Source organism: Podarcis gaigeae, assembly GCF_964106915.1.
Source record: "Podarcis gaigeae genome assembly, contig: HAP1_SCAFFOLD_134, whole genome shotgun sequence".
Lineage (NCBI taxonomy): Eukaryota > Metazoa > Chordata > Lepidosauria > Squamata > Lacertidae > Podarcis > Podarcis gaigeae.
This window is the reverse complement of record NW_028153439.1, coordinates 1-67,428: the sequence shown is the minus strand read 5'-3', so window position 1 is coordinate 67,428 and position 67,428 is coordinate 1. Positions and strand designations below refer to the sequence as shown.

At 50.1% G+C, this 67,428-nt stretch overlaps 1 protein-coding gene across 1 annotated transcript; it reads right to left on the bottom strand.

Moving 5' to 3' along the window:
• Positions 1-40,443: 40,443 nt before the first annotated feature.
• On the bottom strand, positions 40,444-58,911 carry LOC310837143 (vomeronasal type-2 receptor 26-like). The gene is made up of 6 exons (XM_083757290.1): positions 58,721-58,911; positions 47,085-47,376; positions 44,606-45,430; positions 43,754-43,981; positions 42,744-42,870; positions 40,444-42,582 (listed from the first exon to the last, which is right to left on the bottom strand). The coding sequence occupies exons 1-6, from the start codon at positions 58,765-58,767 to the stop codon at positions 41,684-41,686; spliced, it is 2,418 nt and encodes an 805-aa protein (XP_083613416.1). The 5' UTR covers positions 58,768-58,911; the 3' UTR covers positions 40,444-41,683.
• Between the last annotated feature and the right edge of the window lie 8,517 nt (positions 58,912-67,428).

Genomic DNA, 67,428 nt, shown 5'->3' with positions numbered 1-67,428 from the left:
AATGATCCCTTATAGAGTTAAATTGACTTATTTGGACAAGTGCCCCTTTTAAGAATGGTTTTCTTTTAACAGATTGGTTTGAAGAGTTAAGAACCATGGGGCAAGATAAATTCAAATTGGACCCAGTGTGAATTGGGCATGTGTATCCAGGCTGCAATTAGCTTTTGGTCCTTTAAGTGCAAGTGAGCAACTTCCCATGACTGCAAGACCAGAGCCTCTAAAATAAAACCCCATAGAAAGGCCAAGGTAAAGACATTTCCCTCAGGACGTGTCCAAACCTGCCAGCTGTGATGGGTGCCAGGCAACATGGCTAATATGAAAGCCCTAAGTGGATTCACCAGGGATTGCCACTACTGTGACACGTGAGACCACAGAAGAGCTACCTTGACACCTGAGAACACAAAATGGCGGGGGGCAAAGCAAACTGCATTTTTTTCCAGTCAATAGTGGACCTTCCTGCTAAACGTAAAGCATAGACCACTACTGAACAAAATACAACAGGTGTTCCTTTATGCGATATCCTATATCCAGCTATCTGCACTACTATACTTGCAAATGACCTTAAGAGGCATGGCTTGCAAGTCCCCTTCAGGTTTGCACAAACCCACACATCTAGTACGATAGATACAAAGTTATTATTTAGTGCATATCTATATAACATAAACATACATTGTATTGGTCCGTGTTGCTCCCTCCTTTGTTGCCCTGCTCAACCCACCTCCTTTTCCATTAGGGCCTATTCCCACTCACACGGCACCCCTACCTTCACCGAGATTTAGGGTGCGGAGAAAAGATTTGCAAGTTCTTACAGAACTTTAATGCAAATCTATCTCCGAATGGGGGACTGATACGGAAAGGGGGGGGGGGCATGTCTTCTTTACCTTCTTCTTCGCTACAATATATCCATTTATTCCAATTGTCAATGTCAAAAGGGACTAAAATCTATAAAATTCATAGAAAATCAGCGTGCCAGTTTGCTCAATTACTCTAGGACTCCATCACACCTCCCCTGTCCAGCATAATCCCTCAAGCAAGGTGTCAAGACCCTAATCCTTTCAAATTGCTCTGATCAGCCTTTCCTCCAGACAATGTCAGGTGGCAGACTATGCATATTTGGGACTATTGTTTTCTCATCCCCAGGAAGTGTTTATCTGTACATATCTCCAGCTCTGCATATTCCCCCCTCCCTCCTCCTTATGTTAATCCGGTGTAGCTCTGCATATTCCCCCCCTCCCTCCTCCATATGTTAATCTGTGTAACCCAACCTCCCTTTAATATATTCATGATGTAATCAGTGTAACCAAACCTCTCTTCAATGTATTCATGACGTGTTTTGCACTGTATTCTGGGACATGGAGGGAGTTTCAAAAACTCATGTCACCCCTTTCTCACTGTTCAATCTCGCCTTGAACCTGTTGCGCAATAAACTTGGATCTTCTGCAGTTTGCTCCTGTCTCCGGCTGAGCTCATTTTCCTCCGCAGGGACCCACGGACTTAGTCCGATGAGCTGGGTGGCAGAGCAGCCTCGCACCCAGATTTTAGCCGTAACAGCCCAGTCCTAACTTGCATAAAAGAAGCCAAGAGAGTTTCAACCATATCACTGCCTCACTTTGTTGTTGTTGTTGTTGTTTAGTCGTGTCCGCCTCTTGGTGACCCCCTGGACCAGAGCACGCCAGGCCCTCCTGTCTTCCACTGCCTCCCGCAGTTTGGTCAGACTCATGTTTGTAGCTTTGAGAACACTGTCCAACCATCTCGTCCTCTGTCGTCCCCTTCTCCTTGTGCCCTCCATCCTTCCCTATATCGGGGTCTTTTCCAGGGAGTCTTCTCAGAAGAACCTCATGAGAACATGAGGTGGCCAAAGTTTTGGAGCCTCAGCTTCACGATCTGTCCTTCCAGTGAGCACTCAGGGCTGATTTCCTTCAGAATGGATCTGTTTGATCTTCTTGCAGTCCATGGGACTCTCCAGAGTCTCCTCCAGCACCAGAATTCAAAAGCATCCATTCTTCAGTGATCAGCCTTCTTTATGGTCCAGCTCTCACATCCATACATCACTACTGGGAAAACCATGGCTTTAACTATACGGACCTTTGTTGGCAAGGTGATGTCTCTGCTTTTTAAGATGCTGTCTAAGTTTGCCATCGCCTTTCTCCCAAGGAGCAGGCGTCTTTTAATTTCCTGACTGCTGTCACCATCTGCAGTGATCATGGAGCCCAAGAAAGTAAAATCTCTCCCTGCCTCCATTTCTTCCCCTTCTATTTGCCAGGAGGTGATGGGACCAGTGGCCATGATCTTTCATTTTTTTATGTTTTATGCCTCACTACCAGGCCTTTACTAAGGTTGCCAACATGGTGCCCTCCGTAGGGGGTTGAACTAAAACTCCAATTGCTGACCAATATCCTCATTGTGACGAAGTTTCCTCTTTGGAAGTCAAATGGGATTGTGCACGATTTTCTGGGCAATTGGTCAGTTAAATGCATATTTAATTTAATAGCACAGTGGCTGCTGTTCCCAAGTGGTTGGGCAACTGTGCCATCTCATGCCAGGTTTTGGGTGCCACTCAAGGTTCAGTCTAGGGGTGCCCCCCTGGTCAATTCCACCACCCACAACGAATCTGCCCCTTTGGGTAATTCTAGCTTGCTGGATTCAGTGCTGTGTCTGACGTCCAGAGTGAAACCACCTCCGAAACGCCGCTCTCTGTCCTGCCTAGAGTTCGCAGCCAGAGATAACCGCCAGGTTTCTGAGATATTCTCTGCACCAAAGCCGTCCTCTAAGACTTAAGCGCTCCGCTTTGCCCCTCTTGACTCAGAGGCTTCTAGCACTGGCACAGAAACACTTGCAGACAATCTCTCCCAAGTGCCTTTGGGGCAAGATGGAAGAACTGCTGGGCTGCGCACAGGTGGCTGGCGGCAAAATGTTTTGCACCTGGCAAGGGTGGTTTGCAGAACGTTCAGCTCAGGATTCCGCAGAGAGGGAAGGAGCACTTTCCGTGGGGCGGAAGTGTGCACAGAGTCCTTCCTTCCAGATTTCGGAGGGATGTCTCCCTCGATGGTCTTGCCAGACTTTCGATCCGAGGACAGGACGTCCTGCACCAGGCGGGGGGTTGGACCAGATAATTATTCTTTGCAAGATTAATTATATATTGTATTTTTAATTAACGTCGTTATGCTTGCAAACCGCTCCGGGAATATTTATTGATGGGTAGTTAGATAAATTTGATTAGCGGCAATAAATAACCCTGTTCCTGATCTGGAGGCTGGATGCGGCCCATTGAGCGCCGGCATTCCTCCCCTCCCACCAGTGCCAGAATTAGACCTGAAAACCCCCTGGGAGCCACTAGGAGGTTTTTTTTGGGGGGGCTGTTGTTTGGGGAGGGGGGTCGCAGCTGCGGAAGGAAAGGCTAAACCTCCCCAAGCGATGCGTTACTCCCAGTGCCCAAAATGTCCCTGTGCCACCCTTAGGTTCATAGAATCACAGAACGGAAGTGTTGGAAGGGATCCAAAAGGTCACATGGTCCAAGCCCAGGCAGAGCAAAGGCACAGAGGTGTCAAGAACGAACGGGTGAGGCAGAGACACAAAATGTGTCTGAATGCCTGCCTCTTTGCAAGTATTTGTATGCCTGCGTGTGGATGCATGTGGTTTTTTTTGGGAGGGGTCTCTGCCTACTAGTGGCTCTGGCCACACCCCTTACATTTGGCCCCATAACCTTGGCCAGGGGTCAGCAACCTTTTTCAGCAGGGGGCCGGTCCACCGTCCCTCAGACCTTGTGGGGGGCCAGACTGTATTTGGGGGGAAGAAATGAACAAATTCCTATGCCCCACAAATAACCCAGAGATGCATTTTTAAGAAAAGGACACATTCTACTCATGTAAAAACACGCTGATTCCCGGACGGTCCGTGGGCCAGATTTAGAAGGCGATTGGGCCGCATCCGGCCCCCGGGCCTTAGGTTGGCCATCAGGGAATGAGGCCTCAGGCTGACAAAACGCCCCCCCCCCTTTTCAGCTCTGAATGAAGAAGAGGCGGAAACTCTGAACCAAAGATGCGTCATGTCAGGAAATGAGTGATATGCAAAACTTGTGGGCTGGAAAGAGGATGAGACAAATTCATGGAGGGGGGGGGCTCTCCATGGCGCGCCTGAACCCCCCTTTCTGGAAACCCCAGGAGGGGAGAGAGCTCTTGTGCTCAGATCCTGCTTGCTGGTTCCCCACACACATCTGGTTGGCGACTGGGAGAAGAGGCTGCTGGCCCAGATGGGCCTCCTCTGGCCTCATCCAGCACCAGCCAAGCTCTTCTGGTGTGCTTGTTACTCACTGGGGAAACCCCACAACCCTCGGCCACGAGTGGGATGCCGGAGGCAGGTCTTCAAACTTGCCTTCCAGCTCAAGTTGGAAGGGCCCCCAGAAGTGATGGAAGCAGGCCTACCTCTGCCCATGTGCAGAGTGCCATTTGCTTCACAAATGGGGATTTGCATCATCATTAGGGGAAGGATGTGCCAGACTTGGCCCAACTCTTTGCTCCAAGGACTGGCTATGGGCCCCCTGTCTCCCAATTTGCCTAACCCTCTTTGAAACTCAACCAGGTTGGTGGTCATCACTGCCTCCTGTGGCAGGGAGTTCCACAGTTCAACTCAGCACTATACGAAGCTCTTTCTTGTCCCTCTCCCGAATCTTCCAACCTTCAACCTAATGCAGTGTCAGAAACTCAGCTATATAAGCTCAGCACTAAAGGGCATCTTGAACCTCGGCTGCAGTCGCCACAATGGGATATCTATTCTTCAGGGGGCTGGACTAGATGACCCTTGGGGTCCCTTCTATGATTCCATTGTCCTATGCTCTCAGCTACGTTGCCTGCCTGCCGCTTGCTCTTCCAACAGTCTCCTTGTCCCAGGATGCAAGACGGAGAAACACACCCAGTGGGAATGGAAATGGCAATAGCTATGGACTAAGGCAGAGGTTTTTAAACGGCGGTCACCAACCTGATGCCCAGAAATCTCCAGGAATTTGCACCTGGACCAGCGCCAGCAGCAAAATGCACCAGGCAGATGTCAAACACTGCATGGGATGCCCATGAATTCTAGTGTTACGAGAGAGGAAGAAGAACTTTATAAACATCTATCCCATTGCCTCTGACACGCCTTTTCTCTCAACTAAAAAGTTGCAAGTGTTGCAGGCCTTCCTCACAGGGGCATCGCTCCTGGACCATTTTGCTCACCCTTTTCTGAACCCTCCCCAGTTCTACGGATCGGGACCAGCACCTGACAGCGCCGTCCCCCATTCAGAACCAGCCACTGACTCTCCTCTTCTGTGGAAAACCAGCTGACCGGCACATCTTTGCAGGCCTGGGCTGGCTGGCTTCCCTCTCACTAAGGCCCCCGGCCCTCCCCCTTCCTCCCACAAACCGCCCCCCCTCCGGCCCCAAAAGCCGGACTTCAAAACCAGACCGGTGTGGCAGATGCAACCCAGCCAGCCGCACAACCCATCATTAGGGGCCAGCAAGAGACTCCAGCGGTCGGACTGGGAAGAACGCAGGACAGGAGAGGGAGAAGCGGAGACGGAGGACCAGGGCCCAGCCAGCTCAGAACTGTCAACACTGATGGGCAGAAGCAGCGCTTTGGGTTTGGTCTTTCTTGGCTCTCCCTGGCAGGGGAGACGCTGGCAGGGACTGAACAGGCACCCTTCTCTACGCAGAGCTTTTTGATACAATTTATAGGCTGTTGTTTCTACACAAAACACTACTGTTTCTAAGCAAAGTTGCAAAAGAGTTATAATCTGTTTAAATTAACTAGACGTCTGAAAAGTGTTCAACGGGGGGGGGGGGGGCTGCTGGGTCTCAGCTGGGAGGCAGAGCCACAGAATTGGGCCAACAGGACCAAGGGCCCATCCTGCAGATGCTCCACCGAAGATGCTCTGCCCAGGGTTTGAAATTCGGCCACTTGCAACCAAGTGTAGATGGCTGTGAGCCAGGATGGGGCCTGACATTTCCACCTGGGGATCCTTGGATCGGGACTGTTTTCACACACTAAGATCCCATCCTGTAGAATTCTGTTATATTTTATCTGCACAATCTGAATGAACTTCTGTAACCAAAATGCTTTTTCTGGGCAGCCTGAGCAGGAGTAGCGAACGACGTTATAATGAATTGCCGGCGCTTGTCTTCACTCCCCCTTCACCCTGCTCACATATGTGAAGAATCTGCCTACATTATGAATGGTCACCATTAAGAAAAAGAAGTCTGAATAGACTAATATATATGTGGACAGTCCCTGGATCAAGGAATTTCCTTCTTTAAGTTCTCAATAATTCTTAACCCATCTCAAGGTTGTCCTCTAAACTAGCCAGATGTTTCACTGAGAATCAATCACAGTCAGCCCATCATTTGAAAAATAAGACTTCAGAGCCGTCCGGCCCCCAAATGGCAACTAGACATTGAGTTTTGGTGCCTGCAACCTTGGTTTAAGGAGCCTTTTGGCCCCTAGCTTATACACCTGAGTTTCTAACACTGGCTAGACCACTGAACTACAGCCCTGCTCCCCCCTCCCAGCTTCCTCTAACACTTGTGCCAAGCCAGGGGCGGAATCTCAGCTCCCCCCTCTCTGTGCCTGCTCCTGGTCCAGGGGGCACCCCCAGGATTCCTGCAGGGAGGGGGCAAATGGGGGGGCGGGATGCCAGCTGTACAACCTCCTGGTCAAGATGCTCTGCCCAGCAGCCGCCCCCCCAAGGCAGTGGAAGAGAGGAGCAGCCCTTGCAAGGACCCCACCCCAATCTCTCTCCTCCAGAACGCTGTTCTGCTGTTGCTGGTTTTATGCATTTTCAGGGCAACCATTTCTACCCTGCTTCAATGACCAAAGAAAGAGAAGCAGCCCAGGAGAGGCTGCAGGATCAGGCCCACCCCCCCAGCCTCCTCTTCTCACAGTGGCCAACCAGATGCCCAAAAGGAAGCCCGCAGGCAGGATTTGAACACAGCCCTCTCCCCTCCTGCGGTTCCCAGATAGCCTGGCTGCCTCCAACTGCAAACACAGAACAGAGCCATCGTGGACGGGGGCCACCCACAGCCCTCGCCTCCTCCATCATTTGGTCCATTCCTATTTTAAAGCTCTCTGGGTTTGCAGCCATCGCTGCCTGTTGTGGGAGGGAGTTCCACAGTTTAACACTGCACTGCGTGAAGAAGGACTTTCCTTCATCTTCCAACCTTCAGCTTCATCCACTGAGAGACCCCCATTTCCTCTGTTATAAAGGATGGGGGAAATGGACTCCTGTTGCCCCCGCCAAGAGGCCCTTCCACATGGCAAGGTGCAGGACAGCGGCTCCACCCCCATCGTTCTGCCCGGACACTGAGGTCCAGCTCCAAGGGCCTTCTGGCGATTCCCTTACTGTGAGAAGCAAAGCTACAGGGAACCAGGCAGACGGCCTTCTCGGTGGTGGCACCCGCCCTGTGGAACGCCTCCCACCAGATGCCAAAGAGAAGAACAACTATCTGACTTTTAGAAGACATCTGAAGGCAGCCCTCTTTAGGGAAGCTTTTAATGTTTAACAGACCACTGTATTTTAAGATTCTGTTGGAAGCCGCCCAGAGTGGCTGGGAAAACCCAGTCAGATGGGCGGGGTATAAACAATAAGTTTTATTATTATTATTAGGCTGTGGAGTGGACTCTCTCTCCTTCCTTGGAGGTTTTTAAGCAGGGATTCTTTGGCTGCGTCTCCAGAATTGCAGGGGGTTGAACTAGATGGCCCTTGGGGGTCCCCTCCAACGCTTACAAATGGGACGGTTCCATAAGCGGCCGCCCGGCCCCCTCCTGCGATGGCAGGCCCACAGCAGGCCCTTCCCCCTGAGCGTGAGAAAGCAGAGATGAGGATCTCGAGAAGGAAGCCCCAAAAACACCTCCTCGGCTGCTTCCCAGGTGGGTGGGGCAGCACCTGCAATTACGCAGCCCTGGACCTGTTCACCCAGGCCCCCTCCCCACCCCGGGGAGCGCAAGGAGCCGAGAACAAAACCCACTAATTACTCCGACACAATGAGCCTCAGGAACTCTGCTGACAGCAGCTGCCGGCCTGTTTCACCGCAGAGAGAAATCTAGCTGCCAAGCCGGGACTCTTCCAGCCAGAACAAGCCCCTCTGGCCTCCTGGCTGCTGGCCACCCGGCTCTGCTCTGCCTCCATGAATACACCAGTACCTCTACTTACGAACTTAATTCTGTTCTTAACCTGAAACTGTTCTCAATTAGAGGCGTGCTTTTGCTAATGGGGCCTCTTGCTGCCGCTGTGCCGCCGGCACACGATTTCCATTCTTATCCTGGGGCAAAGTTCTCAACTCGAGTTAACTCTTCCAGGTTAGCAGAGTTTGTAACCTGAAGTGTTTGTAACTCGAGGTACCACTCTTCCCCTGAATACGGGCTGCCCAGGAGGGGGGAGAGTTGCTCTTGTGCTTGCTTGCCGATTTCCCACAGAGGCCCTGCAGGAACAGGATTGCTGGAGGCAGGGACAGAAACCCAGACACATCAGCTAGGCACCTAATGGCTCCTTAAACCAAAGTTGCAGTCACCAAAACAGAAGGTCTGGTTCTGGTTGCCATTTGGGGGCCCTAAAGTCCTCTTTGGGGTGCCACGTCCTTCATGCTGCCAGCCTGCATCTGTCTCTTCTTTCTCCTGGTAGGATGCCAACCGCTCTGGGGCCTTTTTGGCCAAAGAGCCCAAACACAGCAAATAGGCAAAGGAACGAAGGTGCCTTGGTGTTAAAAGAGGACACGGGGGAAAGTTGATAGAGGAGGAGAAGGCTGTTGATGGTTGCTAGCAGTGTGGGAAACTCAGATGTATAAGGTAGGGTGACCTTGGGGGCCGGTCACCCAGTCTCAGCCCAACACGAGGTGGTTGTGGGAATTAAACAAGGAGGGAGAGGAGAATCGCGTAGGCCACCTTGGGCTCCGTGGAGAAAGGGGGGAGACATAAATGCAGGAGGCAAACAAACAGGCCTGAAGGGGCTGCCTCCTCAAGAAACAAACAACAGAGCCTGCAAACCAGACGGCCTGATGTGGCAGACTCCAAGGCTCTCCCACCCGAGGAGGGGCAAAGATCTGCCTTGCTGCTGGGCTTGGAGAAGGCTTGGGCACCAACTTGATCTCCCAACCAGCCTCTGTTTGGTTCTGTCCTGTGTCTGGTTCTGGTTTGGTGCCCTTTCTGCTCTTCCTCGCCTCTCTCTCTCTCTTTTGGCTTCGGCTGGGGTTTTGGCTGCTGCCCCTTCTGAGTGTGGGAAAAGCAGGTAATAAACTCAGGAGGTGAATAAGGCGCCTCGCCTGCTGCCGGAAAGGCCAGAATTGACTGGAAACGGAAGGGCAGCTTCGTTTCTGAAACAATGGACGGGGCTCTGCCAACGGCATCTGCCAAGAGGCCGGCACTCTGCACATGCTTAGAGGCACCCACAAAACTGAAGAACTGTAGCCTAACCACCTGCAACGCAGGAATCACAGCTGAAGAATCCCCAACAGACCAGAGCTGTCAACGTTTTCCTTTTTTTTAAAGGGAAATTCCCTCATTCTGAATAGGATTCCTCACAAGAAAAGGGAAATGTTGACAGCTATGCAACAGACGCCCATCCAAACTCTGCTCAAAACCTCCTGTGAATCACAGAATTGTAAGGGACCCTCAGGCTCCATCTAGTCCAACCCCCTGCAATGCAGTTCCCAGTGGAGTGAGGAGAAGAGAATGCCAGGCCCAAAGGCGGCGGCAGCAGCAGCAGGGTGAGGTGGGGTGTCCACACAAGCCAGGATGCAGCCATGGAAGGAGCTCTGGGTCAGAAGAGGAAGGGCCAAGGGGCTGCCTGCAGGCGGAAGCTAGGAGGGATGATGATGATGAGAACTGCAGGGCAGGAACACTCAAAAGTGCCAGGTTGCCAACCCAGAGTCTGGCCTGACCAGAGGCCCAGCGCCTTCCTTGCTCCTGGTTTCATGTCCAGAAATGAAAGGAAAAGCAGAGAGCAGCTGGGTCTTCCGGACTGGTGTCATGGGATGTGGCGGCCACCTCAAATGCAAGAGCAGCTGGATCAGGCCAGTCGCCTACCTGGTCCAGCCTCTTGTTCTCACAGGGGCCAATGAGATGCCCTTATTCAGAAACCATGAGCAGGATCCGAGCGCCAGAGCAACTCTCCCGCAACTGGGATTCAGAGGCACTCAGCCACCCCCACCGTCAATTGTCCTAACCCTCTTTGAAAGCCATCCAAGCTGGTGGTCATCACTGTGGGAGGGAGTTCCACAGGCCAGTTATCTGCTGTGTGAAGACAGACTTTCTTTCGTCCTTCCCGAACCTTCCACTATTAGGAGCAAAAGGTGAGCTGAGGTTCTGGCGCTGCACAGCGCCCAGACGGACCCAGGGCAGGGATCCAGGAACTCCTCCCTCTCGCCCCCAAGAGGGGTGCCGCCTGAAGAGGCTGGCACGGCCTGCAAGGCAATGCCGGCCCTCCAGGGAGGTGGGAGGGAGTGCCAGGAATGAGCCCCCCCCCCCGGAGAATTCCTCCCTGGTGAGAGGAGGCGGGCTGCAGGCTGGATCTTTCCTTCCTGGGAATGCAGTGCCCCCCCACCTCCAAGGTTATGCAACGGGAGCAGCACCTTCCTAGCGGGCGCCCAGCCCTGCCCAGAAAGCGAGGGAAGGTGTTGGCACCATCCGCGCCCACAGCAAGGTGTGTCCCTGGCGGCTCCATCCCATCCAGAAACATCGGCATCCCTCCTGCTCATGGAAATGGCTCCTGGCAAATCCCCCCTGCGCGCACCCGGCCTCCAGGTGCCCCTGCAGCGCCTGCCCCTGCCCCAGATGCCCTCTGCCTGCGGGGCCCCGGGGCCTGGATTCAGATCCTGCCCCACGCTGGGTGGCTCGCCTGGCCTTTGGGGTGGACCCCGGGCAGACCTCTGCATCGCGGGCTGAGCAAGAGAAAGGGAGACATCCCCCCCCGCCCAGGTTGCCACGGCAGAGCGCAATGCGCGAAGCTGGAGCCGGCGCTCTCCAAAATCGCAGGCCGGCCGCGCGCTGCAGGCGCCGCGGGAGCGCGGCCAGGGGGATGTTCGGGAGTTTCGAGTCCCGCCTGCGGGGAATCTCCCAGCCCCACCGGCAAAGGCACCTGGCGGAGCGCAAGTCCTGGATGGGGGGCTCCTCAGCCGATTCTCCCCAGGGAGGGCGCTCCCTCGCTTCTCCGCCCAGCGCGTGCCTCTGAGCACACGCAGAGCGCGCCTGCCTCGGAGCAGGAGGGAGCCCAGCGCGCGGCCCCGGGAGGCCCGTCCGCCCCCTCCTCCTCCTCCTGGGCCAGAGGATGGGACGCAGGCACCCCACCCCAGTCCGCCCTCGGCTCGTCTCCCGGCCCCGGGAGGCTCCAGCTCCGGCCCGCCGGTGCCTCGCGCGCGCTTCTTCTCCTCCCGCGCCGCCGCCGCCTCGCGCGCGCGCCCGTCACTCACCCGCTCCAAGAGCCCCAGCAGCAGCCTCAGGCGCGCACCCGCCAGCCCGGCCCCTCCAGGTCCGAGGAAGCAACCTCGGCTCGCCAAGCAGGGGGGAGCGCATGCGCAGCTGGACCCTGCGCGCTCCCGACTCCGCCACGTGCACGGCAGGAAAGCCCCCGCCCCCTGAGAGGAGAAGCGGGGGCCCCGCCCAGGCGGAGAAAGAGGCGGACAGAGGGACGGGCAGAGACCCCCAGGGTCGGAGGGAGGCAAAAGGCGTGCAGGGGGATGCCTGCTTTGCGCGCAAGAACCGCCAGAGCGCGCGGATCCAGGGGGGACTGGCGCTGGGACTGGAGGCAGCCTGGCTGCTAGCCAGAGACAGCCTCCGCCTCCGCCCGGAATTTGTGCAATCCTCTTTCCGCAGGATCCTAGAATTGTAGAGTTGGGAGGGATCTAGTCCAGCCCCCCGCAATGCAGGAGTCTCCGCTCAAGCCGTCCAGGCCTTTGGCCATCCTGCCTCCCTAGTCTAACTAGGGGAAGAAGAACTTCCTTTCACCTGCCCTCCATCTTCCAAGGTCCAGCGCGATGAGGAAGGGAGGAAAACTCTCCTCTTTCCCCTTTCTTCCATGCCAGGTGGAACTGGATATCAACGTCCTTCCCGCCCCAGCTCAGAGGCAGCAGGCGAGGCTTTCACCGCCTTCCCTTGACCCGCGGGGGAGATCTCGGCAAGATCCCAGACGCGGCACCCAGAGTTTGTAAGGTGCCTCGTTGTGAAATGTGTTTCCCCTTGACCTTAAACCCACAAGAGGCTGAGTCACCAGTGGAATAAAGGTTGGCATATTCTCCAAAGCTTTATGGCAATAAAGGTTGGCATAGTCTCCCACGGGACAGGCGCACCTCGAAGAAAGGAGCGAGAGAAGGAGCCGAAAGAGAGAAGAAGGGAGTGTGGCACTAAAAAGAAAGAGGGAAAGGGAAAAGGAAGGTTTCCTCTGTCCTGAAGCAGAGCAGTTACAAACGAATAACATATGAAGGAGAGAAAAAAATAATAATATCAACAATCACAACAGGTACAGAGCCGTCTCTCCAAGGAGGAAAATATCACAGAAGCAACCCCAGTTGTGGTTCACTGAATGCACAATAGCCAGATGAAAGTATCATTCATAGACTCGCAGAATAAGGTTACCAGACATCCCTGTTTCCCGGGGACAGTCCCACGATTTACAGATCAGTCCCCATACAAAACCCATTGAAGTTGAAAAGTGTCCCTGGATTCATTGAAAAAAATCTGGTAACTTTTTACTCGGCTTGATGGGAAAGGAGATTAAGACAAAAGATCAAAGACTGTTTATGTACGCCACAGGTGCTGCAAGGACTTTGTTGGCCCCAAACTGGAAATTAAAGGAAGTTCTTACGATTGCAGAATATGCCAGACGAAAGTGATTGACTATGTGGAATTAGCCAAACTGACGGGAAGAATTTGGGATCAGGACAATCAGACATGCCCAGAAAATTGGAGTAAATTTATTGTATATTTAAAAGATAGCCTTACAAATATAAGGACACTAGCAGGACTGAAGTAACTCCTACAATGTAGATGAAAAAAGTGAAAAGATAAAATATGTAAATGGATGTGATATGGGAGGGAAGTCACAAGCTCAGCTGAGCTAAAATGGTTTTGTGTTGATTAAAGTATTGTAAGAAAGAATATGTAAAGAAAACAATAAAAATTCATTGGGGGGGTGGAAAGAAAAAAAATCTGGTAACCTTATCGTAGAATCCTAGAATTGCAGAGCTTTAAGGGACCCAAGGGTCATCTAGTCCAACCCCCTGGGATGCAGGAATCATAGCTCCAGGTACTCTGACTGGGGCTGCCTGACCTTCATTTATAAACCTCCAGGGACGGAGAGTGCACAACCTCCCAAGGGAGACCGTTCCACAATATTGCCATGTGGACGGAAGCCATGCTCAAGAGACTGTGCATATTCCACAAAAGGAATATGGCTCCCTAAAAGTTTGTGCTTCCCTTTCCAGCAGGGGGCTCTCAGTGCCAGGCTCTTAGCTAGCACATAAGCCTAGAGTCCTACATTTGCGACAGCCGAGCCTCAAAGAGATTTACATTAAGAGTCTTCCTGCGCCTGACATTTATTAATCCGGCGGCTTTTAACAAATGGGTAATAAGATCTTCATTAGGCATTCCTTGGGCTTCTAAAGAAAAATAAGGTAATCATGCTATTTTGGGATCTGATTGGACTGGGGATTTCATCATCTGGTTTATGGTCTGGAAACCTTTTTCCTAATAGGGAACAGTCTTTAGAAAGCACCAGCAAATGAGGTACAGGGAGCCAGGAAGATTGCAATCCTGATAAGCTGAGCACACCAGGCTCCCTCCTGCCCAGCAACCCAGAGAGGCTTTATTTTTTGTGTGTGTGGGGTGTGTGTGTGTGTTCCTGGCTGGTGGCATTGTGTTCCCTCCCTTGGCCAGAAACAGGAGCAGCAGCTTGCAGGGAGAAAGCTCTGCAAAGCAGGAAACTCCATCCAAGAGTCACAGAATCATAGAGTTGGAAGGGACCCCCAAAGGTCATCTAGGCCAACCCCCTGCAAGGCAGGCATCTCAGCTCAAGCATCCATGACAGGTGGCCCTCCAACCTCTGCCTAAAAACCTCCAAGGAAGGAGAACTCTGAACAAAGAGCTGATTCCAGTAAGAACATGCCTTATAGCAAGTCCCACCACTGGTCCGTTGAGCTCAGTATTTATACTGTTATGGATTAACATAATTGTGGAAAACGGAAAGGCACTTTAATTTTGGGGCTTGGGGTAGGGTGTGGTGCTTGTGCAACGGTGGAGTCAATGCAGGGCTGGGTGCCCTCGAGGTCATTGCCTCGGACCCTCTGGTGACCGGCGGAAGGGTGAAGGAAGGCACCCCCCCTTTCCGCAACAGTCCCCTATTCGGAGATAGATTTGCATTAAAGTTCTGTAAGAACTTGCAAATCCTTTCTCCGCACCCTATATTTCAGTGATCTCATATTCTCCTTCCCCCAAGTGTCTCATCTGCACATACTCTGGGAAGGTTGGGGTGCATGTCCCTCCCTGACTGGACAGCAAAAAGTCCGTCGCAATCCTGGTCTGCAAACTCAGCTGTCTTACCTCAGACAGTTCCGACATCAGGGAGTCCGTAATCTGGGTTGCTTCCTGCATGAATTTGAGGAGGATGTCAGTAAGTCGAAGAATGTCTACATGATTAGATCCTGCCCCATAGGCGGGGAAGAGGGCTCGGCCTACAGTTTCTCCATTTGCAGCAAAGTCTGAGAGGTCTGACAGCTCCTTCTGCTCTCTTTTATTCCTCTGTCTCCCGGGGGGTAGATGTGGGACTACCCTGATTCCAGGGACGATGTATCCTACGAAACAGGATCCAGACATGTGTGGACTTACCCAGGTGTACGTGCGGTGTCCACACACCCAGAATAAGCCGCTGAGGTAGGATTCCATCCTGCCCGAAGCAAAAGCCTGCAGTAGCATAGAGTCCGTGGGCTGAGGCTTCCAGTTGGGGGGTGGCCGACAACAGTGGCCCAGGCAATAGTGAGGTTTGGGAAAGTCTGGGAACCCCCTATGTCGGTGACGGTGACTTGGCCGGTGGCTAGGATCTTCAAGTCAGAACTACATGTGCTGGATCTGATGAAGGTCCCTTCTCCGGTGAAGCTGCGGCAGAGGGGTCCTTTCGTGGGGCCGGTGAGGTACAGATACTGGTGTGTCAGGTTTAACGCGGTTAGGTTCCAGGAGGTAACATCGCCGGAACGAAATTGCTCCAAAGTCACTGGCACTGGGACAAGGGGAAGGCTCTGTTGAAGGTGGCTGGGTGTGTGGGCGCAGATCCAACAATCTGGGTAGGTTGCTTCCTTTGCCACCTGGCTGAGGAGTTTGATGTAGGAGTTTTGTTCCCAGGAGGAAAGAAGATCTTCTCCTGGGAGGGCGGGGTCGGTGCCAAGTTGTTGGGGTGCAGTACCGAATGGGTGGAGTGGGTCGGTGGTGTTGAGGAGCCGCCGATCCTTGGCAATGCCTCCGCACCTCAGAGGCCCGACATTGTCCCATGAGGGGGAGCATGAGGGGTGCACGGCGTGGTGCCAACCTTCTAGGTACTCGGCCCCCTTCCACTCATGAGTGACCCCAAGGCTCCACAGGCAGCAAAACTGCCTCAGACAGAGTCCCTGGAGTTGAGGGTTCCGGGGTCATAAGGAGGCACTGGAACCCGAAGATCAAGTTCTCAGAGGGGTGGTTCGAGTCCGTGTACACATGCGAGGCCCCTCCTACCTTGATCTCGGTCCAATTTGGGCTCCGTGAGACTTCCCCGTTGCTGTAGAGAAGGTAGGTCCCATTATAACAATGTGGTGTAGGTCTTTATCTCGGATGAAAAGTTCCCAGTATTCGTTATCAGTGAGTCGGGGAACAAGCGAATGGCGCAGTAGGGTCCAGGATTCTGGAAGGCAGAAATCAAAACCCCCCATTCGGTTGGGGTTGGACTTTCTCCCGGTCTCAACCTTGTGGTAATCCAGGAAATGATAGTCCGTTTGTAGTCCTGCACAATGGTCCGACGAGAAAGTCGAGATCCCAGTCAGGGCGATGAGGATAAGGAAGGTGAGGATCAAGTTCATGATTGGTTAGTTCACAGTCCACAGTTGCGAGAGACTGGAAAGGGAAGGAGGTAGTCTATAGAGCTGTCAAGGCCAGCTGTCAAAGCGAGCTGTCAAACGAGCTGTCAAGTGAACTGTGAAGCAAGCGGTAGTCTGTGGAGCTGTCAAAACGAGCTGTCAAACAAACTGTTAAACAAACGGCAGTCTATGGAGCTGTCAAAACGAGCTGTCAAACGAACTGTCAAACAAACGGCAGTCAATGGAGCTGTCAAAATGAGCTGTCAAACTCGTTTAAAGTGTAATTTGATGGCGATGGTGTCTGGGATGATCTCGAAAGTCCAGTTGGGCGTTGTGGCGTCTGGTCCTGTCTGTTGAGCCCGACTTTGGCCCCGATCTGGTCCGGTCTGTTGAGCCCGACTTTGGCCCCGATCTGGTCCGGTCTGTTGAGCCCGACTTTGGCCCCGATCTGGTCCGGTCTGTTCCTCGTCATCGTCGATGTAGGTGGCCGGCGAGGGAGGTGGGGTTTCAAAGGTGTAATCCTCTCTGAGGCTTTCCAGCGTCTCCTGGGGTGGTGGCGACGTCTTGCACCTCGTGTGGTGTAGCCACGTGTTCTTCTCTCCTACTTTCACAGCGGTTGGTGAGGTCAGAAGCACTTGGTAGGGGCCTTCCCAAGCAGGTTGGAGGGGTAGTTTCTGATAAACCTTAACCAGGATCCAGTCACCTGGATGGAAGGAGTGGGCTTGGACGTCGATGGGCAGGTTCTGTCCTTTGATGGCTGCGTATTGGTGGAGGCGCTGGAGCTGTGTCTGGAGCTGAATAATATAGTTAGTGAGTTCTGCTTCCCCCACCTCAAGTTCTGAGAGGGGAAACAAGGTGTTGTAAACGGGAGGGGGTCTCCCGAATAGGAGTTCAAATGGGGAAAGCTTCAAAGGTCCAGTTGGGGCACTGCATATGTTATGGAGGACCAATGGGAGCGCATTTACCCATTTCAGCCCTGTGAGCCTGCAAAGCTTTCCTAGTTGTATTTTTATCTCCTGGTTCATACGTTCTACTTGGCCGGAAGATTGTGGATGGTATGGAGTATGTAGATCCCACTTTATTTGGAGAGCCTTGGCCACGATTTGCACTACGTCGGCGGTGAAGTGAGTTCCCCTGTCGCTGTCCAAGCAGCGGGGCACCCCAAATCGGGGAATAATGTCCTGTAGGAGGGCCCTAGCAACTACTGTGGCAGTGGCTTTTCGACAGGGAAATCCTTCCACCCAGGAAGAGAATTGGTCTACTATGATTAGAGCATGCGTGAAGCCCTGACATTGGGGCAAATCAATGAAGTCCAATTGTAAACTTTCAAAGGGGACAAAGGCCCATGGTCTAGCCCCTGGTGGTTTCTGGGCTCACGCTTGGGGTTGAAGTTATTACAGGTGATGCAGTTCTTCGAGGCTGCTGTCTCCGCGGCTGCTATCCCCGGAGCGTACCAAGACCTCTTAACATGCTCTATTAACCTCTCCTTTCCCCAGTGTGTTTATTGGTGAAGGATCCTCACCAGTTTTGGAGTCCAGGCTTTTGGAAGGACGATTCTGCCATCAGGGAGGATCCACATACCATTTTGCTCGGTAGCGCCTATAGATTCCCACATGGCTTTCTCCTCCTCTAAGGCCGATTTGTATATTTGTGTAGGGTCTATGTCGGCAGGAAACTGTAAGGCTTGGAATTCAGATTCATTGTTTGGGGGGCGAAGCGCAGCCATCTGGGCTGCTTTATCAGCTCATCTGTTACCCCTTGAGACTGGGTCCCTTCCTTTGGTGTGCGCCTTACAATGGATGATGGCTATTGCGGTGGTCAAATGGATGGCTGTTAGCAGTCTCTCCACCAGGGCGGCATGTGAGATTTGGGAGCCGGCGGCAGTCAAGAAGCCTCTTTGGAGCCATATTTGGCCGGTCGTGTGCACTAGCCCGAAGCAGTATTTGCTGTCTGTACAAATGGTGGTTCTTTTTCCTTCGCTAATTTCACAAGCGCGTATGAGTGCAATTAATTCCGCGGCTTGGGCGCTATACTGTGGGTTAATTGGGTTGGATTCTAAGACCTCAAAGTCAGAGACAACGGCATATCTGGTCTTTATTTCCCCATCGATGACCTTTGAGTTGCCGTCAGTGTAAAGTATTAAGTCCGGGTTTTCTAAGGGGAGGTGATCTAAATCCTCTCGGGGGACTATTGTGGCGCAGTCATGGTGTGGAGTGCCATCATCAGGAAGGGGTAGCAAAGTGGCTGGGTTGAGGGAATTGACCCGCTTGATGGTGACGTTAGATGGAGTTAGTAGAAGGGCTTCGTAGTGGTTTAGGCGGGAGTTTGAAAAGTGGTGACAGCCTCTCAGGGTTAGGAGGGTGGAGACAGAGTGGGGAACATGAATGGTAATTTCATGTCCCAATACTGTTTCTTGGGCTTTTTCGAGGAGGATCGCAGCGGCGGCAATAGCCCTGAGGCAACTTACTGCTCCCTTTGCGGTATTGTCTAGCTGCAAGCTGTAATAGGCTACTGGCCTTTCTTGATCTCGGAAGGGTTGAGTTAAAACGCCTGAGGCTACCCCCATTTGCTCATGGATGAACAAGTTAAAGGGAATCCGGTAGTCTGGCAGGCCTAAGGCGGGGGCAGATCTCAATTCTCGTTTTAGGCGTTCAAAAGATTTATAGGCTTCCTGCTTGGCAGGGGGTTGGACTCGATGGCCCTTGTGGCCTCTTCCAACTCTATGATTCTATGATTCCTCCCAAACCAATGTATCTGGGTGGTCTTGGCGAGTCATAGCGGATAGGGGTTTCGTGATTTCACTATAACCCGCAATCCAAGCCCGGCAGAACCCGGCCATTCCGAGGAAGCCGCATAGTTGCCGCTTTGTCTTGGGGAGGGGAATTTTGGTGACAGCTTCAATTCTATCAGTTGCAAGGCTTCGGGTACCCACTCCTAGGATGTGCCCAAGGTACTTTACTTCTTGTTTACAGTATTGCAACTTTTTTGGGGACACCTTATGTCCCTTTCGTGCTAGCTCTGAAAGGAGGTGTTTGGTGTCCAATTTGCATGCCTCTTCACTAGTAGAGCATAAAAGCAGGTCATCTACATAGAGAAGGAGGGCGGAGCCAGCAGGTAGGTGTATGTCTTGTAAATCTTGATGTAATATCGCAGAAAAGATTGCGGGTGATTCCACATAACCCTGGGGCAGCCTGGTCCAGGTTAATTGGCTAGGTCCCCAGGTGAACACAAAAAGGAACTGGCTGGCGGGGTCTAAGGGTATACTAAAGAAGGCGGAGCATAGGTCCGCAGCGGTGTACCACGTTGTTCCCGCCAGGATGGTGTTTAGAAGAGAGTTTGGGTTGCCCACCACTGGGTGGCGGGGTATTACGAATTGGTTCACCAGTCTCAGGTCTTGGACAAAGCGATACCGGACTGGGGCTCCTTCTGCTGAAGGTTTTTTTACGGGGAGCACTGGGGTGTTACAAGGTGACGCACAGGGGACCAGGATCCCCTTTTCTAGGAAGTCTTCTATCATAGGCGTTAATCCTTCAATGGCTTCCTTGGGTAGAGGGTACTGCTTGGTGCAAGGGAAGGGCAGGTCAGTTCTATAAGTGATCTTTATTGGAGTGGCTGATATTAAGAGTCCTACGGAGGTTGATTCTGTGCCCCATAATGAAGGGGGTAGTTCATTCTCTAGTTCTGGAGGGAGTTTGGGAAATTGGCGGTCTGATTTCGCTTCTTGTATCATGTCCTGGAACGCGGGGACAGAGTCTTCAGGCATATACAAGTAGATGCCATCCTCGGAACATTTTATTGTGGCGTTGAGTTTACAGAGCAGATCTCTGCCAAGGAGGTTTACAGGACTGCTAGTTAGGAGGAAAGTATGCTCCGCCAGTAGGGGTCCGAGAGTGATTTTAGCCGGTTGTGAGAGTGGGCAAGTGCGGGGTATCCCATCCAGTCCCATGACCTTCCTGGTCTCCGACCCTGGTTCCAGGTGACTGTCGGTTACGGTAGAGTATGTGGCTCCTGTGTCTAATAAACATTGATAGGGGTGGCCGTCGATCTCGCTAGTACAAACAGGGTCTTCTGGTGATAATGTTAGGACGGGACAAATGGCTTGGGTTGGATTGGGATCCCCTTTTAGTTGTCAATATGTAGGGAGGAGCGGTAGCGTTAGTCCAAGGATGAGTAGGTGAATTTATGGTGGGCATTTGAGTCCGTGGACCTGGTTGGGGTCGTTGGCTTTGGGGTAGTGAATTCGGGGGTACTTGCGGAGTATAGGCTGTAGGTTGTTGGTTCCCATATCCCTGGGTTATATTGGGATGTGCTGGGAAAGGAGGATAGCTGGTTCTATCAGGAAAAGGTTTAAAGTCTTGTCCCCCATAGGTTGTTGTACTAAGGTAGGGACAAAACCTTTTTATGTGTCCCTCTTCCTGACAGTGGTAACATCCTCCGGTGGTGGGTCCCCACTGCCTATAGGGATTGGGGGGTCCTCCTCCCCGGACCCCTCTTCCTCAGCCGAAGCCTCTGCCCCGGCTGGGGCTAGGTTCCATGCTTAGCGTTAAGATCTGTTCGATTTCAGGCTTGGTCTCCTTTCGCTTCCTCTCATCCCGGGAATTGTAAACTGATTTGGCTATAGATAAGATTTCACTAATATTTTCCCCGTCATATCCTATTTGGAGATTTAGGGCTTTTCTGATATCTGGGCTGGCTTGGTCTTTAAAAAAGCCTTTGATGATTACTTCATGCTGGGGGTTCTCCGGGTCTATCCCTCCCCATGCTTTGATAGCTGATACCAGCCTGGTATAATAATCTGATGGGTGCTCGTTTGGTCCTTGCAGTACTGTTTGGACCTTCGTCCAATTGACGGTACGCTGTCCAGCAGCTTTTATGCCGTCTAAAATTGCTTTCTTAAATAAATTTAAGCACCAGATCCCGTTGGTGGTGTTGTAGTCCCAGGTTGGTTCTATACGTAAGCATTGAGCTGAGAGAGCCTCTAATCCTTCGGGGCGTCCTCTCTGAGAGTCCGGGAGTTCTATGGCCTCCCCAGCCTTGGCTAGAATGTCCGCCTTTTCGGCTTCATTAAAGAGGGCATTCAAAAGGACGTGGACATCTGGCCAGGTGGGCTTGTGGGTGGAAAAGATAGCGCTGACTTGGTGGTGGCATTTATCTGGATTGTCCCTCATTTGATTTGACCAGGTTACTAGGTCAGCCGTATAGAAGGGTTTGTGCGTATAAACCATCCGGGGGGGGGGTGTCCATTAGGTTGGAGAGGCGGAATTGGCAAAGCCCTTAGGGGCATCTGGACCGCAGTAGGACTCGCTTGACTAGAAGTCCCCGGGGTTTCTTCAGGTTTTTGTATAGGGTTTTCTGCAGGACTACGATGTTCTGGGATGTGGTTTTTCTTTCTTCTGGCTTGTAATCGTGTAAGTCTCTGATTCTTGCCCCCCCGTGCCCCTTCCTCCCCTGTTTCTTCGTCGCTATCTGAGTTGTCACTAGGGGCGGGTGGTGTTGGTTCTCTATAGTGAAAGGGGATCAGGGCTTATTCCATAGAATCATCCGCGAGGTGTCCCTCGTAAGGGGGGGGGGCAGAGGCTGCCTTCCAGGATTTAATATGGGCAGCTGATAAGATGGTGCTCCCTTCGAGGCTTGGAGTCAATCAATCAATCAAGTTTTATTGTGGCAAAAGCCAGTGACATTAAACACCACAAGATCAAACAAAAAGAAATCAACAACAACATCAGAAGAAGAAAAAGATTACACAAGGGAACTTCGCAGTGTGCCATTCAACAGAAGAGATTTACGCTTCCTGATTACTAAAGTGCAAAATTTGGCCACCTCATATGATATTGAGCTTGAGGAGTCTTCCAGAAGGTATTTTCGTAGAATTTCGGGGGAGGATTCCAAATAATGTTGTAGGGGTATAAATTTTGATAAAAGCGGCAAAATAAGTTGAACTCGTTCTTCACTATAAAATTCGCAAAATAGAAGGATGTGTGTGACAGATTCTACCTCATTAGACATACAGGGGCAGAGACGCGCATGCATTGGTACCCGCGTGAATTTGCCGTACAGCACTGCCTTCCGGGATTTAATATGGGCAGCTGATAAGATAGTGCTCCCTTCGAGGCTTGGAGTAGTCCTTTGACCGTCTCAAAGGTGGCCAAATACTCTAACTGACGGGGTTTTTCTTCCATCAGATATTTTCTTAGGTGTTTCAGACGATCTTCACTAAACGAGCCTCCTCTTGGCCAACGTAGCTCTGGCTTGGCGGAGGCGGTACTGGCGGGCCAGGTCTCTGTGCAGGGGTCCTCTAGTTTTTGTTTTGACAACAATTTATGGCCAGGAATTGACTTCCAGTAGGTGATAACAAATTCAAGAGGGGAGTCAGGGTCCCTCTGGGACTGGGATGGCTTTCTAGAAGCCTTCCTCCCAGAGTGAGCCCGCTCGTGCTTGGAAGCCTGGGTACCCATTTTATGATTCACGCGTGTCTGGATAGAGAGAAGGGAAAAGAGAGGGGTTGGTAAGGATTTATGTAACTCATACAGGGGTTTATTTTAAGGGGGGGGTCTCTTGTTGCTTGGCAACTTCCTAGCGGTTTAGCGAGCTCCAACTATCCGTTTTCCTTTTCTATTCCTTTCCTTATTTCCTATTCAATAACCTGGGGTTCCTTTCCACTCTGCCGATCCCGCCCAATTCCTCATGGGCTATCCCTCCTGGCAACCTCCTACCTATCGTCATGATCTCAGGAAAAGGGGCCCTACTGAATGCCTGCGCTGTGCAGTGCCAGATCGGGTGATCCCTGGATAGAGTTTGAATCGAAAATCCCCCTTGCTTTCGGAAGCGGGCTCACGCACGATACACGTGTTACGTGGCACCGACCGGTGCGGCTGGGATTGATGATAGAAAGCCAGACCCCTTCCTGCCCCCTTGCCGGGCACTAGGGAAGTTCGGAAAGAGAACTCCAACCCCTTGCTTTCAACTGAGATGCCCGTTGCGGAGAGTCGGCTGTCTTTCAAGTCAGCTCTCTCCGTCTTACTTTCGGACTCCCAATTGGTGCGGCTGGCTGGAGGGTTTTTAAGAGAAAGAGATAGAGCTCAGAACCCCCCTTTCGGGTCGAGCAGCAGTCCACGGTCTCTCTCACTAACCGGACCAAGAGAAAGGTAAGAAGGAGCGATAGAGAGGAGGGCAGAGAATTCAGTTGCCAGGAGACTTCCACCCCTTTCCCACCAGTGCACTGGATTTTCTTTGCCTATACTCATGCGTCTTCTACGATGATCCTGGGATCGATGAATACGCCGGCTGGATCCTTCTTTGCTCCCCGGCTGAACCCTTGGAGCGTTTGATTACTGCCCGGAAGATGGACGGAGGTCCAAAAGGATCTTCCCTGGCAAGATGGCCCGGAGCTGGCTGAAGATTTCGGGGCCCCTGGTCAGCAACACAGGAGAACTGCCCGCCCCATGTTGGGCGCCAACTGTTACGGTAAAATCTGGGTACGAGGCTGCTCTGCCACCCAGCTCGTCGGACTAAGTCCGCGGGTCCCTGCGGAGGAAAATGAGCTCAGCCGGAGATAGGAGCAAGCTGCAGAAGATCCAAGTTTATTGCGCAACAGGTTCAAGGTGAGATTGAACCCCGAGAAAGGGGTGACATGAGTTTTTGAAACTTCCCTCCATGTCCCAGAATACAGTGCAAAATACATCATAGTTACATCATGAATACATTAAAGAGAGGTTGGGTTACACAGATTACATCGTGAATATTTTAAAGAGAGGTTGGGTTACACAGATTAAGATATGGAGGAGGGAGGGGGAATATGCAGAGCTGGAAATATGCGTGGATAAGCGCTTCCTGAGTACCGGTGATGAGAAGACAATAGTCCAAGTATGTAAAGTCTGCCACCTGGCACTGCCCGGAGGAAAGGTTGGGCAGAGTGATTGAACCGTATTAGGGTCTTCCTGAGTACGTGACTCCTCGCTCAAGGGATTATGGAGGCAGAGGAGGTGTCATGGAGTCCTGAAGAAACTGAGTCGATCGACACCAAAACCAAGGGAATCGGAGCTGCGGTTGATTTTAAACGAATTTTAGATGTTTTTAGTCCGTTTCAGTCCATTCTTATATTGATAATTGAAGTCGGAAACAAAATAGATACATTGTTGCGAGATTTGACACTTTTATGAGTTCGCGAGTTTCGGTTCCATTGTTCTCCCAGCGGGGAGCCGTCAGCAGTTTGTCAAGAGGTTAAATGAGGCGTGCAGGAGCTCGCTGAGCTAGCTCTGCAAGGCGAATGCATGACCGGCGGAAGGGTGAAGGAAGGCACCCCCCCTTTCCGTATGAGTCCCCCATTCAGAGATAGATTTGCATTAAAGTTCTGTAAGAACTTGCAAATCCTTTCTCCGCACCCTATATTTCAGTGATCTCATATTCTCCTTCCCCCAAGTGTCTCATCTGCACGTACTCTGGGAAGGTTGGGGTGCCCTGTGAGCGGGAATAGGCTCTGAGGGAAAAAGAGGCAGGTTGGGTAGGGCAGCGAAGGAGGGAGCAGCAAGGAGTAACGCAATGTATAGCACAACAGAGGATAGAAATACAAAGGACAATGACAAGGACAGTAAGGAATATAGCTTTGAGCAATTGTCGGAGCCATCCCAGCTTGGGCAACCAACCCCACAAGTCCACATCAGATAGCCCTTCATGTTGTATCTCATTTAGCCTCCCTGCTAACTCATGGATGCTATTTAAATGTCCAGTGATATTTAAGGATTGATCGGTCACATATGTACAACACTCTGTGCCTATTAAGGCGCATGTCCCTCCCTGACTGGACAGCAAAAAGTCCGTCGCAATCCTGGTCTGCAAACTCAGCTGTCTTACCTCAGACAGTTCCGACATCAGGGAGTTTGTAATCTGGGTTGCTTCATACATGAATTTGAGGAGGATGTCAGTAAGTCGAAGAATGTCTACATGATTAGATCCTGCCCCATAGGCGGGGAAGAGGGCTCGGCCTACAGTTTCTCCATTTGCAGCAAGGTCTGAGAGGTCTGACAGCTCCTTCTGCTCTCTTTTATTCCTCTGTCTCCCGGGGGGTAGATGTGGGACTACCCTAATTCCGGGGATGATGTATCCTACGAAACAGGGAAAACCAGCAAGACCCTCAGCCCACAGCGAATGCCAACAGTATAGAAGAGAGGGGTGACCAGTTACATGATCAAATAGATCAGATACGCACAGACCTCTACAATATAAAAAACTTCCTAGCAGTAACAAATGGCCTACTCCTGACGCTTGTGGAGAATTTCAAACAAGCAAAAAGAGCCACAGATCAGACCCTGGACTCAGATGCTAGAATCCACATACCACTCAAAAAGAACTCACGCAAAAGAAAACCGGAACCCAAGACGAAGAAAACTAAAAAAATCAAAAATTTTAAGCCGTCTAGAAAAACCCAACACATCAGCAAAAAACAGTGGCAGATACTCTTCAACTTATTATCATCACCTCCTATATCTACAAAAAAAAAAATCAAAGCTCAATGCACCAAAGAGATTGACAAGGGAGACTCGCCAAAAACCAAACCCCTCCCCATATGTGAAAATAATTCCCCAAGTACATTCAAAGAAATAAGCCCTCCCACAGCTGTTCTCCCCCTATGTTCTCCCCGCCTGACAAGAGCAACCAAATTACAGCTGGATGCTCCTGTCTTGAACCCACCTAGGACCCCTGTAGCAACTGCAAACAGAAGTAAGTCGGGGATCTCCAATATAGACGGGAACCCGCGGGAACTCCAAGCCCCCAGTAGAAAGAAAGAAAGGATCCTGGTCCTAAGCCCGGAAAAGATGGTGTTACCGGAAAATCCGAAGGCTCCCTTGGGCAAAATCAAGACACCAACCAGAGCAATTTGAAGCAAATCAGCAGCCTGTAGGCTTGGTCTTTATTGAAGAAAGACTGTCGCGACAGGACTCCCACCGCCCACAAGGTGAAGCAAGATGGAAGCCCCGAACAAAAGAAGACCCCAACTTTTATTAGCTCCTAATCCCCTAAGTTACACCCCTAGAAATACATCATATTTACATCATGACTATAGGAGGAGTCGAGGAGGGGCTGCACAGGTAATCTGAGTATCCTGACACCTGGCCGGAGCCCCTTCTCTTCCTCCACATGAGTCATTTTCAGGAAACAAAGGGAAAGGTGCAGTTTCCTGCCCCCTGAGGGGAATCCGGTCAGGGTCCCTTTGTTAGAGTCTGTGTTGAATACACTAATGTATGCAGTTCGTTGTGTCCTTGATAGCCTTCTGTCTGAGCCCATCAAGATGACTATCAAGGTTGCCACGTCAACTGGGAAGGGCCGCAGAGTACGTGACTGCTCGGTCAAGGGATTATGGCTGACTGGTATCAGGCCACTCCCCTTTGATAGTCCTTGTAATACGAAGCAAAATAAAAGTGGTCCGGTGAAGATCCGATATACGGCTGATTTATGGTGAATTTATGAAGAATACTGTCCTTGAAGTTCAAAGCACTTTCGCCTTCCCGGAAGCGGTTTGCAACATTTTGATTAAATCAGTCACGGTTAATTGGACTCGGAAACTTTGTATTTGAGGACTGTCAAAGACAGAGAAGCAAGCGCCTGCTGCCTGCAGTACCTGCGTGGCCGCCACAAGGAGCGCTGTTTGGTAACGCTGATTGGCTGAAACGGCAGCCGATTGACCCTGAGTTCAGGCAGTTGGTCTACCCATAATAAGGATTGGGCGAGGTGGAGTGTTACGGGAAAATACATGAAAATAAAGGGGTTCCGTGCGGAGCTGTCAAGCTAGCGCTTCCTTATTTATGGAAGGCTTTTAAGCGATGCCCCTCTAGAAGGGACATCTCCAGGCTCGGGGAGGTGGGAGGTGTGCGTGTGGTGCTTGTGCATTATGTTGTAATGAAGGGGGGGTCTCCTGCTACAGTTCCCCCCTTTGGAGATAAGATTGTGAAAGTGGACACCGCGCAATCCTTTTCTCCGCACAAGCTAGTAAAAGTCTGACATGCCGTACCTAGAATCCGGATTGTGTGGGGCTTCTAGGGGTCCCATCTCGGTGAAAGTTGAAGGAGTTCCCGGTGGGATCACCCTGTGAGAGGCAGAGGTGCAGGAGCGGAGAAACAAAATGCAGGAGTTGCACGTGTGACAGCAAAACGGGAAGCAATGGATAGCACAGCAGAAGAAAGCGATGCAAATAGCAACGGTAATCAGAATCAGGAGCCCGTTTCCCAAGAGCTGTTTTATCCATGTGGATCCTGGTAGCCAGCTCCAAAATTGAGCATCGGATAGGCCTTCATGTTGAATATCTCTAAGCTCGTCTGTCAGTTTGTGGATATTGTTGAGATGTCCCGTAATGTTCAAGGTCTGATCAGAGACGTACGTACAGCCCTCGGTTCCTACGAGGGCACTTACGCCTCCGGTCGAAGCCAGAATATAGTCTAAAGCAAGGCGATTCTGAATCGCCGTCTGTCTGACCTCCGTCAACTCTGTTAGGATGGACTGGGTTGCCACGTTAGATTCCTCCATAAAGGTTAATAGAATGTCCGTCAGTTTAAGGATGTCAACATGGTTGGAACCTGCTCCGTAGGCGGGGAAGAGGGCTCGTCCATAGGTTTCCCCATTGGCTAACACATCGGAAAGTTCTGATAAGTCCTTTGCCCTCTTGTTGCGCCTCCTTCCAGGGGGAAGGTCTGGGGTGACCCTGATCCCAGGCAGGATAAGTCCAAGGTAGCAGGTGCCTCAGGAGTGGGGGCTGGCCCATACATAGCCATGATGGTCGCATACCCAGAACAATCCCTGTAGGCAGGAGTCTATGCGGCCGGTGAGAAAGGTATGGAAAAAGCACTGGGAAACGGGGGAGGGGTCCCAAGAATCAGGCAAGCTCATTACTTGTTTCCAGGCAGACAACAGATCTGAATGGGTAGAGAGGGTGCCCTGTCGCCACACGGTGATTCTACCGGTCAGGGTGATGTCAATGATGTACTTACAGGTACTTTCTCCAATCATCCTGTCATTGCCGCTGAACTTCTGACAGAGGTCACTTTTTGTAGGTCCGGTTAGGTAAATGTACTGGTGAGTTAAGTTTACAGCCGTCAGCAGAGAGGTGTTGTTGTAAGGTGAGGGGTACTCCAAGAAAAGGAATGCTGCTGTGGAGGTGAGCCGGGGTGTTGGCACAGATCCAACAGTCGTCGGTGGTAGTTTGTTTTGCGATTTCGTAGACCAGCTTCACGTAGGTGTTGGAATGCCAGGTGGATAACAGGTCGTCATTGGTAGGGGGTTGAGATATTGACAGTTCCCCCCTTTGTCGAGGTGCCGTGCCCGCGGGGTGGAGGGGGTCTTGTCGATGTAGGTAGGTGAGGTTTGTAGCTACACCTCCACATCTTTGAGGCCCTGAGGTATCCCACTCCGCGGGTGGGGTGTTGGAGTGATACCAGCCCTCAAGGTACGCTCTGCCATCCCAGGCGGAGGCAAGGCCGATGTCCCAGACACAGCAGTACCTTCGTTGGCAAACTCCTTGGAGGGTGGTGGAGCGAGGTATGGAGTCCACTCTCTGGCAGTAAAATCCGTGGATCAGACGTTCGGTCGGGTGATTTCGGTCAGTGTAAACTGATTCCCCACCGCCATTGTCTAAAATTGTCCAGTTCAGTGATTGTTGGGGCACACCGTCGGAGAATAGTGTATAGGAACCATTTTTTGGGCCCGGGTCTCCGGTACGCAGAGGTCAAAATCCCCCAGGTGGGCTGTAGGGGTACTTTCTGGTAAGTCTTTGCCAGTACCCAGTTTCCTGGTTGGAACGGATGGATGTTCTCGTCTAGAGGTATGTTTTGACTCGCGGCTGCATATCTGTGGAGAACAATCAGTTGCTTCTGGAGCTGTATTATATATTTGGTCAATTCAGACTCACCTACTTCTAGTTCTGATGGGGGAAATTGCGTGTTGTACACGGGGTAGGGTCTCCCAAAAAGTAGTTCATAAGGAGATAAGTTCAGGTTCCCACGCGGGGGCATGATCTGAGGGCATTGTAAGACCAAGGGGAGGGCATTGACCCACTTGATTCCAGAGTCTCTGCAGTTTTCCTAGCTGAGACTTCAGCTGCTGGTTCATTCTCTCAACCTGTCCTGAGGAAGGGGGGTGATATGGGGTGTGTAATTTCCATTTGACCCCTAGAGCTTTAGCTACTTGTTGGACTACGTCGGAGGTGAAGTGTGAGCCCCTGTCGCTGTCTATGTGTCTCGGAACCCCAAAACGTGGTATAATTTCATGTAGTAGAATTTTTGCAACTATTTGGGCAGTAGTTCGGCAAGTCAGGAGGCATTCTACCCATCCGGTCAATTGATCAATAATGACAAGGGCATGCTTGTAGCCTTGACAAGGGGGCAGGTCTATAAAATCGACTTGGAGACTCTCAAATGGGACGAAAGCCCATGGTCTGGCTCCTGGTGGGCATCTGGTGGTATGCTTTGGATTAAAGGTTTGACAGGTGTGACAATTCTTTACTGCCGCTTTTGTGGCAAGAGCCAGTCCTGGGGCATACTAGCAGCGTTGCACTGAGTCTATGAGCTTGTCCCTTCCCCAGTGGGTACACTGATGTAAGATCCTTATGTGTTTGGGTACCCAGAGTCTGGGCATTAAGAGTCTCTTATCAGAAGGTACCAAATGCCATTTTTAAAGAGAGCTCCTTGTTCCTCCTATCCCTTTATCTCTTCTGGGGTTGCGGTTTTGTACATTAGTTCAAAGTCCACATCCGAGGGAACCTGAGGTCCCTGGAATTCACTGTCTGCAGATAGCGGTTGGCGGGCTGCTTCTTGTGCTACGCGATCAGCACAGCGGTTCCCTATTGAAACTGGGTCTTTTCCCTTGGTATGGGCTTTACAATGGACTACTGCTATGGCCTTGGGAAGATGGATGGAATCCATAAGACGTTGTACTAGGGGTGCGTGGGCTATTTGAGTGCCTGCAGCGGTCAGAAAACCCCTCTGCAGCCAGATCTGTCCGGTGGCATGAATCAACCCAAAGCAATATTTTGAATCCATGTAAATGGTGATTCTTTGTCCCGCTCCTAATTCACAGGCTCGGATCAGGGCAATAAGTTCGGCAGCCTGTGCGCTGTACTTAGCATGGACAGGGCGTGCTTCTAGGACGTCGGTGTCACTAACAACTGCATATCCACTTTTCCGTTCCCCTCCCACAATCTTTGAGCTCCCGTCAGTGTACAAGATGAGGTCGGGGTTGGTTAAGGGGAGATAGTCAAGGTCCTCCCATGGTTTTTCGGCGTGGCGAACCACTTGGGAACAGTCGTGATGTGGAGTGCCATTGTCAGGGAGGGGTAAGAGAGTTGCCGGATTGAGGGAGTTTACTCTTTTTATGGTGACATTGGACGGACTGAGGAGGATGGCTTCGTATCTGTTCAGCCTTTGTATTGTGAAGCGTTGGCACCCTTGTAAGCTGAGGAGGGTGGCCACGGCATGGGGGACATTTACAGTTAGTTCGTGTCCCAAAACAGTCTCTTGCGCTTTTTCTAGGAGCAGCGCTGCAGCCGCCACCACTCTAAGGCACCCCACATTCCCCATTACAGTGGTGTCCAGCTGAAGGCTGTAGTAAGCGACAGGTCTGTTCCTTCCCTGAAAAGGCTGCATAAGGACGCCAGCGGCTACTCCCTTATTTTCATGGAAGAATAAGGAGAAAGGTAGCCTATAGTCAGGGAGTCTGAGGGCGGGTGAAGATCTCAACTCTCATTTGATAGATTCAAAGGCTTCAAGCGCCTCTGCAGTGTGGAAAAATGTGGCGTAGCTAATTGGATTGGACCCCAATTAGGCGCAGCTGCTTGAATGGAAGCCCGGCACACTTCCGTCTGGCGCTTCTGCTCCCGGTCCTCCGACCTCCGTCAGCCACAGTTTCAGAGTTTACCCGCAGCGTGCTGTTGCTCCCTGGTGTTAAGCAGATCAAACACACTTAGGCGTCAGTGTGTTTATAACTCAGTCTTTATTCAAGCAGTTAAACCATTACAGAGCTTTCCTGGGCTCAGAGCGCACATTTTGCTTCTGTCTCTTTCGGAAGCAGAGACAAAGCAGGCAGTGAGAAAAGCCACTCCTTCCTTCTAGTCACGCCTCAGGAATGGAGAGACGTCACTCAGAACTCCTTAACCCTGTGAGTTCTGAAACTAGCCACACCCCCTCTTCTATCCAGTCCTGAGGTGACTTGGGTGTTTACTTTTACAGACCTCTGTGAGATCAGTCCCTTTTCCAATGCCTTGCGCACTTTCCTGGCGTCCTTGTAAGGCAACTGTGGAACCTCCTCACAACTCCCAGGTTCACACTGTGCGAAACCAACCCACACACCTGTGGCCTGATACCTCTCAGGTGGAATGCCCTTCATGGCTCGAGAGGACCGCCTAGGTACAAACTCAGGTACTTCCTCTGACTCACTGTGGTCAGCAGTTGTGTCCTCTGCATCACGGGATTCCCCCTCTGACTTAAAGCGTCTTCGAATTCTCTGCATTATGCTAACAGGAGACGCAGGCTCACTCTTGGGCTCTCTTTTAGCAACCTGTGGAGATGCCCCACCCTGTTCTTGACCCTGGTCATCGACCTGGTCTTCATCAACAGGTTCAGCCCCTGGCTCTCCCTCATCCTCAGAATCCGACAGACATTCTGAGAGAACATCAGGACTAGCATTGCGCTTTGACATACCATCTTGTTCATAGAACTCAGCACGTCTGCTGACCAGAAGCTTGGTCTGGTCACCTTCTGGATATGCAAACCTCCATCCCTTTGTTGTAGGTTCATATCCGCAGAAGATCATCTTCTGGAACTTAGGACCACCCTGCTTTTGTTGCGCCTTTGGCACCGGCCCCAAAGCCGGTGACCCAAACGCATGGAAGAAATGTACCTGCGGCTTCTGTCCGTAGAGCACGAAATGTGGGGGTTTCACCTACCACTGAGTTGTAGGACCTATTCATCGTGAATGTCAGTGTTCTCGTCGCCTCCCCCCAAAAGCTCTGAGGCAAACCAGAGTCACACAGCAAAACCTCTGTTGCTCGGACCAGAGCTTCACATCTGAGCTCTGCAACGCCCCTCTCCTGAGGAGCTGTCACCTTATGACGTATCCCTTTCTGGCGAAAGAACCCCTGCAGAGCAGACCCAGTAAACTCTGCACATCGGTCACTCTTGAACCCCTGCACCTTGGTGGAGAACCTTAGTTCCACCTCTGCAACCCAATCTTTGATCAGTTGTGGTGCATCTTCTTTCGATTTGAGAGCAAAACACCACAAAACCTGGCTAAAATCGTCCTGCATCGTTAGCAGAAACCTGGCCCCTCCCAGACTCTTTGGCATGGGCCCAAAAAGGTCTGTGTGCACGAGCTCAAAAGGTTTTGTGGTTACCCTCTCCACCCTGGGATAACTGCACCCTTTTACCTTTGCCCTTTTGCATGCCCTACAATTTAGGGATCTGCCACACTCCCGTATTTTGCAACCCTTAGTACACTCCTGCAACATTTGGATATCTTCTAGGGTACCATGTACCATCTTTTTGTGCCAAGCACAGGCACATGAAACATGAGTGGGAACTGTAGCACGCATAGCTTGAGCCCTCTCAGCATTCCCCTCACCCTTCAGAGGCATTTCCAGAACAAAGAGATAATTCTGCCCCTTTGCAACACTGACCAGTTGCTTTTCTCCCCTGGAAATTGTGCAAACATTGTTTTCAAAGCACACCTTATACCCTTCCTGTAACAGACAAGGAACAGATAAAAGACAGTGTTTCATCCCAGGCACCACGTAAACTTCCAGCTGCGCCTGTAAAACAGAAACATAAACATTTGCTATGTTAGAAACCGGCATTTGTCTCCCATCAGCTAACACAATATTTTTCCCATCTGAAATAGATCTGCAGTTCCACATCTCGACAGTAGGTGTCTCTGTTACCAGATGCCTGCTAGCTCCAGAGTCAATTATAAAGCGTAGCACTCTCTCCTCCTTGGATCTGTCCTGCAAAAGTGCCATCGAAGCTGTTAAATGATAAGAACTGTCTTTGCTTCCTGAGTCACGTCCTCCTTGCGATTTCCCACGTCTGCCTGCTCTCCTGGACTGGCTGCCATGGAAACCCGGCTGGTTCCCATGAGAAACGGCCTTGGGAACATCCTGCGCAGCCTCTCTGGCTCTCTGGGAGCAGGAGCGACGCAGATGGTCAGGAGAATTGCAAACAAAACAACGACGAGAAGCTGTGGAAAAAGCCTGAACCGTGCATTCTGCTGGCCTGGCCCCCCTGCAACTGGAAGAGCTCCCCGTGCCAGCCCTGCCCTCTCTGATCCGGCATTCCTCCTCGTCCTCTAGACGTCCTGTGACGTAAGCAAGCGTCAGCATTTGTGGATCCATCGATTCCAAAGATAGATACAAATTGTCATAACTTTTATCCAGAGAGCTGAGCAAAATATAAACCTTCAGCTCCTCAGAAAAGTTTACTTGCAACAGCCTCAGCTGGTTGAACACAGAAAGCATCTCAGTCACATGCTTTCTAATGCTATCGCCAGGACGCAGCTTCATCTCAAACAGGTGCCTGGTGGTGTGTATCTTTGCCCCAGCTGTGGTTCTGTGGTGCACTCTTTCTAAAGCTTGATAAACTTGATAAACAGTGTCCAGCCCTTCCACCAAAGGTAGCTGGGAACCATCCAAACTGAGCACTATAGCTCCCAGGGCTCTCTGATTTTCTCTCTGCGACGCGTGAGCAGCCACAACCTCTGCTGCCGAAGCACCAGCCGCTGGTGGGGGTAGCGGAGGCCCTTGGACTGCCTCCCACAAGCCCTTCACTACCAGCCAGGCCTTCAGCTTCCGACTCCATTCTTCCCAATTTTTTCCATCTAATTTTTCGAATGGGACCGCGTATGAATCATGGCCGTCTGCCATCTTCTCCCCCAGGGCCCAGCGTACTCACGTTCCCAGTAGTCGCTTTCCGGCACCCGGCTCAGCAGATCAGCTCTTTTCCCAGCGAGTTCCTTTGCCCCAGACACAGGCAGGACTCCAGCTGGCCCCAGCGTCTTCTCAGCTGACTTCAAACACACACCGGCACACCGTCGCAACAGCTTCAAAGCAGTAATTAGCGACCCATAACCTGTGGAAAAATGTGGCGTAGCTAATTGGATTGGACCCCAATTAGGCGCAGCTGCTTGAATGGAAGCCCAGCACACTTCCGTCTGGCGCTTCTGCTCCCGGTCCTCCGACCTCCGTCAGCCACAGTTTCAGAGTTTACCCGCAGCGTGCTGTTGCTCCCTGGTGTTAAGCAGATCAAACACACTTAGGCGTCAGTGTGTTTATAACTCAGTCTTTATTCAAGCAGTTAAACCATTACAGAGCTTTCCTGGGCTCAGAGCGCACATTTTGCTTCTGTCTCTATCGGAAGCAGAGACAAAGCAGGCAGGTTGGTGACTACAGCGTGTCTGGGGATAACGAAAGAATTGACGAGTCAGAGGTCTTGCACCAAGCGCCATTTGACAGGGTTTGTGTTGAGCTTATTGACAGGAAGGAGAGGGGTGTTACACGGAGAGGCACAGGGAACCTAGAACTCCAATCTTTAGAAATTCATCAATCATTGGAGTGAGTCCCTCGATTGCTTCCGGGGGTTGCAGACTTTAGGAGTCCAACGGATGTTGATTCGGTTCCCCATAGCCAAGAGGGAACACTATTGAAGTTCGGGAGGAAGATCAATGGCTTTGTTGTTAGCTTCTTGAAGAACCCCTTGGAAATTGAAAATGGAGTCGTTTGGCATGTGCAAATAAATTCCTTCCTGGCCACATTGGATAGTAGCGTTCAGTTTGCAGAGCAGATCCCTCCCCAAGAGGTTGACAGGGCTAGAGGTTAGTAGGAAGGTATGTTTGACCGCTAGAGGTCCGACTGAGACCTTTGCAGGTTTGGAAAGGGGGCAATTCCGGGGGATTCCATCAAGTCCCATCACGGTCCTGGTTTCTTCCCCCGGGGCCAAATGGCTATTTGTAAGGGTGGAGTAGGTGGCCCCAGTGTCTAGGAGACAGTCATAAGATTGGCCATCAATTTGCATAGTGCAGATGGAGTCAGAGGAGGATAGTTGTAAGACTGGGCAAAGAAAGGAAAAAGAGGCGGGATCTGCTTCTAATTGTCAATGGTCCTGATACTCTTCCATTACCATTTCATGAGTTGGATTTGTGGAGCGATTTCCCTGTTTAAAGGGATTGGTAGCGTCATGGGGGTGATTCTGGGGTTGTGGTTGCGGAGGAGGGGGTCCTGCGCGGGGTTGCATTTGGGACGGGGATTGACTAGGTCCGTATGGAGGGGTTGACTCTCTATATTTGGGGTAGGTGGTTTCCCTGTGTTCTGGTCTGTATGGTCTTGGATTTCTATATTCGGCCCTTCTGGCTCCTGTCAGGAGGGGGCAGTGTCTTTTTATATACCCTATTTCATCGCAGTTGAAACAAACACGGTCATCCAGTAGTTCGGGTCCCCTTGGCTTGAATTTTTCTTTGAAGGTAGGAACCCCGGCTGCATAGGCTAACACCCATGGGAGATCGGGCTTTTGGTCTTTTCTTTTCCGTTCATCTCTTGAGTTGAAAACAGACTTTGCGATGGAAAGGATTTCACTTATGGTTTTTCCATCGTACCCAAGGTGTGCATTTAATGCTTTCCGTATGTCAGCCGTAACTTGATCTTTGAAAAATCCCTTGGCTATTACCTCGTGTTGCGGGCTCTCTGGATCTATCCCATCCCAGGTTTTAATAGCAGAGACCAGTCGCGAATAGTAGTCAGACGGGTGTTCATCAGGTCCTTGAAGGACGGCTTGGACTTTGCCCAATTCACGGTTCACTGTCCCGCAGCTTTGATGCCATCTAGGATGGCTTTCTTAAAAATCTTTAAGCCCCATACACCATCATCAGTGTTGTAGTCCCAGTCAGGGTCGTTAAGTAACGTCTGGGCGGTCAGTGCGGCCATCAAGGAAGGTCGGTTCGGTTGATAGCCTTCCCAAGCTAAAGCTTCCCCCGCTTTTGCCAGTATCTCCCTTTTTTCTGCCTCATTAAAAAGGGCCCCAAGTAGCATATGTACATCCGCCCACGTGGGGTTGTGGGTGGAGAAGATAGTGGCCACTTGGAGGTGGCATTTGTCAGGGTCGTCCCGAAGGGAGGGCATTTTGTCAGACCAGTTCATTAAATCCGAAGTAAGGAAGGGTTGGTGTGTGAAGACCATGTGGGGTGGGTCTCCTGCCCTGACCGGGGGTATAGGTAGTGCCCTTAGAGGAAAGGCGCCCTCTATCTCTCCGTTTTGCAGGTTATCCCTATTACGAGTTCTACTGGAGACAGGTCCATCCCTTCCTCCGTTAAGAAGTTGCCCGTTGAGTAGGGGTCCTATATCCAAATCTACTTGGTCTTCTCCTGTGTTGGACGCACTCGGGGAAGGGTTGAGAGGCGATGCGATTGATGAGCTTTGCGAAGAGGTAGCGGCGGGTGGATTTGCTACGTCTCCCCCGGGTCCCGTGCCCCCCCCCCACGGCTCCTGTCCTGTCTCCTGCCCTGGATCCTGGCAGTCGGGGGGCTCATGGTTCGGGATAATAGAAAGGGACGAGGGTCCTATCCAATTGTTCCTCTTGGGCTCTAATTTCATTGTATGGGGGAGGTCTGGTTGTTTTTGAAACAGCCATTTGTCGAACAATTTGGGCTTGTTGCCGTTGGAACAATTCACGGGCTTCAATGAAGGCATTGAGATAGTACAGTTGTTGGGGCTTCTCATCGGCTAGATAAGATTTAAGTGCCTGCATTTTCACGAGATTAAAGGAACCGTGAGGTGGCCATTGAGAGGCCGGCTCCAGATGGTGGGTGAAAGCGACCCACGAGATGTTGCAGAGGTCCCTCAGTCTGGACTTTGAGAGTCCCTTCCTCCCTCTCAGCTCTTTCCAATTTGAGGGAACGAATTGTGGAGGGGTATCGGAGTCCTCTCTAGGGCGGAAAGGCTTCACGGAAGCCTTGTCGCCTGGAGGAGTCCAGTCTGAATGTTTGGAAGCGTGGGCTCCCATCTCCTCTCGTATGTATTGTAGGGTTTTCGTTAACGAAGTACACTAAAAGACAGAAAGAATGGACACACACACAAGGAAAGGGACAAAGGGAAAAAGAGGGCACAAAAGAATATTCTTTCAGTACTCGGGATATTCTTGACTAGTACAATTCCTACCTATCAGTAGACTACAAAATGACTTTTCAGAGAACCACAGGCACAAGCCTGGAAAACCACAGGTCTCTCCACCCGGAAAACCACAGGCGCAAGCCTGGAAAACCACGGGTCTCTCCACCCGGACAATAACCACGGATCCGAAATTCTACCTCAGCGCTGTTTACAAGACTAACCCTAGTGTGGGGCCCCAATTTGTGAACCTCCCTCTCTACCATCCATGACAGCCTCCTGCCTAGCCTTTGAGACTAATTTCGGGCTCCCTACTGAACGCCTGCGCAGTGCAGTGCCAGATCGGGTCCGAGAAAACAAAGTTTTGAAAGGGAGCAAATGACCTTGCGTTCTCACGTACACTGGTCATCCCCAACAAAGGTCGCCGAGCAGGAGGGGCAGCTTCATTTGCATAGACAGGGGAGGGAGGGAGGGAGGGAGGGAGGGAGAGAGAGAGAGAGAGAGAGAGAGAGAGAGAGAGAGAGAGAGTTGTAAGGACGCCTCCGGACGCCTCCGAGGGAAGACGTCAGAGAAATAACAAAGTTCCGCGCTTTCCCCGGCCAAACTCCGAGAGGGAAATCGGGGGAGAGAAAGAGAAAGTTTAGGACGTTCCTGGTCGACTCCTAGGGGCAACATCAGAAAACAACAAAAGTTCCGCGCTTTCCCCGGCCAAACTCCGAGAGGGAAATCGGGGGAGAGAAAGAGAAAGTTTAGGATGTTCCTGGTCGACTCCGAGGGGCAACGTCAGAGATAGAAGGAAGAAAAGTCCAGCTGTCGTGGGAACGTTGCTTTCCACCCCCCTCCCAATGTATTTAATTTTTTAAACCATACTCACGTTCGTAGATGTCCCTCGTGGATCCCGGGATCCTTTCTCTTTAGCCGGCTTGACCTCGCCTTTGCTTCCCCTGGTTGGGCTTTTGGTGACTATTGATTACTGCCCGCAAAGAGGAGGCAGGGACAGGAAAAAGGGATCCCCGGGCTGAGGTTGCCCAGTGGCGCCCAATCCCCTCTATCTCCCCTCTCACCTTTACAGGAGAACCAAGTGTCCCTGAGCACGGTCGCCAAAACTGTTACCGGAAAATCCGAGGGCTCCCTTGGGCAAAATCAAGACACCAACCAGAGCAATTTGAAGCAAATCAGCAGCCTGTAGGCTTGGTCTTTATTGAAGAAAGACTGTCGCAACAGGACTCCCACCGCCCACAAGGTGAAGCAAGATGGAAGCCCCGAACAAAAGAAGACCCCAACTTTTATTAGCTCCTAATCTCCTAAGTTACACCCCTAGAAATACATCATATTTACATCATGACTATATTACAAATAGGAGGAGTCGAGGAGGGGCTGCACAGGTAATCTGAGTATCCTGACACCTGGCCGGAGCCCCTTCTCTTCCTCCACATGAGTCATTTTCAGGAAACAAAGCGAAAGGTGCAGTTTCCTGCCCCCTGAGGGGAATCCGGTCAGGGTCCCTTTGTTAGAGTCTGTGTTGAATACACTAATGTATGCAGTTCGTTGTGTCCTTGATAGCCTTCTGTCTGAGCCCTTCAAGATGACTATCAAGGTTGCCACGTCAACTGGGAAGGGCCGCAGAGTACGTGACTGCTCGGTCAAGGGATTATGGCTGACTGGTATCAGGCCACTCCCCTTTGATAGTCCTTGTAATACGAAGCAAAATAAAAGTGGTCCGGTGAAGATCCGATATACAACTGTTATGGATGAATATAATTGCACCCCCTAATAAAACCCATTGAATGCATGTAGAGGGCCTTCTCGGTGGTGGCGCCTTCCCTGTGGAACGCCCTCCCGTCAGATGTCAAGGAAATAAACAACTCTCTGACTTTTAGAAGTCATCTGAAGGCAGCCCTGTTTAGGGAAGCTTTTACTATTTGATGTTTTATTGTGTTTTTAATATTTTGGACTCACAGCTGTCCATGGAGGCGGAGGTCAGTTCTGTGTCCAGGGCAGCTGTCTGCTGGCTCCATCTGGTACACAGGCTGAGACCCTACCTGCCCGCGGACTGCCTTGCCAGAGTGGTGCATGCTCTAGTTATCTCCGGCTTGGACTACTGCAATGCTCTCTACGTGGGGCTACTTTTGAAGGTGACTCGGAAACTGCAATTAATCCAGAATGCGGCAACTAGACTGGTGACTGAGGGTGGCCACCGAGACCACATAACACTGGTCTTGAAAGACCTACATTGGCTCCCAGTACATTTCTGAGCACAAGTCAAAGTGTTGGGGCTGACCTTGAAAGCCCTAAATGGCCTCAGCCCAGTAGACCTGAAGGAGCATCTCCACCCCCATTGTTCTCCCGGACACTGAGGTCCAGCTCCGAGGGCCTTCTGGCAGTTCCCTCACTGTAAGAAGCAAAGCTACAGGGAACCAGGCAGAGGGCCTTCTCAGTGGTGGCACCTGCCCTGTGGAACACCCTCTCATCCGATGTCAAAGCGATAAACAACTACCTGACACTCAGAAGACATCTTAAGGTAGCCCTGTTCAGGGAAGTTTTTAATGTGTGACATTTTAGTGTATTTTTGGTCTCTGTGGAAGCCGCCCAGAGTGGCTGGGGAAAATAAATTATTATTATTATTATTATTATTATTATTATTATTATTATTATTATTACAGCCTGGCTGGTTCCTTTTAACATATGGATTTTTTCCTCTGCCATTTCTAGTTTAGAGCGGGGGGGGGGGGGACTCTTCCCATTTCCCAGCTTCCTCTAGGGTTTGCTTTCAGAACAGGAAGCCTTTTCCCACCACTAATAGTGTTATTTTCAGCTTTATCAGTACTTTGTCAGAGACTTTCCTCCAGGTTCAGTAGAGGAAAATCAGTACTTTCAATTTTACCCCTCCCCTCCCCCACCTTATTCACGAATATAATTTGTAGCAATTATATATTCAGATCTTTACATCCATTCACATCCAAATCATTTTTATATTCAATATAATAAGTCTGTACTATTAAATTTTGATAGCTCAATATTAATAATAAATCTTCTAGTCCTCCTCTTGATTTTAGCTCCGTTTGTGAGCTGCAGGACCCCAAGACACCCCAGTGCTCTTCTTGGGGGTTTTGGGGGGAGGTGTGTCACCCTAGCGTCAACAAACCGAGAAACAGAACTCAAATTACTGAGGTTTGCAACCTGAAGGGACAGTATAGAATGACTCAGCAAGGGATTCAGAGGATAGATGCACTCATCTGACAACCTGCCTCAAAAATTAATACACAATTATTTTTCAGAGGTAGGTTTTCAGCCAGTGCCAGATGAGCACAGGCAGTACCTAAACCAATCCATCTCTCAGGAAGAAGTCCTTGAGGCAATGGAGATCTTCACAGACTTGGCAAAGGGTCAGGGCAGCTCATGTCCTGGAGTTGCATAAGTCCGTTCCTCTCCAGGGTTTTTCCCAAGCAAGCAGAGACTGCGCTTGTGTGACGTTCTTCTCTTCTCCACCCTTTTCCTCCCTCTCCTGGTTCTGAGAGACCAGGAAGGAGGGTAGTTTGTGGCTGCAGGAGGGGGAGCCTGATTCGCCTCTGCCTCTTGGCCTCCCCCTTCCCTCCCTCCTGCTTCAGCTTCGGCCTCTGATTCTGGACTGCCCCCTCCACAGACTCTCCCCGCTCACTAAGCCCTGTTACCTTCTCAGCTTCTGACCCACCCCTCTTTTCCTCAGTCTTCTCGCTCTGACCTCCCATCGTTGTCCCACCGCCTCTCCCCAGGCTCTCAGCCTTCTGCCCATGATGGTTCCCCAGCTGGTTCCTCCCATCATTTCAGACAGAAGATGAAAATGAGTCAGGCTTTGGGGGATCAGATTCATTGGCAGCAAAGAAGCAGCTAAAAAAAGGAGAGTTCTTACCCATTAGTTTATTCAATAATCACAACGAGAGACAAAGGAATGTGGTCTCTCTCTAGAAATGGCCTTGCTCAAAGTAAAGTCCCCCCAACTTTGCCTCCCCTATTCTGTGTTGGCCAATCTGAGCCTTCTGCAGCTGAGCTCTCTGTTCTACTATCCTCAATGCCTGTCTTGTCTTGTGAGAAGGGTGTGTGTGTCAGGAATGCTTTCCAAAGACACTGAGTCTGTCAGCTGTCTCTCGCTGGTGCTTCTTCTTCTTCCTCTTCCAATCTTCCCCAGCTTTTCCCTCCGCAGCCTCTGAACTATGCCCTTCTGCAAACAACTGATCCAAATCCATACTGTCCTCCAGAACCAGCCAGGATGACCCAGATGAGGATCAGGAGCAGAAACAACAACATGACGTTTAAGGTATCTTGTTGGAATCAGCCTGTGAAAAAGATCTTCAGTCCAAGAGCTTGTAGTCATGGCAGTTATTATAGGTTCATTTTCATCATTCATGACTTATGCAAAATGAAGAGAGATTTTATTGATGGAGCATTAATCTAAAAACAACTATGTGTGTTTCCTTTCTGCAGTGTTGGGTAGAATCATCATGGAATACTATACAAATCCGATGCCATCTTAAGTCCTTGTTCCCAGGTGCTCCTTTGTATTCAGATCAGGCCTCAGCAGAATAATGTAGCACTTGGGGAGGAAGAGGCAGCCCAGGAGCCCAGCACTGGAGGCCAACATGGAGAAGATCTGCACGGCCACCATGTACTTGCCCTTGGTGCTCAGGTAGGTGGGCACAAAAGACACCCAAACACTGCAGAAGACCAGCATGCTGAAGGTGATCAGCTTGGCTTCGTTGAAGGAGCCAGGCAGCTTCCTGGCTAGGAAAGCCACCGTGAAGCAGATGGCAGCCAGGAAGCCCAGGTAGCCGAGGGCAACATAAAACATGGCCACAGAGCCTTCGTTGCATTGCAAGATGATCTCTTCCGCCTGGGAGTGCATGTCGGGCTCTGGGAATGGGGGAGAAGAGCCCAGCCAGATGGTGCAGATGAGAACTTGCCCCCCAGAACAGGAGATGACAATGGAGTTGGCCAGAGTCTTCCCTAGCCATCTCCTCACCCTGTTCCCTGGCCTTGTGGCCAGGAAGGCCAGCACCACCGTGATGGTCTTGGCCAAGAGAGAAGAAACAGCAACGGAGAAGATGATGCTGAAGGCCGTTTGTCGGAGGAGGCAGGTGGCTATTCTTGGTTGCCCAATGAAGAGGAAGGAGGACAAAGAGGAAAGCAGAAGGGAGGCGAGCAGGATGTAGGAGAGGTCCCGGTTGTTGGCTTTGACTATTGGGGTTTCTTTGTATTTAATGAAGATTCCTAACACAATGCCTGCTGTAGAAGATAAGAAGAGGACAATGGAAGCTAAGGTGATCCCCAGATGTTCTTCATAAGCCAGGAAGGTGATAATCTTGGGGACACATTGATCTCTGTCCTTGTTTGGATGCTGATCTTCTGGGCATTTGGTGCAACGTTCTGCATCTGAGGAAGAGGAAAAGAGTGGCTTCAGCATCCCTTACATCCATCACCACCTGTGCTCCGGAAATAAGAATGTGTAAAGAGGTAAAGAGTGGCAAGAAATTCTTTGTTCCTTTTTTGCAAAGGGCAAGAATGCTTCCTCTCTTGTAATCCTTCTCACCCACCCTCTTGGTTGGACATGGTTCCTTCCGCACATGGATCACAAGCATAGCAGCAGACAGGCTTTCCTTCTGGAACCACCTTTGCAAATCCAGGTTGACATATTTTGCTGCACCTGGAACGAGGCACGGCCTAACCATGAAGATAAGAAGGTGCATGGAGAATCAATAAACATGATAGGGCGGGGGGAGAAGGTGAATTTTGACACTTTGGAAATTACCTAATAGGATCTCTTGTCCCCTGAGCCTGTCCACTTTTTGCATAGAAGCATCTCTTTGTTCGTTTGTTTGCTTGTTCATGCAAGTTTTATATCACACGTTTATATACAATTCAAAATGTTGGTGCTGATCTTTAAAGCCCTAAATGAACTTGGCCCCGGACACTTGAAGGTGTGTCTCCTTCCCCTTTATCCAGCCCTGACCCTGAGGTCCAGCTCCAAGGGCCTTCTGGTGGTTCCCTCCCTGTGAGAAGTCAGGTTACAGGGAACCAGGCAGAGGGCCTTCTCAGTGGTGGCGACTTCCATGTGGAACAACCTCCCATGGGATGTCAAGGAAATAAGTAACTAGCTGACTTTTAGAAGGCAGTCCTATACAGAGAAGTATTAAATATTTGAGGTGTTATTGTACCAATTGGCTGTTCAGGGCTTTAATGTGGTTTTGCCAAACTTTAGGATTCGGATAATGTCCCACATACCAAACCACAAGGTGCACACGCCTGGGTGTAAGACTTAGAGAAAGAGTTAGAGAAAGCCAGCCTCCTTTGATGCTGGGGTGTGTGGAAGGTGTGGGAAGGAGAGAGAGAGAGGAAGGGAGAAGAGAAGAGAGCTGGGTGCTGCTGGCTTTCCTCCCCAGGTGGACTGAGAGGGACCTGGCTGGGAAACATAGTCTGCCTTTTCTCAGGATGCCTGGGTGGAAAGGACACCACTGGTCCACCTTCTAAGGCCATTTGGCAAAAGAGGCTCCAGGAAGAGGATGAGCAGGATCTCCTAGCCTTCTTCCTCGCTAACATCCCCTACCTTGTGGAACTTCTCAGGCCACTCAATGGCTTCTGGGTTGATGGTGAACTTGATGCCAGTAGAGGCCTCTCTCCTTGTACTGCCAATCCTCACCAGAGCACGAGACTCATTGGGAAACATCACCCAATTCATGATATCAAAGTCTGGAGGCAGCTCCCAATTCTCATCCAAACACATTGTGCCCCTGGAAGTATTCAAACACTGGATTCCTTTTAAGAAAGGGTGGAGCTGGAATGACAGGGAAAACAGCAGCATTTCATTGTTCCTCACTTGGAGCAAGGGGCTCTCCAAAATAAGATTAATACTAATAATAAATAAGATCAATACGAAACACAATAAAATCATTTTTTCCCTATTTTTTTATTAGAATTTTTATTGCAAAGTAAATACATCAATACCAAACTATACATAAAGAATAATATAAATAAAAGGAAAAAAGAAAAAAGAAAGAAAAGAAAAAAGAAAAGTAGACAGTAAAAGAATAAAGAAAAGTATATTTCAATACAATAAACACTATTTTACAAAATAATAATAGTAATAGACTTCCATCACTCTTACAACACTTCCTTTCACATTTCATATTTTATTTCATGTTTTATCTGTATTTCAGTATTATTTGCATCTTAATATATAGATATGCATATATATATGTTTCCCCTTTTCCATTCACGAGGTCATTCTAGACACAGCCAAATTTTTACGTTAGAACCTTGTCTTTCTAAATAATCATTCAAGCACTTCCATTCCTTCTTTTCTGGATTCATTGGCTTTAATCTTATTATATCCATCAATTTGGCCAGTTCCAAATATTCACATAATTTACATAACCATTCTAAATGCCGAAGGAAATACCTGCCATGGCTCAAGCCTTCCCTGTTCCCGTTGGGCTCCTTCTCCCACCATCAGCATCCGCCATGGTCTAGATGAAAACGCAGCATTCAAGGCCTGGGCTGCAGCTTGGACATTGATGTAAGTGGCATAGCTGTCTCCAGACAGAGCGCTCTCAATCTCCTCTTGGGGCAAAGACCACCGTTCCACCTTATCTCTGCATCTTATCCGGCCTTTCGGGGATAAAACATGCTTGGAATATGAACAGTGAAATGCTACACTCCAAAAAAGGAAAAAATTATGGAACACTGATTCATCATAACCATGTTTGGTGCTCCTTATCCTGGTCTTAACTGCAAAAGAGAGAGAACCTTGAATGTACTGGATGTACCTAGGAGATAAAGTCAAGCTAATGTTGATGTCCTGGAAAGCAGTTGTGATCCAGACTGTTCCCGGTATTTCCTTCTTCCAATATTCCTCAATACTCATACATATTTCCATTATTAAGAAAATTTCCTTTGTATCAGTTACATAGCAAACAAATACCCCAACTTGTCTCCTGTTGATAACAGCTTCACTTGGGTCCATTAGTTGAAATAAATCCTCTTCTGCCAATATTTTTGACAAGGCAACGCAGATCCCTCTTCTGATCATCAGAGGTGTCATAATGCTCACAAACCTTTCTCCACTGTCATTGTCTGGAGCCAAGAGGCCAACCCACGTCCACCCGAAATGGAGGAGCAACTCCACGATCCCTTGGTACTGACTTTCCTCTTTGGGGAGCATCTGGTAGACGAAAGGGAACTGTGTTTTCTCTTCAAGAACCTGGGCTGTGAAGCCATAACTGAGCTGGTGAGGAAAGGAAAGAGTAATTGTTTTGCTTTCAGGAAGGGAGTAGATATTTAGTAATCTGAAATGATTGATATCTAACCACAGTTGTGCTGGTGGGGCCAATGGGAGCTTTATTCCGAAACAGCTGGTGGTGTCAGGAACTGTTCAGATGAGAAGAAGAGGTGGAGACCCTCAAGAGTCTTCCAGGGAGGGGGCAGAGGAAGACAGCATGGAGCCAGGTTTGTGGTGGTGGGGAAAGGACACAGCCCAGAAGAAGAAAAGAGCTGGGGAATGTTGGAAGGTGAGGAACAAGGGCAAGGTAGCAGATCCACCAGCCCTGAAGAGAGACAGGAGTCAGATGCAGTGGAGACAAGATCGGAGGCAGTTGAGACTAGGTCCCTTGGGAGCCTGCTAGATCTTCCTCCTTCCTCTAAAACCAGGCGTTTCACCCACATCACAGAGCAGAAAACGACCCAGAGGCAGAAGGGGTCCCTTGGCCGCCACCGTAGGCAGCAGGAGGGGTCTGATATGCAGAAAGCAAACTGGGGCAAGGAGGAGTGGGCACAATGGGCAACAGCTCCAGCCTGGAGGGAACATACTTTGTGGTTCTCTGTCTCTTTCGTTTGATACTAAGAAATGAAGGGATAAAGACACTCCCTGCCTGCCTGGTTCCCCTTGCCGGTATTTTGCCTGTCAGCTCCCTCCCTGTCAGGTGGAGGCCAAGTAGGAAAAGGCTCAGTACCTTCAAAAAAGAGTATGGATTCCATTCCATTTATTTCATTTCTGTGCTGCTTTTCATTCACAAAAACCACAAAGCGGCTCATGAACAGCAAAAACGTAATAGAACATCACAAATGCAACATAATTCATATAGAATAATTTACAAATCCTCAGTAAAACAATTACTTTTTATAAGACACTCTTAACAAAACAACAGTACAATTTCAACAAAAGTAACTGAACTAAGTGATTTCAGTCACAAAGTGATTTCATTCTCTTTATTCAGCTCATAGTGGTGAGGAGGAATGAATGAAAGTCCCCTCAAAGTATCTGCTTTATATACATTATTTACACAATGGGCTGCACATGATTGGCTAATTCCGGAATTCTACTGTAAGCCAATCAGGTTGTGGATTCACTTCAATCTGGAGCATGATTGGGTGGTTCCTGCCAACCAATCACACTGCTGCATTGTTCTAGGACCAATCAGACTGCTGCATTCTGATCCTATTGTTCTAGGACCAATCAGACTGCTGCCTTTTGGATCCTATTGTTCTAGGACCAATCAGACTGCTGCAGTTTGGATCCTATTCGACACAGTACATAACAGTAACATTATAAGATCAACAAAATACCACAGTATGTATAATCTATGGAACAATATTAACACCCTCAACAAACCAGCAACCAGAAATGAACTGAGCACTCTTGAATTCATGCACCCAGTCTCCCCACTGCATGACTCATGATCTTTATCTCGATTCAGTTTACTAAAAGACACATGCAGATCATGTCCATGGCAGCAGCTCAGGGCTGGAAGGTGGGGCAAGGCAGGTGGGAGAAGCCTTGGCCTGATGGCCAGCACATAGCTCAGGGTTTTCCCCCTTAACTCCCCCCAGGAGAAAGTAGAGTTTCCTTCTGTGTCCCTCCATGCCCTCTGTCCCATTCATACATGTGGGATTTTGTAGATGCCTGACATGGTGGAAATCTCCTTTGAGATGTCAGAATCACTCCTTCCAAGAACAGCCAGAAGGGGATTCTCTTCTCCGCAGTGATAATTGGGAATGTTTCTTCCGCTGCCTGCAAGCAGCTCTAGCATGGCATCTGAAGTCATCCTGGCATCAAAATAGTTCTCATAGAGGTTGTAGCCAAGGGTGGTGTTGGGTAAGAGCCTGAGATCCTGGTTGATCTCCTGGATGGTGAACAGGAAGGAGAAGATGTGCCAGTAGAACACAAATGTGTCGCTGCAATGAATGGACCAATTTAAAAGACTCAAACCCTCTTCACAGGTGAATGATAACAAAATATTATCCACAAAGATTAGTCTCTATTAAATTATCTTATTGCATTTGTATCCAACCCTTTCCTGACTATTATACAATAAAGATTTGGAGATTTGTTCCCCAATCCAGGAGTGTAGAGGTACTCCAGAGAATAAAACAGAGTAAGAAAATGAATCTCCCTCACCCCAAATTTCTGAAATACTGGGAAGTTGCTGCAAATGTTTTGCCTGTGCTTTTGCCTCAGGGGTTTGGCTCCTTCAAAGGGGGGCTGTACACTTTCCCCAGCTCTTATTCAGAAGGAAAAATGGGGTTCAAGTAGGCGGGGTGTTTTGTCCAGGGTGACCAGTGACTTAGGCACAATATGAGTCCAGGATCTCAAAACTTCTTTACTTAGAAATGAGGATGAGAGAATGAGAGACAAGAAGAAGGAGAAGTAGGAGGAGAAGTAGGAGGAGAAGGAGGAGGAGGAGGAGGAGGAGGAGGAGGAGAAGAAGAAGAAGAAGAAGAAGAAGAAGAAGAAGAAGAAGAAGAAGAATTGCTCATGTTTAAGAGCTCTGACTCCATAGCATGGGAGTCTCCTGGCTTTTATTGTTTTATTTCTTCATTTTGTAGAAAGCATATCTTTCCCTCTCTTCAGCCAACAAACGTCACCCAGAGGATCTTAACATTTCATTCTCAAAACTGCTCTATTCCTTAAAAGCAATTCTGACTAGGCAGTTTATAAATTGTACAAATAGAATAGTGATTAATCAAAACTTGGCACCTTGGAAACTGCCTGAGTTTCATGCCAGCCTCACCTCCTTCCTGCAGGTGGGAAAATTCAGGGGATCCCTTTGATCCCTGACCAGATTCTCTTGCATTCTTGTGTCACCAACCTGCAAGATGCAAGGCAATAGGAGAGGCTTTGGGGGGAATCTTTTACTGGACCCCATCTCCCATCAGCCCCAGTGGGGCGGCAATTGGGTTGTTGTTTTTATTTTTCTCAGGTATTTTGTGGTTTTATATCTTGATTTTATTCTGTGAACTGCCCTGAGACCCCCGGGTATAGGGATATCTATAAATTCTAACAACAACTACTATCAAGGCCAAGGGTCGGTCAGGCAAGAGGGGGTTGTAATCCAGCGATCTCTGGAGGACCCCAGACTCCCCAGCCGTGAGATAGGGGCTCTCTCCTTCAGAGAGAGGGACCAGGGGCAGTTAAAGACTTTGACATTCCTATGTAAAGAATTACTTACATTAAATGGTTGGTGAAGGGTGTCTGGGAGAAGACATAGGGATCATATTCTAAAAAATCTTTTGGAGATACGATTCCACCAATGAGAAAGTCTCCAGGCCGGAAGTAATTGCGTGCATCAGTTTGATCTCTGATCAGATTCAAGGGGCATTTTGCCTTCTGCTTCACACAAACTCCTTGGGAGCAAATTAGCAGCAGGAGCAGCAGGGATCTCATCCTGGCTCTGCCTCCTTCAGGTCTGCTACGTGTGGCTCCTCTTCCTTCCTGACCCAGCCAAGCAGGAGAATCACAAGACTCTTGCAAGACCAAAGCTGCAGTGACTTTCCTGGGGTGGGGGCTCAGCTCTGGCTTCCCTCTCCCACCCAGCCCTTCACCTGCTCCAAAACTTGACTCACTCTGTCTCCAACACTTTTTCTTTTCCAGTCCAGGTACAATTAATAATGTCATGCTGTTGGTGCTTCAGATGCAATCTCTGGAAATATCTCTTGAGCTTTGAGGAGAAGAAATCACTATGATTTTGATAATTATAAGTGGAAGAAATCTCACCTAGATAACTTTCTGGCATCTTGAATGCCTCAAGCAGCAGCTGCAGAGTTGGAGGAAAACATGTTTGCAATTCTGCTCTAACATTTGGCACTAATCAATGGGGGGGCAGAGTTTGGCCTGTTGCAGGAACCCCCCCAACCATTCAGTTGCACAAGCACGACACACACACACACACACACACACACACACACACACACACACCACACACGCACACCACTTCCTTTAATAAACTTTATTTGGAAAGCCTTCCATAAATAAGGAAGCACTTGAATCGTAAGTCTATCCCCACGGAAGCCCGTTTGCTATTTTCAATACAGGTAGACCAGTTCCCTATGCAAATAAACTGCTGCGCTCCAGCCAATGAATGTAACTGAATAGCGCCCCTTCTGGCGACCAAGCAGGTACTGCAGGGCCGACATCTACCTCTCAGTAACTATTGACAGCTGCCAATACAATGTATCTGGGTTTAACTGATCATGACTTGTCCTATCCGAATGTATCCAAGTGTTTCCTCTTGGAGTGAAAGTGTTTTTACCTCTGTAGTGTTTCTGTTATAAATTCAAAGAAATTCAGCTGTACATCGGATCTGCACCGTTCCACTTTTGTTCTGCACCTTGGAAGAAGGACTATCAAAGGGGGAGGCTTGACATAGGGCAGCCATAAGCCCCCAAGCGTACCAACGCGTCCGCAGCGAGCCCACCCCAGCGGGCGTGCCCACACTGATGGTGCCAGAAAGTGGACCATTTCAATTACAAAGAACTTGCATTGGAAGTGGGTTCAGTACGGACCAAAACAAAGGACAGTGACCAACCCTTCCCTCTGGGAGCAGGAAACTGTGAACTCCTCTTTGTCCTCTGGAATGTGCTCATGGGGACGGGGAAAGAAGGAACCGGACAGGTGACAGGACACTCAGGTTACCACATCAACCCCTCCTCTTTGTGATGTATCAATGATGTAGTCATGATGTAGTTATGATGTAGTGTTAGGGGTGTAGCATGGAGGATTAGTAACTAATAAAAGTTGGGGTCTTCTTTTGTTTGGCGCTTCCATCTTGCTTTGTCTTGCAGTGAGTTGGAGTCCTGTCACGACAGTCTTAATAAAGACGAAGCCTATTGGCTGCTGTTTTGCTCCAATTTTCCTGGTTGGTGTCCTTGCTTTTTGTCCAAGGGAGCCCTTGGATTCCTCCCTTAACAGTTTGGTGACTGTGCTCAGGGACTCTTGGTTCTCCTATGAAGACGAGGGGGGAGATAGAGGGGATCGGGCGCCACTGGGCAACCTTAGCCCAGAGATCCTTTTTCTCTCCCTGCCTTCCTTTTGTGGGAGGTAATCAACTGTCACCAAAGGCTCAGCCAGGAGGAGCAAAGGCAAGGTCAAGCCGGCCAACTAAGGATCCCGGGATCCACGAGGGGTGTTCCTAGGACGTGAGTATGGTTTGAAATTAGTGCACTGGGAGGGGGGTGGAAGGATAACATCTCCACGACAACCAAAGCTTTCCTTTTCCCCCCACTCCCCAACCTGATCCCTTGGAGTACGGCCAGAGAAGGTCATGGGAAACCTTTTTCTCTGTCTCCTTGACCCGATCCATCAGAGTTTGCCCAGAAAGGGTCGCAGAAAACTCACCACTTTCCTTAATGATACCCTTCAACCCGATCCTTCGGAGTACGGCCAGAGAAGGTCAAAGGGACTTTACCTATGCCTATACTCTTCTTTTCTCCTTAAATCAAATTAAGCCGCACCTCTGCCACGCCGACCCTTGTTGGGATGACTCGTGTACGTAAGAACGCAAGGTTGTTTGTTCCTTTCCAAACTTTTTTTCTCTGGTCCCAATCTGGCACTGTGATGTGCAAGTGTCCAGTCGGGAATCCCGAACCTAGCATTTGAGTTCAGGAAGGAGGTTGTTGTGGACGGTAGAGCAGGAGGTTCAAGGAAGAAGACTGGGCCCCGCACTAGGATTAGTTTTATGAGCAGCTCTGAGTGAATTCTGGATCTGTGGTTTTTCCAGGTTAAGAGACCTGTGGTTTGCAGGCCAGTTGCCTGTGGTTTTAATTGTAGGCAGGGATTGCCTGGTTTTAGATTTCTGCTAGCCTTCTCTGGTTCAATCCATCGGAGTTTGCCCAGAAAGGGCCACGAGGGGCACCTGAGTGTTAGATTGAATACTGATAGGACATTCTTTTCTCTCCCCCCCCTCTTTGGCCCTCACTTGTATTTGTTTGTCTATCTCCTTGTATAGTTTGTTATTGAGCAACCCCACCTCGGTATAAAAGGAAAATTGGAGCTCAACCTTCCAAGCACCATAGCTGGACTCCTCCTGGCAACAAGGCTTCCATGAAGCCTTTTTGCCCCAGAGAGGATTCTGATACGGCTCTCCAGTTTGTTATCTCCAACTGGAAAAGTTTATAGGGGTGAAAGGGTCTTTCCAAGTCCAAATTGAGAGACCTTTGTGATCTTTTCATGGGTGGCTTTTATCCATCACCTAGAGGCAGGGTCTCAATGGCCACCTCAAGGCTCTTTTAACGTTACAAAGATGCAAGCACTTAGATCCTACTTAGCTGACGAAAAACCCCGACAGCTTTACTACCTAAATGCCTTCGTGGAAGCCCACGAACTCTTTAAATGTAAGCAAGCACAGATCGCTTTACAGATGGCTGTACTGGGGACCGCCAGACCCCCTCCTTATGATGAAATCAGGATGCAAGAGGAACAGTTAGATAGGTCCCTCATCCCCTTTTACTACCCTGAACCAATGGGACCCCTGCCATCTGGACCAGGAGCCAGAGCCGGGGCAGGAGCCATAGAAAGTCCGGGGAATCCTGCCCCCGAGCTCTTCCAAAACCTACAAATCCCAGCTCAAACAACCTTCTCCAGAATGCGCCAGGAGGGGGGCGGGCAAGCTAATCCTGACACGAATGCTCTGCCTGTGGGGACTTCTTCAGATGAGGAAGGTGAAGAACCACTCTCTAGGAGAACTTGCCACAGAAATAACTTAGTCAATGGAGAAGTAGAGGCCGTGCTCCCCCTCAGAGCACTACCCATCCCCCCGGCAAGAGCAGGAGACCCACCTCACATTGTTTTCACCCACCAGCCTTTCCTCACCTCCGATTTAATGAACTGGTCGGATAAAATGCCCTCCCTTTGAGATGACCCCGATAAATGCCACTGACAAGGAGCCACTATCTTTTCCACTCATAATCCGATGTGGGCTGACATGCACATGTTATTAGGAGCCCTTTTTAATGAAGCTGAGAAGAGGGAGATACTGGTAAAGGCAGGGGAAGCTTTGAGCAGACCTGACTATCAAGCAGACAGACCCACTGATATGCCCACTTTGACAGCCCAAAACCTCCTGAACAACCCTGCCTGGGATTATAACACAACTGGGGGTATATGGGGTTTGAAGATATTTAAGAAAGCTATCCTGGATGGCTTGCAAGCTGCAGGACAGTGAACAGTGAACTGGACTAAAGTCCAAGCCATCCTACAAGGACCCGATGAGCACCCTTCCGATTATTATACCTGATTGGTGTCCGCAATCAGAACCTGGGGTGGGATCGACCCTGAAAGTCCACAACATGAGGTTATTGTTAAGGGATTCTTTAAAGACCAAGCCACAGCCGACATACGGAAGGCATTAAACACACACCTCAGCTACAACGGGAAAACAATAAATGAGATCCTCACTATTGCCAAGTCAGTTTTTAATTCAAGAGATGAACAAAAAAGGAAGGACCAGAGGGGAGAATCCCCACAAGTACTAGCCTACGCAACAGGGGTTCCCCCTCCTAGGGAAAGGCAGAAGGGAAGAGGACATGAACAGCCAGCCAGACGTATCTGTTTCCATTGCAATGAGGAAGGACACATCAGAAGGAACGGCCCATTATTAACCGGACACCAAGAATCCAGGCCCAGGAGATCAGACTATAAGAGAGGCAAGGACACCGAGGCCGGAATACAGGGAACCGGCTAACCCCAGGCTCAGGGAACTCCCCCTGATTATGGGTCCTCCCAAAGGGTGCTTCCTCCTCCTTTACCGCAACCTAAGAATCTCCCCAATAACACCAATCCTTTCAACCATCCAAACTGCCCTGCCAACCCTTCCACGAAATGGTAATGGAGGAATACAATGACTATTGACAAGCAGAAGCAGATCCCGCCTCTTTTCCTTTCCTTTGTCCTATTCTACAACTATCACCCTCAGATCCTACAATCTTACGACTGTCTGCTAGACACGGGGGCCACCTGTTCTACTCTCACAAATAGTCACTTGACCCCAGGAGAAGAAACCAGGACTGTGATGGAACTGGACGGGATTCCTAGAGTTTGCCCCCTTTCTAAGGCTGCCAAAGTGTCAGTTGGACCTTTGTCCATTAAGCACACTTTTTTTTATTAACTTCTAGCCCCGCCAAACTAAATGCCACCATCCAATGTGGAGGAGGGGATTTACCTGTATATGCCCAATGAATCTATCTTCAACTTCCAGGGAATCTTACAAGAGACGAATAATAAAGATCTGGATCTTCCCCCTGAGCTCTTAAATGGGGTGTTCCCCTCGGCTATGGGGAACTGAATCCACATTGGTTGGACTCCTGAAGTCCGCCACCCCAGTAAAGGTGAACTACAGGAAAGACCTGCCTTTTCCCTGTACCAAACAATACCCATTACTAAAGGAGGCAATAGAAGGACATACTCCGATGATAGAGGAATTCTTAAAAATGGGAGTTCTAGTTCCCTGCGCTTCCCCTTGTAACACCCCCTTGCTCCCCGTCCACAAACCCCACACGAACCCTGTAAAATGGCGCTTGGTTCAGGACTTGAGACTTGTGAACTCCTTTGTCATTCCCTGCCACGCTGTGGTGGCATATCCTCATCACCTCCTGAGCTCAATTCCAGAGGGAACTGTAGTTTACTCCGTTATTGACTTGTGTTCCACTTTCTTCAACATCCCAGTGGATGTAGAAAGCCAATTCCTCTTTGCCTTCATCTGGCAAGCTGGACAATTAACATGGATGTGGCTGCCCCAGGGCAGGAATCTCCAGCAATCTTCTCCACTATACTATATCAGGATCTGCTAGACGTCACCCTCCCAAAAGGGTCCGCCCTCCTTTTGTACGTTGATGACATCTTACAATGTGGGCGGGACTTAGAATCTTGTAAACTGGACACCATAGCTCTTCTCACGGCATGAGCACATAAAGGACACACGGTATCCCCAAAGAAAAGGGAACTAAAATACCTTGGTCACATCCTAGGAAAAGAAACCCGTGCCTTAACAACAGACAGGATAGAGTCCATAACAAAACTACCCCTCCCAAGACAAAAAGGCAACTTAGAGGCTTCATTGGAATGAGTGGCTTCTGCCGCGCCTGGACCCCCCGATATGGAGAATTCACCCATCCCCTCACTGCCATGACTCATGACGATGCCCCAGAACAACTTGAGAGGTCTGCAGAGGCACTTGAATCCTTTGAATCCATCAAACAGGAGTTAAGGTCCTCCCCTGCCCTCGGGCTCCCTGATTATCGGTTGCCCTTCTCCTTGTTCATACATGAAAATAAAGGAGTGGCCTCAGGTGTCCTCACACAGCCATTCCAAGGAAGGAACAGACCAGTTGCCTATTACAGCCTCCAGTTAGATACCACTGCAATGGGGAATGTGGGAATGTGCCTCAGAGCGGCAGCAGCAGCTGCACTACTTTTAGAGAAGGCACAAGAAACTGTATTAGGACACGACCTGACCATAAACGTTCCCCATGCTGTGGCCACCCTCCTTAACCTATGGGGTGCCAATGTTTCACCATACAGAGACTAAATAGGTATGAAGCCATCCTCCTGAGCCCCTCAGACGTAATGATCAAAAGGGTAAATTCCCTTTACCCAGCGACTCTCCCCCCTCTGCCTGCCGATGGGCCGCCACACCACAATTGCTCCCAAGTAGTTCACCATGCTGAAAAACCACGAGAGGATCTGGACTACCTTCCCTTGGAAGATCCGGACCTCATCATAGATACAGATGGGAGCTCCAAGGTAGTGGGAGAGGAGCGCAAAAGTGGTTATGCAGTAGTAACTGATACTGACATTCTTGAAGCACACCCCATCCATGCCAGATATAGTGCACAGGCAGCAGAACTAATTGCCCTTATCAGAGCCTGGGAAATGGGGGCGGGACAAAGAATTATGATCTACATGGACTCGAGATATTGTTTCGGACAGGTGCATGCCACAGGTCAAATTTGACTCCGGAAGGGTTTCTTAACAGCTGCAGGCACAAACATTGTCCATGCAACTTTAGTCAAGCGCCTGGTGAACTCCACACACCTTCCCAATGCCAAGGTGCTCGTGAACTGTAAAGCACACACAAAGGGAAAGGATCTGATCCCAGTCAGAAACCGATGCGCTGATCAGGCAGCACAGGAAGCGGCTTTATGGCCCCTACCACCGGACAATGGATTCCAGGGAGCACAATTACCTTCTGATGTTGATTTCGAACTAATGTATAAAACAGCGACTCCAGAAGAACTAGAGGGATGGAGGGAACAGGGGGCTGTTTTAAAAGGCGGCATTTGGTACCTCCCCGACAAAAGACTCTTGATGCCGAGACTCTGTGTGCCAAAGCATCTAAGAATATTACACCAATGTACTCGTTGGGGAAGGGACAAGCTTGTGGATAGTATGAAACGCTGCTGGTATGCGCCAGGAATAGCCCTTGCTGCAAAGTTTAAGATTGCCATACCTGTCATGCCTTCAACCCAAAGCACACTGCCAGAACCCCACCAGGAGCTAGACCATGGGCTTTTGTTCCATTTGAAAGTCTGCAAGTGGACTTCAGGTTGTGGCAAAAGCCTTGTTACATGAAATCATACCACCTTTCGGGGTCCCAAGGCACATAGACAGCGACAGAGGATCCCATTTTACATTGCATGTGGTCCAACAAATAGCCAAAGCATTGGGAATTTAATGGAAGTGCATACCCCGTACCACCCACCGTCCTCCAGCCAGGTTGAAAGAATGAACCAGCAGCTCAAGTCACAATTAGGGGAACTTTGTAAAACCGTCGGATTGAAGTGCGTCAATGCTCTCCCCTTGGTACTAAGAGGATGCCCCAGGGGAAACCTGAACCTTTCTCCGTATGAGCTACTCTTTGGGAGACCGTCCCCTGTGTACAACACCCAATTTCCCCCTTCTGAACTAGAGGTGGGAGAATCAGAACTAACTCAATTTGTAATCCAGCTCCAGAAGCAATTGATTACTCTCCACAGGTATGCAGCTGGGAGTCAAAATATACCCCTGGATGAGAGGCGACTGGATATTGACAAAGACCTACCACAAGGTGCCGTTGGAACCCACCTGGGAGGGACCCTATCAGGTATTACGGACTACCCCCACTTCTCTTAAGGTAGCGGAAAGGTTGGCTTGGTTTCACCGCACACGCTGCAAAGCTGCCCTTCCACCCACTGACGCCACAGACCAGGACGACATCCCTACGATCTACGCCACCCCACCCCAACCCAGGGACGACCTCCCACAGACCGGACCAGTTTGGGGCACAGATCGAGCCCAACAGACTGGACCAGTTCAGCAGACCGGACCAGCTCCACCTACAACAACGACCCACCGGACATCCGAAATACTTCCCATCGCAGACGATCAAGGGAGACCCCCAATTTGCCTCCTACTACGCAAAAACAACGCCGCTTTGACAGCTCCTGTTTGACAGCTTGTGTTTGACTCGCCGCTCTGACAACCTGCCACTTTTGACAGCTTACATTTCCCGCCTCATCCTACCGCCCCTACTATCCCCCATGATTTCCATCAGTACCAGTCCGCTTTTCCTCTTATCTTTTCTCCTCACACCCTGCATTTTCACTACCTTTCTTCCCTACTCCAAGACTGCCATACCCACAAACCCCCCAACACCACTGGTGTCCGGGACTACAAGTTGAACAACAACACCTGGAAGAAGAAGTATCTGAAGAAGTGTGCATGCACACGAAAGCTCACACCTAGAACTAACTTAGTTGGTCTTTAAGGTGCTACTGGAGGGAATTTTTTTATTTTGTTTTGACTATGGCAGACCAACACGGCTACCTATCTGTAACTGGAACAACACCTGGATTTTGGAATTGTGGACATGGTGAAGAAGGGGTCATTAGACCGCTTGGGTGACTTTGACTCTTGCTCGCCAGAAACCCATGTTCTCCTCTGCTACTTGGTCTTACCAACCTTGACAACCCACCAGACCCGGGAACTATTCATCTGCTCACCAATTTATACCCTCCTAGAGAAATTCATCCTAACCCACAATAACGCTTGGAATTGAGCTCGATGCTTGAATGGCTCCTATACACTTTTTTCTGACGGTGAAGTCTTCCAACCAATTAACTGGACATTACTGGACAATGGGGGAGGAGAGTCTGTTTATACAGACCGGAATCACCCAACCGACCGCCTGATCCATGGATTTTATTGCCAGTGTGTCGACTCCACACCCCGACCCACTACCCACCTAGGGGTCTGTCTACAGAGATTCTGCTGTGCATGGGACATTGGTCTGGCCTCTACATGGGAGGGCAAGGCCTACCTGGAAGGCTGGTACCACTCCACTACTGGCCCCGCACCCACAGAGTGGGACACTACTGGCCCACAAAGGTGTGGGGGACTGGCTGCAAACCTCACCTATCTATACCGCCAAGACCCCTTGCATTCCGTAGGCACGGCACCCCGACAAAGGGGGGCACTGTTGGTGTCAAATATACCTACCAATGAAGACCTCCTCTCCACTTGGCACTCCAATTCCTACGTAAAACTCGTCTCAAAAATTGCCAAGCAAGTGACCTTGGACAACTGCTGGATCTGTGCAAATGCCACAGCTCATGTCCAAAGTGGCATTCCCTTCCTTGGAGTGCCCCTCACTTTACAACAACACCTTTTCGCCAACGTGGATTTTTGGAATTTAACTGCAGTGAACTTGACCCATCAATACATCTACTTGACTGGACCTACCAATGGGGACCTGTGCCGGAAATTCAGTGGCGAGGACAGGATGATCGGAGATAGTACCTGGAAGTACACCGTTGACATTACTTTGTCCAGTATAATAACTCCCTTCCCTGTCAACGTGTTTTGGGGAAGGTGAGTCTCTGTTGCACATGCAGCCAACATGCTCCTCTTGCCAGGAACAACAAGCCTGTGAGCAGCCAGCCTGGGAGGGGCTCTGGGAAGCAGGGATGGAGAGGGGAGGGGGGGGGAGAAGAAGATCTTGCTGCAGGTTGATGACAGTGAAGACCTTTAGCGTTGTATTTTTAAATGATGTGTAACTGGGTGTTTATACTTAGTGAACCTCTTGGAACCTCTCATTTTGTCATTCAATGGTGTATAAATTTTAAAATAATTCAAAATGATATCTGGTTATTTTCACCACAGGAAGTGTACGTTTAGGTGGTTAGAGCTTATCTGCTATCAGGATTTGGGGAATCGTATCCCTCCTCCAGTGGCAGTAAATCGTCAGATCAAATGAAAGCAGCGTTCTTACCAGTTGGTTCCTTTAATAATCACAGCCAGAGATAAAGGAATGCCCATCTCTCTGGAAATGGTGCTGCCCCCAGTCCAGGCTCACCCCCTCCGTCCCCATTGATATACGTCACTCCTCCGTCCCGTAATCTGAGCTTGCTGCCTCTGAGCTCTCTGTTCTATCACTCTCAAACCCTTCTAGTCTTAGGCGGGGGGGGGGGGTGTGTGTGTCAAGCATGCTGTCCAAGGGCACTGAATCTGCCAGCTCTATCTCTCCTGGTGTTTCCTCTTCTAGCTGTTCCTCACCCAGCTTCTCCCAGCCTTTCCCCTCTGGACTATGCCCCTCTGCAAACCACTCTTCTAATTCAGTACTGTCCTCCTGCCCTTGAGAAGGTTCAGGAAAAGTGGGGGCTCCCCCCAGTCCTCCTCAGTCCAGCCCCTGACATCTGCCTTCCAGTGTGTTTCCTTGGGCTGCCACATAAACTTCTGCAGTTGGCCTCTCCTTGTCCACTGCTCATTAATGGTTCCTTGTCATCCTGGAAAGAGGGACAAGTGGTGTCAGGGTGCAGGGAATCCGATCCCTCCCACAAAGGCAGCCAAGAAGCAGGTAAACAAGAGGAGTAATTTATTCCATAGTTCACAGAGAGACACGGAAGAATGCAGTCTCCCTAAGATAGTGGCGTTGTGTGCAATTAGCGTAGCTTTTGGATTGGAGCCTGGCACACTTCCTTGCGCCACTCTGCTCTCCGTCCTCCGTCAGCTACTTGTAGCAGAGTTTCCGCAGCGTAGAAACTGTCGCTGTGCATGTGTGTACCGAATCAAACACACTCAGACGTTAGTGCGTATTTCTTTCAGTCTCTAATCGTGTAGAAAAACAACTCATATATCACCCGGCGAGAGAGCGCTCATTTTGCTGCTTCACCGTCAGAAGCACGGAAACAGACAGAATACACAGAGAAAACACTCCCCTCTGTGAAACCTTAGCCACGCCTCAGGAATGTGAGACGTCACTCAGAACTTCTTAACCCTGTAAGTTCTGAATCCCTTCACACCCCCTCTCGTCTCATATCCTGAGGGGACCTGTGAACATACATTTACAGACCTCTGAGAGATCAATCCCCTTTCCATTGCCTTTCGCCCCTCCCTGGCGTCCTTGTCAGGCAACAGTTGAACCTCCTCACAACTCCCAGGTTCACACTGTGCGAAACCAACCCACGTACTGGTGACCTGAAACCTCTCAGGTGGAATTCCCTTCATGGTGCGAGTGGACCGTCTGAGCACAAACTCAGGTGCTCCTTCTGACTCACTGTGGTCAGCAAGTGTGTCCTCTCCATCAGAATCCTCCCCCTCTGACTTAGCGCGTCTTTGGGCCTTCTGTACTTTGCTAACAGGAGACGAAGGCTCACTCTTGGGCTCTCTTTTAACAACCTGTGGAGATGCCCAACCCTGTTCTTGACCCTGTTCAGAGACTTGGTCTTCAGCAACAGGTTCAGCCTCTGGCTCTCCTTCCTCCTCAGAATCAGACAGACATTCTGAGAGAACGTCATGCCTTGAATGAGTCTTTGACTAACCATTCTGCTCACAGAACTCAGCATGTTTACTGATCAGAAGCTTGGTCTGATCACCTTCTGGGTATGCAAACCTCCACCCCTTTGTCACAGGTTCATACCCACAGAAGATCATTTTCTGGAATCTAGGGCCACCTTGCTTTTGTTGTGCTTTTGGTACCAGCACCAAGGCCTGTGACCCGAAAACATGGAAGAAATGCACCTGCGGTTTCTCTCCGTGGAGCATAAAAAACGGGGTTTCACCTACCACTGAATTGTAGGACCTGTTAAACGTGAAATTGGCTGTTTTAACCCCCTCCCCCCAAAACTCGGAGGCAAACCAGAGTCTGACAGCAAAACCTCTGTAGCTTTAACCAGAGCTTCACTTCTGAGCTCTGCCACGCCCCTCTCCTGAGGAGAAGTAGCACCCGTCACCTCGTGATGTATCCCTTTCTGACGAAAGAACTTCTGCAGAGCAGACCCAGTAAACTCTGCACATTGGTCACTCTTGACCCCCTGCACTTTGGTGGAGAACCGTAGTTCCACCTCCACAACCCAATCTTTGATCAGTTGCGCTGCCTCGCCTTTGCATTTCAGCGAGAAGACCCAGGAGTTCTGGGTATAGTCATCTGTCAGCGTCAGCAAAAACCTGGCCCCGCCCAAACTCTCTGGCATGGGTCCAAAAAGGTCTGTGTGCACAAGCTCAAAAGGTTTTGTGGTTATCCTCTCCACCCTGGGATAACTGCACCCTTTTACCTTTGCCATTTTGCATGCCCTACAATTTAGGGATCTGCCACACTTCTTTATTTTGCAACCCTTAGTGCACTCTGGCAACATCTGGATCTCTTCTAAGGAACCATGTGACGTTCTTCTGTGCCATACACAAGCACATGAAACATGAGTGGGAACGGTTGCACACTTTGCTTGTGCCCTCTCAGCATTCCCCTCACCCTTAGAGGTGTTTCCAGAACAAAGAGGTTGTTCTGCCCTTTTGCAACACTGACCAGTTGCTTCCCCCCTCTGAAAATTGTACAGACATTGTGTTCGAAGCACACCTTATACCCCTCTTGTAAGAGACAAGGGACAGATAAAAGACAATGTTTCATCCCAGGTGCCACGTAGACTTCCAGCTCCGCCTGCAAGACAGAAACATAAACATTTGCTACATTAGATACTGGCTTTTGCGTCCCATCAGCAAATTCAACTGTTTTCCCAGCTGAAACAGCTCTGCAGTTCCACATCTCGACACCAGGTGTCGCTGTTATCAGGTGCCTGCTGGCTCCAGAGTCAATGATCCAACGCATTACTCTGTCCTCCCTGGAATAGTCCTCAAACTTTGCCATTGAGGCCGTCAGCTGATAAGGACCGTCTTCATTCTCTAAGTCACGTACTCCTTGCGCCTTCCCACGCCTGCCTCCTCTCCTGGACTGGCTGCCATGGAAACCTGGCTGATTCCCATGGGAAGCGACCTTGGAAGCATCCTGTGCAGCCTCTCTGGGGGCAGGAGCGACGCAGATGTTCAGCAGAATGAACCAGCAGCTCAAGTCACAATTAGGGGAACTTTGTAAAACCGTCGGATTGAAGTGCGTCAATGCTCTCCCCTTGGTACTAAGAGGATGCCCCAGGGGAAACCTGAACCTTTCTCCGTATGAGCTACTCTTTGGGAGACCGTCCCCTGTGTACAACACCCAATTTCCCCCTTCTGAACTAGAGGTGGGAGAATCAGAACTAACTCAATTTGTAATCCAGCTCCAGAAGCAATTGATTACTCTCCACAGGTATGCAGCTGGGAGTCAAAATATACCCCTGGATGAGAGGCGACTGGATATTGACAAAGACCTACCACAAGGTGCCGTTGGAACCCACCTGGGAGGGACCCTATCAGGTATTACGGACTACCCCCACTTCTCTTAAGGTAGCGGAAAGGTTGGCTTGGTTTCACCGCACACGCTGCAAAGCTGCCCTTCCACCCACTGACGCCACAGACCAGGACGACATCCCTACGATCTACGCCACCCCACCCCAACCCAGGGACGACCTCCCACAGACCGGACCAGTTTGGGGCACAGATCGAGCCCAACAGACTGGACCAGTTCAGCAGACCGGACCAGCTCCACCTACAACAACGACCCACCGGACATCCGAAATACTTCCCATCGCAGACGATCAAGGGAGACCCCCAATTTGCCTCCTACTACGCAAAAACAACGCCGCTTTGACAGCTCCTGTTTGACAGCTTGTGTTTGACTCGCCGCTCTGACAACCTGCCACTTTTGACAGCTTACATTTCCCGCCTCATCCTACCGCCCCTACTATCCCCCATGATTTCCATCAGTACCAGTCCGCTTTTCCTCTTATCTTTTCTCCTCACACCCTGCATTTTCACTACCTTTCTTCCCTACTCCAAGACTGCCATACCCACAAACCCCCCAACACCACTGGTGTCCGGGACTACAAGTTGAACAACAACACCTGGAAGAAGAAGTATCTGAAGAAGTGTGCATGCACACGAAAGCTCACACCTAGAACTAACTTAGTTGGTCTTTAAGGTGCTACTGGAGGGAATTTTTTTATTTTGTTTTGACTATGGCAGACCAACACGGCTACCTATCTGTAACTGGAACAACACCTGGATTTTGGAATTGTGGACATGGTGAAGAAGGGGTCATTAGACCGCTTGGGTGACTTTGACTCTTGCTCGCCAGAAACCCATGTTCTCCTCTGCTACTTGGTCTTACCAACCTTGACAACCCACCAGACCCGGGAACTATTCATCTGCTCACCAATTTATACCCTCCTAGAGAAATTCATCCTAACCCACAATAACGCTTGGAATTGAGCTCGATGCTTGAATGGCTCCTATACACTTTTTTCTGACGGTGAAGTCTTCCAACCAATTAACTGGACATTACTGGACAATGGGGGAGGAGAGTCTGTTTATACAGACCGGAATCACCCAACCGACCGCCTGATCCATGGATTTTATTGCCAGTGTGTCGACTCCACACCCCGACCCACTACCCACCTAGGGGTCTGTCTACAGAGATTCTGCTGTGCATGGGACATTGGTCTGGCCTCTACATGGGAGGGCAAGGCCTACCTGGAAGGCTGGTACCACTCCACTACTGGCCCCGCACCCACAGAGTGGGACACTACTGGCCCACAAAGGTGTGGGGGACTGGCTGCAAACCTCACCTATCTATACCGCCAAGACCCCTTGCATTCCGTAGGCACGGCACCCCGACAAAGGGGGGCACTGTTGGTGTCAAATATACCTACCAATGAAGACCTCCTCTCCACTTGGCACTCCAATTCCTACGTAAAACTCGTCTCAAAAATTGCCAAGCAAGTGACCTTGGACAACTGCTGGATCTGTGCAAATGCCACAGCTCATGTCCAAAGTGGCATTCCCTTCCTTGGAGTGCCCCTCACTTTACAACAACACCTTTTCGCCAACGTGGATTTTTGGAATTTAACTGCAGTGAACTTGACCCATCAATACATCTACTTGACTGGACCTACCAATGGGGACCTGTGCCGGAAATTCAGTGGCGAGGACAGGATGATCGGAGATAGTACCTGGAAGTACACCGTTGACATTACTTTGTCCAGTATAATAACTCCCTTCCCTGTCAACGTGTTTTGGGGAAGGTGAGTCTCTGTTGCACATGCAGCCAACATGCTCCTCTTGCCAGGAACAACAAGCCTGTGAGCAGCCAGCCTGGGAGGGGCTCTGGGAAGCAGGGATGGAGAGGGGAGGGGGGGGGAGAAGAAGATCTTGCTGCAGGTTGATGACAGTGAAGACCTTTAGCGTTGTATTTTTAAATGATGTGTAACTGGGTGTTTATACTTAGTGAACCTCTTGGAACCTCTCATTTTGTCATTCAATGGTGTATAAATTTTAAAATAATTCAAAATGATATCTGGTTATTTTCACCACAGGAAGTGTACGTTTAGGTGGTTAGAGCTTATCTGCTATCAGGATTTGGGGAATCGTATCCCTCCTCCAGTGGCAGTAAATCGTCAGATCAAATGAAAGCAGCGTTCTTACCAGTTGGTTCCTTTAATAATCACAGCCAGAGATAAAGGAATGCCCATCTCTCTGGAAATGGTGCTGCCCCCAGTCCAGGCTCACCCCCTCCGTCCCCATTGATATACGTCACTCCTCCGTCCCGTAATCTGAGCTTGCTGCCTCTGAGCTCTCTGTTCTATCACTCTCAAACCCTTCTAGTCTTAGGCGGGGGGGGGGGGTGTGTGTCAAGCATGCTGTCCAAGGGCACTGAATCTGCCAGCTCTATCTCTCCTGGTGTTTCCTCTTCTAGCTGTTCCTCACCCAGCTTCTCCCAGCCTTTCCCCTCTGGACTATGCCCCTCTGCAAACCACTCTTCTAATTCAGTACTGTCCTCCTGCCCTTGAGAAGGTTCAGGAAAAGTGGGGGCTCCCCCCAGTCCTCCTCAGTCCAGCCCCTGACATCTGCCTTCCAGTGTGTTTCCTTGGGCTGCCACATAAACTTCTGCAGTTGGCCTCTCCTTGTCCACTGCTCATTAATGGTTCCTTGTCATCCTGGAAAGAGGGACAAGTGGTGTCAGGGTGCAGGGAATCCGATCCCTCCCACAAAGGCAGCCAAGAAGCAGGTAAACAAGAGGAGTAATTTATTCCATAGTTCACAGAGAGACACGGAAGAATGCAGTCTCCCTAAGATAGTGGCGTTGTGTGCAATTAGCGTAGCTTTTGGATTGGAGCCTGGCACACTTCCTTGCGCCACTCTGCTCTCCGTCCTCCGTCAGCTACTTGTAGCAGAGTTTCCGCAGCGTAGAAACTGTCGCTGTGCATGTGTGTACCGAATCAAACACACTCAGACGTTAGTGCGTATTTCTTTCAGTCTCTAATCGTGTAGAAAAACAACTCATATATCACCCGGCGAGAGAGCGCTCATTTTGCTGCTTCACCGTCAGAAGCACGGAAACAGACAGAATACACAGAGAAAACACTCCCCTCTGTGAAACCTTAGCCACGCCTCAGGAATGTGAGACGTCACTCAGAACTTCTTAACCCTGTAAGTTCTGAATCCCTTCACACCCCCTCTCGTCTCATATCCTGAGGGGACCTGTGAACATACATTTACAGACCTCTGAGAGATCAATCCCCTTTCCATTGCCTTTCGCCCCTCCCTGGCGTCCTTGTCAGGCAACAGTTGAACCTCCTCACAACTCCCAGGTTCACACTGTGCGAAACCAACCCACGTACTGGTGACCTGAAACCTCTCAGGTGGAATTCCCTTCATGGTGCGAGTGGACCGTCTGAGCACAAACTCAGGTGCTCCTTCTGACTCACTGTGGTCAGCAAGTGTGTCCTCTCCATCAGAATCCTCCCCCTCTGACTTAGCGCGTCTTTGGGCCTTCTGTACTTTGCTAACAGGAGACGAAGGCTCACTCTTGGGCTCTCTTTTAACAACCTGTGGAGATGCCCAACCCTGTTCTTGACCCTGTTCAGAGACTTGGTCTTCAGCAACAGGTTCAGCCTCTGGCTCTCCTTCCTCCTCAGAATCAGACAGACATTCTGAGAGAACGTCATGCCTTGAATGAGTCTTTGACTAACCATTCTGCTCACAGAACTCAGCATGTTTACTGATCAGAAGCTTGGTCTGATCACCTTCTGGGTATGCAAACCTCCACCCCTTTGTCACAGGTTCATACCCACAGAAGATCATTTTCTGGAATCTAGGGCCACCTTGCTTTTGTTGTGCTTTTGGTACCAGCACCAAGGCCTGTGACCCGAAAACATGGAAGAAATGCACCTGCGGTTTCTCTCCGTGGAGCATAAAAAACGGGGTTTCACCTACCACTGAATTGTAGGACCTGTTAAACGTGAAATTGGCTGTTTTAACCCCCTCCCCCCAAAACTCGGAGGCAAACCAGAGTCTGACAGCAAAACCTCTGTAGCTTTAACCAGAGCTTCACTTCTGAGCTCTGCCACGCCCCTCTCCTGAGGAGAAGTAGCACCCGTCACCTCGTGATGTATCCCTTTCTGACGAAAGAACTTCTGCAGAGCAGACCCAGTAAACTCTGCACATTGGTCACTCTTGACCCCCTGCACTTTGGTGGAGAACCGTAGTTCCACCTCCACAACCCAATCTTTGATCAGTTGCGCTGCCTCGCCTTTGCATTTCAGCGAGAAGACCCAGGAGTTCTGGGTATAGTCATCTGTCAGCGTCAGCAAAAACCTGGCCCCGCCCAAACTCTCTGGCATGGGTCCAAAAAGGTCTGTGTGCACAAGCTCAAAAGGTTTTGTGGTTATCCTCTCCACCCTGGGATAACTGCACCCTTTTACCTTTGCCATTTTGCATGCCCTACAATTTAGGGATCTGCCACACTTCTTTATTTTGCAACCCTTAGTGCACTCTGGCAACATCTGGATCTCTTCTAAGGAACCATGTGACGTTCTTCTGTGCCATACACAAGCACATGAAACATGAGTGGGAACGGTTGCACACTTTGCTTGTGCCCTCTCAGCATTCCCCTCACCCTTAGAGGTGTTTCCAGAACAAAGAGGTTGTTCTGCCCTTTTGCAACACTGACCAGTTGCTTCCCCCCTCTGAAAATTGTACAGACATTGTGTTCGAAGCACACCTTATACCCCTCTTGTAAGAGACAAGGGACAGATAAAAGACAATGTTTCATCCCAGGTGCCACGTAGACTTCCAGCTCCGCCTGCAAGACAGAAACATAAACATTTGCTACATTAGATACTGGCTTTTGCGTCCCATCAGCAAATTCAACTGTTTTCCCAGCTGAAACAGCTCTGCAGTTCCACATCTCGACACCAGGTGTCGCTGTTATCAGGTGCCTGCTGGCTCCAGAGTCAATGATCCAACGCATTACTCTGTCCTCCCTGGAATAGTCCTCAAACTTTGCCATTGAGGCCGTCAGCTGATAAGGACCGTCTTCATTCTCTAAGTCACGTACTCCTTGCGCCTTCCCACGCCTGCCTCCTCTCCTGGACTGGCTGCCATGGAAACCTGGCTGATTCCCATGGGAAGCGACCTTGGAAGCATCCTGTGCAGCCTCTCTGGGGGCAGGAGCGACGCAGATGTTCAGCAGAATGAACCAGCAGCTCAAGTCACAATTAGGGGAACTTTGTAAAACCGTCGGATTGAAGTGCGTCAATGCTCTCCCCTTGGTAC

What these genes read in the sequence shown, in the direction of transcription:
- LOC310837143 (XM_083757290.1), bottom strand. Translation starts at nt 58,767, where the DNA reads ATGGGCATTCCTTTATCTCTGGCTGTGATTATTAAAGGAACCAACTG. An exon ending in ATTATTAAAGGAACCAACTG is followed by an intron (nt 47,377 to 58,720) that starts GTAAGAACGCTG and finishes CATTCATTGCAG; the next exon opens with CGACACATTTGTGTTCTACT. An exon ending in GCATCTACAAAATCCCACAT is followed by an intron (nt 45,431 to 47,084) that starts GTATGAATGGGA and finishes TTTCCTCACCAG; the next exon opens with CTCAGTTATGGCTTCACAGC.